This window comes from Rhinoraja longicauda, chromosome 28 (assembly GCF_053455715.1).
Source record: "Rhinoraja longicauda isolate Sanriku21f chromosome 28, sRhiLon1.1, whole genome shotgun sequence".
NCBI classification, from domain to species: domain Eukaryota; kingdom Metazoa; phylum Chordata; class Chondrichthyes; order Rajiformes; family Arhynchobatidae; genus Rhinoraja; species Rhinoraja longicauda.
In genome coordinates, this window is record NC_135980.1 from 1,118,392 (window position 1) to 1,190,480 (window position 72,089).

The window sequence follows — 72,089 nt, forward strand, 5'->3', positions numbered from 1 at the left end:
GCGCACTGCTAAGAACTTCAATGAACTGACTTGTTCGATAGTCTCACCACTGATCTATGAGCTGCTTTATTCTGTGTGTGCCTATCTGAGTAAAACCAGATACAGTGTACGGATATCGCACAAAATAGCACAAAATAACCTCCTGCAATGGTGACAATACAGTTGGTGGTATAGCAATCAGTGAAAATGGTTATCACAAATTAAAGCAGAATCTGATCAGCTGGGCAAATGGGCACAGGAATAGAGTTTATTGCAGATAAGTTCAACGTTTTGCATTTTGGCAAGTCAATCTAGGACAGGACTTTTACAGTAAATGGTATGGCATGGGGAGGGTTGTAAAGCAGAGGGATCTATGGATGAATGTATATAGTGTGGTATAAGAAAGTAACTGCAGATGCTGGTACAAATCGATTTATTCACAAAATGCTGGAGTAACTCAGCAGATCAGGCAGCATCTCGGGAGAGAAGAAATGGGTGACGTTTCGGGCGGAGACCCTTCTTCAGACTGATGTCGGGGGCTGATGTGGTGTCAGGTACGTCCCTGAAAGTGGAGTCACATGTAGAGAGGGAGGTAAACAAGGTTCTGTACATTGTACTTCAGTCAGGGTACTGAATATAGAAGTCCTGGAAGTTAGTTTACAGTTGTGCCAAGCATTGGTGAGGCTGCATTTGGAGAATTTAGTTCAGTTTTGGTCACTCTGCTATAGGAAGGATGCTATAGCTGGAAAGAAAGCGGAGAAGAATTACGAGGATGTTGCCAGAGCTCGAAGGGTTAGACTAAAAGAAAAGGCTAGGGTAGGCTAGGACTGTGTTATTTGGAGTGCAAGTGTCTGAGGCGTGTTCATATGGAGGAGTATAAAATCGTGAGGTGGACAGAGTGAATGCCTTAGAGTGGTTTATCCAAAGTTGGGGAATCAAAAGCTAGTAGGGCCTAGTTTTAAGGTGGGAGGGAAAAGTGGCAAAGACAATAGTTGCATTGAAGACACTTTTCGATAGCCACCTGATTCTGCAGGAAATGCAACGGTATTGATAATGTGCAGAAAAATAACAGGTGATCCTGTGTGTTGGGCACAGACATTGTGGGCCGAAGAAACTTCTCTTGCCTTGTGCTGTACCGTGTTCTATTTTCTACCTCTGCCACCAAATGGTCTATTGGTCGGAAATGCTGCATGGCTTTGATCCAAAAGGGGGTTATGAAATACAGTGCGATCTTCGTGCATTTATTGCTCTGAAGTAACATGTTGTTTTGACACTTTCCGGAACCGGAAATGTACCTTATGTACATTACATTGATTGATTTTAAGACTGCCCAAGTCACCTCTTTAATTCTGGAATCTGTCTCTTCTTTTCGGCCGCGATGATGGCGATTTATGCACCTGAGCCTGCATATTATGGTTGAGGGATCTTCGAGTCTGGGGTTTCATTGAAGATATATTTAATGATCTCAGGATCTACAAAACATTGTTGCTGTCCCATTGGTCAGGAGACATTTACTATCTTAGGTTGAGCTGAAGTATTTGTTCAATATCTTCCCAAATTCCAAAGTACCAATTTAACCAGATTTATTTTATTGATCAGTGGTGCTGTATCAGTATAATGTGACGGATTGGTAGAACGTCCTATATTATTGTGACACCAAGTACTGGGGTAACATCTCTGGAGAACATGGATAGATGACGATTCGGATCGGGCCCTACTCCAAAGGTGCTGTCTGGCTCGCTGAGTTACTCCAGCACTTTGTGACTTTTTTATTGGAACCAGTATTTGCTCTTCCTTCTTTCTCTATTGCTGAAGGTGTTTTCTACTTACTGCTTGAGAGAATATTAGAGAGAAGATGCATTCGGCAAGTCACCCCGCACAAATTCTCCACCTCCTCTCATGACTGATGAATTTTACAATGAGCGTGAAGGGATATTTCACCAAATCTTTCAGCTGCTGTCTGAATTTAGTTTGGGTCGCGACGTAAAGAGCAGTGTTTGTGCAGCAACTCAGAAGCTGCAACATGAAGCCCAGTTCTTGCAGCGAATTAGGTGGGAAAGAAGATTCAATTCCCAGGTCATACATTCTCCCCCATATACTGTACACCATATAAACGGCCCACAACAGGATGAAGTTGCCTGAGATGGCCAACAGGAGTATCAAGGACTTCTTCCGGCTCTCAATCTCTGGGTCTCTGGCGCTCTCTCCACTGCTGCGATCCCGGAGTCTCTTGCGCGCTCTGCCGGCCACTAAAACATATTTGGTCGTCAAGACGTTGAGCAGGAGAATGAAGATAAATGGGAGTCCCGGGGTGATGAGATAATGGAGGAACTCAATTGCTGCCCAGACTGACGAGGTCAGTACACCGGCTCTTTCCCGGCAAAACCAAGGCACATAATCAAGGTGGTATTCACCTCTAAACATAAAATACCAGAAAATATTATTTAAACAACTCAGCACAGTCATGGTCCCCAGAACAACAGCCGCCGTTCTCTCGGTGCAATATTTAGTTCGCAGCTTCTGGCAGCAAATAGCCACAAATCGATCAAAGGTAAAGCTGACGGTGAACCAGACAGAGCAGTCGGTGGCTGCGGAGACCAGGACAGCGTGGATATTACACACATGGACGGAATACATGAAACTGAACTGTTCCCTGTAAGCCATGGGTAATTGCTTCATTATCAGATCGAAGATCACGACCAGTAGATCCGCCGTTGCCATGGCCACCAGGTAGCGAGTGACACCTTTGGAGAGGCCACACTTTCCACGGGACAGGATCACAATCGTCACCATGTTCACTGCGTGGAGGTGAAGGCACCGGAGAATTAACCTTCACGCCGAGACCGAGGTTACCTGCTTGATTTATGGATTCGTACAGTCGCACTGCACATACACAAGCCTTTAGGCCCAACATGCCCTTACCGACCATCTACACCAGCCCCACCCGCCCCCGTTTCACCCATATCCCTCTGAACCTTTCCTCTCCTTGTACCTGTCCAAATGGATTGTAATTGTTGCTGTAGTGCCTGCCTCAAACACGTTAACTACTCTAACTTACCTTACTCTATGTTTAACTACTCTAATCTACTTAACTGCTTAACTTAACTACTCTAAACTAAATCACCTCCTCATATAGCCATTCCATATAGCCAGCACCTTTTGTTGAAAATGTTTCCCCTCGTGTTTCTATTAAATCTTTCCCCTCTCCGCTGAAACCTGTGTCATCGGGTTCCGTACTCTGGGTAATTTATTCTTATCTATTCCAATAATTATGTTCAACAGCTCTATAAAATCACCCTGTGCCCCTTGGAATAAATTCCTCCCCAACCTCTCCCTGTAGCTCAAGCCCTCGTCCTGACAGCATCCTGGTAAATCTTCTCTGCTCACTTTCCACCTGAACAACATCCGTAGCAGGGTGACCAACACTGAACACAATACACCAAGTGCAGCCTCACCGGCACCTTGTACAACTATAACATGACATCTCAACTTCCATACGCAATATCCTGACTGACGAAGGACTATCTACCTGTGAAGCCGCTTTCAAGGAACTATGTACCTGCACTCCTAGATCACTCTGGTCCATAACACTCCCCATGGTTCTCCTATTCACCGCGTGGCGGAGCGGTGGCGCGGCGCTTGATTTGCTGTCTTGCAGTGCCAGGCCCCGGGTTCCATCCTGACGACTGGTTGTGGCTGCGCGGTGTTTCTACGTTCTTTCTTTGAACCCGTGGGTTTCCTCCGGGTCCCTCCTACACTCCAAAGACTAATAGGTTTGTAGGTTGATTGGCTTTGGCAAAATAGTAAGTTGTTCCTAGTGCTGTAGGATAGTGCTAGTTTATGGGCTAGTCGCTGGTCGGCGCAACTGGGTGGGCAGAAGGGCCTGTTTCCGGCTCTATCTCTAAAGTCAAAAGTGTAATCACTAACTTGGATTTGCAGTCAGGTCGCGGTATCCAGTGATGCAGGAAAGTTATTCTACACGTATCAGAGTTGTCAAAGCGGTAGCCATGTATCTTTCAGAGAAATTTAGACAATAGACAATAGACAATAGGTGCAGGAGTAGGCCATTCAGCCCTTCGAGCCAGCACCGCCATTCAATGCGATCATGGCTGATCACCCTCAATCAGTACCCCGTTCCTGCCTTCTCCCCATACCCCCTCACTCCGCTATCCTTAAGAGCTCTATCGAGCTCTCTCTTGAAAGCATCCAACGAACTGGCCTCCACTGCCTTCTGAGGCAGAGAATTCCACACCTTCATCACCCTCTGACTGAAAAAGTTCTTCCTCATCTCCGTTCTAAATGGCCTACCCCTTATTCTCAAACTGTGGCCCCTTGTTCTGGACTCCCCCAACATTGGGAACATGTTATCTGCCTCTAATGTGTCCAATCCCCTAATTACCTTATATGTTTCAATAAGATCCCCCCTCATCCTTCTAAATTCCAGTGTATACAAGCCCAATCGCTCCAGCCTTTCAACATACGACAGTCCCGCCATTCCGGGAATTAACCTAGTGAACCTACGCTGCACGCCCTCCATAGCAAGAATATCCTTCCTCAAATTTGGAGACCAAAACTGCACACAGTACTCCAGGTGCGGTCTCACCAGGGCCCGGTACAACTGTAGAAGGACCTCTTTGCTCCTATACTCAACTCCTCTTGTTACGAAGGCCAACATTCCATTGGCTTTCTTCACTGCCTGCTGAACCTGCATGCTTCCTTTCATTGACTGATGCACTAGGACACCCAGATCTCGTTGAACTCCCCCTCCTCCTAACTTGACACCATTCAGATAATAATCTGCCTTTCTATTCTTACTTCCAAAGTGAATAACCTCACACTTATCTACAATTTACCAACCAATTGCAATTTACATTTAGGATGGAATTGCACGCGGGAAATTGCATGTTCTTAGACATCGGCCTTAGATACACATTGAACGGGGGAGAGCATGGGATGTGATCAGGAGCACATGAGCAGCGGTTCCGGGGGGGGGGGGGTGGTGGTCAGTGCAGCCGAGCTCGTAACTGCACACACAGTGTGACCTATGGGTGCATTTTTCTTCACTTTTCTCAATCAGTATCACTTATTCAAAATATAACAATCAGCCCAGATGCACGTTTAGGATCATTGACAATATATTGTGGACAGGCTGGAATGGGTTAATTAGGCCCATCTGTTACTTATCAATCCTCGGTGACCTGGGGACTCGATAGTTGAACCGACAATTTCAATGTTCGCGCAGAGATCTTACAATGCTGACAGCCTTCAACAGGAATGACATTGAGGTCACCAGCGAGATCCGAAAACCCTTCACAGGAGCTTAATCAAATACCAAGTGACATTGATCCCAGTGAAGTGGTTTCACGGAGATGCGCATAAGCTTGGGCAGAGTGTACGTTTAAAGACGTGGAACTTCAGTGGACAAACTGATCCTGTGGCACAAGCGATAAACTCACACAGTTCAAATGACATGCGGGCGCAGAATAATATCAGCATTGAGCACGAAATGGTCAAACTTTTCGAAAAAATAACATCGATTAGCAGTGTAAGATCGCAATGGAAAGGCGAAAAGATGGTGCTTGAAGTTACGAGTGATTTATTAAAAATGTGCGCACTAGAAGGTCAGCTTTGGTTGGCCTTCTGGTGCGCACCAGTTTAATTTAGGAGCCAAAATGGAAAGGACGCGAGTTGGTGATTGAAGAAACAGGCCAAAGCTGACCTCCTCGTGCGCACCAGTTTAATAAATCGCCCGTTACTTCAAACACCAACTCCCCGTGGTTTTTCATTGTTTGCTCCTACAAGCAGTTAGTTAAAAGGGAACTTCTGGAGCAACAATACGGTTCAGGCAGCATCTGTGGAGGGAACGGGCAGACGTTGTTTCGGGTCGTAACACTTCTTCAGTCTGAAAAAAGATACCAACCGAAATGATGTTTGTCCAATCCCTCCCTCGATGCTGCCCGCCCTGCAGTTCTTCCAGCGGTCTTTTATTTTGTTGAAGAATGCTCCATCTGCAGTTTTTTGTGTCTATTCGTAGGTAAACGTCAACGCAAAAGCAGCCGCGCGACGCGTTCAAGTAGCGGCATGAGGTGACAATATCAGGTTACAGTCAAAGTGCAGAAACGGATATCTGCAAATGTTTGCCAGCACGGACGGTACGACGTAACAAAAAGGGATAACAATGCAACATCTACGTCGTTAGCTATTAATAAATCTCTAATTTACCAATGGTTAATGCACAACTTCCAAACATGAAGATAAATTAAAATAAATAATGCATATTGACCACGAGGATTTTCCATTCAATTCAGACCACCACACCCAGACAGATTGATCTGCTTTATGGAGGCGGTGGAAGAGTCTTTGGCAGAAAAGACACGGATAATCGCGGAAATTTGGGCCGATGCAAGAAACGCGTGTTCTTCCCATTGTGGTAGAGAGCAGAGAAGAGAAGGACTTTGATGCAAAAATCTTGCACTCCACCCTGTTGTGCACCCATTTCACCGCTATCACACCGCCGTTTCGCCTCTCCAATTTCCACCTGTATCTCTCCCTTTAGCTGTACATGTCATTCCTTCCCTTCCCTTATCCAACACCCATTAATCTCCTTTTCATACTTAAACTTTACCAACCATCTGCCCAATCAGCCACCACCCCCCCCCCCCCCCCCCACACACACACACACACACACACACACACACACACATACCCACCTACCCACCTATCATTTGCCAGCTTTTTTCCCGCCTTTTTTTCACCGTCCTCTCCTCTACAACAATCGGTCTGAAGAGGGGATCCCACCTAAACCGTCGCGTCGCCATGTCCTCCAGAGATGCTGCCTGGTCCGCCGAGGTTGCTCCAGCACTCTCCATGTGTTTTGTTTTTGGTAAACGAGCATCTGCACTTTCTTGTCTCGAAGTGCTAGCCAGAGACTGCCTGTTTGGGCAAATCCCACTTTCTACATTCTTACATTGAACTATGCTCCCAGATTCCTGACTCCGCTCCCATCACTCGCCCAATAGTGATATTATCTTAAATAACTTCAATATTCTAACTCAAATCCTGGGTAGCGGAATGACCCCTGACCATTTATTATCCAAGTACGTGTATCTGTTTAATTTACATTGAGTTGAGAGATTATAGATTATAGATTATATTGGATACTGTCGCATCATTTCTAGAATCATGTTGTCTAAAAACAAGGTTTTCCAGTATTTTAGACAATTTCTAGTTCTGTTACACATGAGCCTGTCCATGTTTACCTTTCGTTGCTTCTCGTTAGCTTCAATTAATAGTTTGTTTCATTATATCTCACAAAGTCCAACCATCCTTCGTTTCTGCAAGCCTGACTTGAAGAGTTACCCCTTCCCCCCTCCCTCCCCCTCCCCCCTACCCCCTCTCTCTCTCTCTCTCTCTCTCTCTCTCTCTCTCTCTCTCTCTCTCTCTCTCTCTCGGCTGGGGTGAGCATTCCCCCCCCCCCCCCTCTCTAGAGTTACCCCCCTCTCTCTCTCTCTAGAGGCTGGGGTGAGCATTGTGTGGAAACATCAAATCGCGAGTTATTGGCGGAAATAAGCAGAAAGAAGTGAACACATTTTGCAGAAATGTTGCTTCACTGAGGGCCAAGTTTGATCTGCCAGCACAAGGGTAACCGCTTTACGAGACAGTTCGAGTTTGTAAACAGGGTCCGGCATTGTGAAGTCCATTAACTTGGAGGTTCATCAGAACAGAGCGGGAAAACCGTGCCTGATAATAACGAAGACGTGGCTGATCGATTCAACAAGTCTGCAGAAGCAGTTGGAGAAAGGTGATAATATAGAAATATCTGTGGACACGATGAGTGATCGGCAGAGTATGTGAGCGGTGTAGGAAGGAACTGCAGATGCTGATTTAAACCGAAGATCGACACAAAAAGCTACAGTAACTCACCGACCCGCAGTCTGAAGAATAGTCTCGGTCCGATACGTCACCTATTCATTTTCTCCAAAGATGCTCTCTGACCGGTGAGTTACTCCAGCTTTTTGTTTTTTATCTGTCTTGACATTGTGAGCGGTATGGATTATGCTTAGATATTGCGCGGGAACAGTAGGATGACGGCAGAAGACATGTGTGAAGAAAACACGTTGATATTGCAAAGACTGAAGCGAAGGGATTGATGACACGACACCTCTCAGAGTTTACTGTGGTCGGAGAGGTGAAGGGCAAGCTCCCACTACTGGCGAGGAAGTAAATTACAGGAAGGATAAAGCACCCAGCGAAAGATTGGGTGTGAATGGAGTACTTACCGGGAACAGCAACGGCACCAAGGAGAGGGTAATACACAGGCTGTATGACAAAGAGTGCATACCAGATCCGATCGTCTATTGATAACCAATCATAATCCGCAGAAACATATTCTAGCGCCCAAAAGATATTCTTTGCCATGGATTTAAAAGTGCGCTCTCTTTCGATCCTCAAACCACGTTGATGCGGTTGGTTCCCTTTCAGTGCGGGACCCACGGCTCCTCCAATACAATGGAATAACTCGCTGGAAATTGTATCTTATTAATAGAAGAATTAAATTCTCCCGTGGGAAAACTATGCCCCGTAGAGATTCACTTCAGTACACTCAGTGAACAAACAGGCTGAGCTAACTCATTTCTGCCCAACAGTCTCCATAAAGGGCGGCACGGTAGCGCAGCGGTAGAGTTGCTGCTTTACAGCGAATGCAGCGCCGGAGACTCAGGTTCGATCCTGACTACGGGTGCTGCACTGTAAGGAGTTTGTACGTTCTCCCCGTGACCTGCGTGTGTTTTCTCCGAGATCTTCGGTTTCCTCCCACACTCCAAAGACGTACAGGTATGTAGGTTAATTGGCTGGGTAAATGTAAAAATTGTCCCTAGTGGGTGTAGGATAGTGTTAATGTACGGGGATCGCTGGGCGGCACGAACTTGGTGGGCCGAAAAGGCCTGTTTCCGGCTGTATATATATGATATGATGATGATATGATAAACATTAAGTTGAGTGTTTACCAGGAGTGGTCACGGTGCGTGAAGCTGGCTTGTGGGCGGACTGCTCAAAGAATCGGCCCATCAAAGGTCGCCCATCCCGGGACAATGGCGTGGCGACTGGAAACAGGATTTCAATATTGTTGTGGCCATTTGGAAAATGAAAAATAATAATTTGAATCAGTACGGTTCCTTATAATTGTGGGGTGGCCGTTTCTGGTGAGGTGCATCTTGAATAAAACTATTAGTCCCCGACGATTTCAATATGGGTAAACGCCAAGTATTTGAGCTCAGTGCTCTCCGCCAAAACGTTACCTATTTCTTTCATAGAAAAGTGGTAGGGCTGATGTTTTGGCAATGTTACATATCTTTACAAATGATCACAACTTCTGCTCTGTGTTACTCAATGTGAACCAAGGGAGGCCGTGAAAACATGGGCTTCATGTTCGAAGGACTTACATTGAACGGTCACAATTGAACATTCAATGGTCACAATGGCACGGCGGTCTTGTTCATGGCTTGGTATTTTGGGTTTATGATTAGTTTATTGTTGTCAAGGTAACGATTAAAATTAAAATATTATATCCAATCACATCAGATAATGCTATGCATGAATGGAATGAAGACAAACTTAATTACAATAGGCAGAGATAAGGAGAAGGTCCAAATAGCAGAATATCGCTCTCAGCTTTGAAGCACATCAGTTCCGTGGACAAAGGCCAATATCCGCAGTAGGGTAGAAGTGAATAAGACAGTACCCTAAATTATGGAAGGACTGTTGAGCAGTCTGATAACAGAGGGATGAAACGTTGTTCCTAAGTCTGGTGGTGCGCACTTTCAAGGTTATGTACCTTCCGCCGGAGAGGAGCGGGGAGAAGAAGGGATGGCTTCTTTTCCGAGGCAGCGTGAAGTGTAGCTTGGAAGAGAATAGGTAAATTAGGAAAAATCATCATGTAAAGAGAATCCAATCAATTGTAGGCCGATGAGCCTCATGATAGTGGTAGGGATGTTATTGGAGAGCATACTTCGGGGTTGGATTTGGTCTTATTTACAGGAGAATGGGCACATTAGGGACAGTCAGCATAGCTCTGTACATGGCAGGTCATGTCTTATTCATTTGGTGGAGGTTTTTGATTAAGTGACGAAGATGTAGGTAGTGCAGTGGATGTTGTCTACGTAGATTGTAGTGAATTATTTGATAAAGTTCTCTATGGTGGCCTCATCCATGGAGATTAAGATTCATGGGATTAACACAATGTGATGTGGTGAAACGCCTTGGACATCAATATAGATGGATTGGTGAGATTGCAAACGGCACCTAGACTGCTGGTGTCGTGGACTATGAGGAAGGCTGCAAAAGTATACAGTGGATTGTACTGTAGATCAGCTACGAAAATGGCTGGAAAATGGCAGATGGAGTTTAACCTCAGCAAGTGTGATGTGATGCAAGTGTGATGTGATGGGAGGTTGAATGTGAGGGAAAACTGTACAATTAATTGCATGACACCCCCAACAACAGCATAGATGTACATAAGGATCATGGGGTTCAGGATCCTAACTCTCTGAAAGTGGTAGTAGATAGGGTAGTGAAGAACTGAAGGTATATGTTATAATTTCCTTCATTGGTTGAGGCATTGAGTAGAAGAATCAGGAAGTCATAATGCAGCTTTCGGACATTCTTTCATCTGCATTTGGAGTATTGCATGCAGTTCTGGTCACCCTATTGCACGACGGATGTGGAGGCTTTGCAATGGGAACAGAGGAGGTTCATGTGAGTGGTGGTGGGATCATGTTGAAGATGAATGGGCAAATAGGAATTAACGGGTCCTTTTCAGAATGGCAGGCAGTGACTGGTGGGGTGCCGCAAGGATCCGTCCTGGGACCCCAGTTATTTACAATATATCTTGACGATTTAGCTGAGGGAATTAAATGTAGTAACTCCACGTTTACGGATGACACAAAGCTGTGTGGCAGTGTGAGCTGTGAGGAGGATGCTATGAGGCTGCAGGGTGGTGCAACGAGACCTGGGTGTCCTTGTACATCAATCACTGAAAACAGGTACAGCAGGCAGTGAAGAAAACAAATAGCATGTTGGCCTTCATAGTGAAAGGATTTGAGTATATGAGCAAGGAGGTCCTACTGCAGTTGTACAGGACCCTGCTGCGACTACACCTGGAGTATTGTGTGCAGCTTTGGTCTAGTTTGAGGAAGGACATTCTTGCAATTGAGGCAGTGCAGCGTAGGTTCATCAGGTTAATTCCCGGGATGGCGGGACTGACATATGGTGAAAGAATGGGTTGGCTAGGGTTGTATTCACTAGAATTTAGAAGGATGAAAGGGGATCTTATTGGAACATTTAAAATTCTTAAGGGATTGGACAGGCTCGTTGCAGAAAAAATGTTCCCGATGTTGAGCAAGTCCAGGACCGGGGGTCACATTTTAAGAATAAGAGGTAGGCCATTTAGGACTGAGGTGAGGAAAAACTTTTTCACCCAGAGAGTTGTGAATCTCTGGAATTCTCTGTCACAGAAGGCAGTGGAGGCCAACTCACTGGATGTTTTCAAGTTAGATTCAGTTGTGAGGACGAACGGAAACAATGGATATGGGGGAAAAGCGGGAACGGGGTACTAATTTTGGATGATCAGCAATGGTCATATTGAATGGCGGTGCTGGCTTGAAGGCCCGAATGGCCTACTCCTGCATCTATTTTCTATGTTTCTAAGATGTCAGAAATGTCAGAGAATAATTTGTTGGATATGAAGTTGGATATGAAGTCAATAAGGACCAGTTCAATCTGGGAGGTGGGGGAGGGAGAGCTGACAAACGAGATAGTTATAATGTGGGATGAGGGGTCCATCTGTTACAGCAGAGGAGGCAAATCACGTTGACTAAAGAAAGTGGACATCTCAGATAGACATCTCAGGAAAGCCTTACCTTGGTAGCAGATGTGGCAGAGATGAGGAAATTTGGAAAAGGGGAGGGTGCCTTTGCAGGAGGCAGAGTGGGAGGAGGTGGAGTCCAGATAAATGTGGTTGATGTCAGTCGATAGTCTATCACCTGTGATGGACACAGGGAGGTTAAGAAAGTGGAGAGTGGTGTCATCGATAGTCCAAGTGAAGTTGAGGGCAGGGGGGAACTTAATGGTAAAAGTGAATGAAATAAATTAGTTCTGCACGTGCGCACGAGGCAGTCCCAATGCAGTCGTTGATGTCGCAAAGAAAGCGTCGGGGAATGTGGCCAGTGTGCGTTTGGAACTAGGATTGTTCGAGGTAACCAACAAAAATACAGGCATGTCTCTCAGACGTGTTGGTCACCTGGAGGATGCGAATGAAATCCATGATTTCTAGTTGGGGCTTGCACGAATCGATTTCTTTGGTGCATAGTCCTCTACACACTCGCTGAAGAAGTTTGTGAAAGCAGTGGCATATATCCTTGTATATGGACCAGTCCGCCGACTCAACAGAGTCGTGAAGTATCTCGTCATCGCGATCACTGCAGATGTGGTCCAATAAGCGCCATTACATATTGGAGATAATTTATTTGTCAGCGGACGAAAACTCAAAAGGACAAACAAAAACAATAGAGCAGATTGCATTGGGGCTCGGGAGAGTGAAACATACAAAAACAATAGAGCAGATTGCATTGGGGCTCGGGAGAGTGAAACATACAAACAGACAGAGAGGATGTTCTGGCACTCTTGATTCAAATATATATCGCGCAACATTACTCCAGCGCCCTGTACTGAGTATCTTTCTCTTTACATCATGATGGGACATTGTCGCAGTGCTAATGTTTTAGGTGCCGGAGATGTCACTGGTGCCGCAGTGGACGCTGTTAAATTCCCCGCTAGTTAAAATCCCCCGCTGTTTTTTTTGGGTTCTTTTTTTACAGAGGTGCCGGAGCGGCGCGCCGGTGAGCTCCGCCAGCTCTGCACCCCTGGTTGGGAAAATAAATTGAATTTATTGGGTCTATTGGGAAAAAAAGTTAAATTAAATTAATTTGAAAAAGTGAATTTTAAACCGATGCAGGCAGACAGGGTACAGGTCTGTAACGTTACAGGATTCAGTGCACAACGATTGCTGGACAAACGGATTTTATCTATGGCATTACTTCCAAGGACAGTTTTTGTGCTTGTGATGTGCTCAAAATAAGAGGGCACAGGACAAAGGGGTGAGGATGGAGTTTTAAAGCGATACAAAGTGCTGGAGTAACTCACCGGGTCAAGCAGCATCTCTGGAGAGCATGGATAGGTGATGTTTCCAGTCGGGACTTCTCAGCGCACGGTAGCACCGCGGTGGAGTTGCTGCCTTACAGCGCCAGAGCCCAGGTTCGATTCTGACAATGGGTGCTGTCTGTCCGGAAAATTGACGTTCTCCCCGTGTCCTGCGCGGATTATCTCCAGGATCTCCTGTTTTCCTCCCACACTCCGAACCCGCACGGGTTTGTAGGTTATTTGGCTTGACAACATTGTAAATTGTCCCTAGTGTGTGTAGGATATTGTTTGTTTTCAGGGATCGCGGGTCGGCGCGGACACGGTGGAACGAAGAGCCTGTTTCCACGCTAAACTAAACTAAACTTCAAACTGATTTTAGGGGTGTGGGCGAGGGCGCAAGCCCACACGCGAGGCGTGGGCAGGACAAAGCGTGGCAGCTGGCAGGCAATCAGTGAACAAAAAAATGCCGATGCTGGAATATGCACAAAAGGATGCTCTAGTAACTCAGCAGGCCAGGTAGCATCTCTGGAGTACATCGATAGGTCCCGTTTCGGGTCGAGACACAACCCAGGTAAGAGGGTATTTTATTCACAGATGGGGACCAGTGAGAGAGGGTCTCACACAACTCCCGTCGGAGAGAGAACTTCATCAAAGTAGGCATACTTGGTTTCTGAATTTTTAAGGGGAATGGAGGGAAACGTTTTCCTTTCTTGATATGCAGATTGTAGTTGGCATCTAGAACTCGCTATCAGAGGTGTTAGGGTTAGATACATCTCACCGCGGTTAAGAAACATTCAGACACGCAATTACATTAACAAGACACAGAAGGATCCATAATGTGTGTGATATCGACATATGATTGTGTGGGCATCTATATTACTGTAGGTGGGCAAAAGAAAAGATCAGCATTGCGCTGGTGGACCGAATGGCCCGTTTAGTGCCGAATTAGGTTGTGACTCTCTAAAGTGAATAGTATTACAAGTAACACAAGACGCTCAGCGTGGTCCCAGTCACCATCCTGTCCGTTGTAATGACACAATTCATTTTGATTTCAACAAAATCAGGGTTTGTGGGGAATTGGTACAGAATGGGATTGAGGCCAGTGTGCAGTGTTTTCCTCGTATTGTTTGTTCCGCACCTCAGGGCCTGGTGGTCAATGGCGGTTCCTACTTCCTTTTAGATCCGCCTCTGAGCTCCAGAAAGCCGCATTCTGGATTTCCCTTTGCTCCCGGGGCTCTAGGCTTTAGAGATACAGCGCGGAAACAAGCCTTCAGCTCACCGAATCCGCGCCGACCAGCAACACCCGTACACAGGTTCTATGGAGCCCTTTCACAGCAGGTCATAAGGTCAAAGGCACGGAGTCGCTCAAGCGTTCTGGAGGTCAAGCAAACTTCTGGCATACCCTCGTTATACAGGCAACACGTCCGTCCCGCTGAGCTACTTCGGCATTTTGTCTACCTTCGATTTAAACCAGTATCTGCACTTCTTTCCTACACATTTTGTCCGTTCCACTGCAAAATCTCCTCAAGAATCTACTTTGAAGAAGTTCGCCTCCTCTCTCCGACGAGAGAGGAGGAGAATGCACTGAGTTACCAACAGGCTGTGCCCGGGAATTGATTGCAGAGAAGGATGACTGAGATGACAGCGCACACACACACACACACACACACACACACACACACACACACCAGCTCTATAGTGTGCCGTGGGTCACCAGGTGTCAGGTTTACACTGCGTTTCAAATCACGATGATTCACGATCGGCACCGCCGTTGTCACATTGGACCTCTTCCCTCTCGTGTCTTGCTATCTTTGAATTTTGCAGGGAATTGGAAGCTTAGAACATGTTGTCCTCCACAATGTGTAGGGTGGAACTGCAGATGCTGGTGTAAACCGAAAATAGAGACAGAATGCTGGAGTGACTCAGTGGGACAGGTAGCATCCCTGGAGAGAAGGAATGGGTGACGCCTCGGGTCGCGAAGGATCTGGACCCAAAACGTCCCTCTCTCCCGCCGAGTTACTCCCAGCATTCTGTATCTAACGTGTCCTCCACCGCGTTATCTCAAGGGGGAGCGGTTTTCAAACTGCGATGTTAACCATTGTATTGTAATGAGTGGAAACCCGATCTGCCATCCGTGGCCAGAGAGGCTTCACTTCATGCACTGGTATCTGCCACAGACACAAGTCAAGGCACATTTATGACATACAGGGAAACAACAGTTAAGCAGCCTGATATGATTAAGCACTGTATTTATGTGGTGCCAGTCATAAAGATTTTTGGTTAGTGTTGCAAGTTTAGTGGCGATTTTGGCTTCAGAGTCTCTGGTAGAATTCTAGCTAAATTCTGGGAAAAAACGTAAGTTCAAAAAACATAAATTCAACGTAAGTGCTTGCCTCCAGTGCACCGCTTGTCCCCCAGAAGGCGTTGCGTGGCAACAGTACGGGTCGTTACCTCGCCTGCCTTGGAAGGGCTCTATTCTACATTAGGGACAATTTACAGAAGCCAATTAACCTACAAAGCTGTATGTCTTTGGAGTGTGGGAGGAACCGGAACACCCGGAGAAAACCCACGCGATCACAGGAAGAAAGTACAAATACCACCCAAGTCAGGATCGAATGTGGGCCTTTGGCGCTGTGAGGCAGCAACTCTACCGTTACGCCACTCGGCCGCCCAGAAGGAAAAATCGGGACGGAGACTTGGGTGAGAGATTCAGGATGGAAAACAACTCCTACGGTCACTGGCTGACCTCAGCCTTTGCCGTTTTACAGAATACATCCCCGTTGCCGACGCCGGCGCTTACGGTCTATCTCAAGCCACGGATCCTTTGGCCTTTCTCAAACATCTATCCTTCCTGCACCATCCTTCTGCCTCATTTTGTACATTCTAGATGCTCCACTCAGTTATCCCCACGATTCCCCCTCTCAATCTCTGAAACTCCTAACATCCTTCCTCATTCACACGACCCGCAGTGGTGCAGCTGGTAGAGATGCTGCATCACCGCATCAGAAACGCGGGTACGATCCTGACCTTAGGTGCTGTCTGTGTGGACTTTGCATGTTCTCCCCGTGACCGCATAGGTTTCTTACGGGTGCTTCAATCCCGCGTCCCCAACCACAACCGAAAGATGTGCTGGTTTGTAGGTTAATTGGACTCTGTAAATTTCCGCTGGTGTGCAGATAGTTAGTGTATGAGTAAGTGGGATAACGAATGGTTGAACGATGGTCGGCGTGGACTCGATGGGCCGAAAGGCCTGCTTCCAGCCTGTACCTCTCAACATAAACTAAACAATCATTCTCTCTGTACTTTTTATTTTACTCGAGTCCTTTACTCATTTATTTCCTACTGTTTTCACAACGGGATCCTGTCTTCATGCTGCTTGCCCTAACCAAGATCTCACACACAATGGCGCCCCTGTAGAGCTGCTGCCTCACAGCGCCAGAGACCTGGCTTCCATTCTGTCCTCAGGTGCTGTCTGCTTGGAGTTTGAACGGTCTCCCTGTGACAGCGTGCGTTCCTCCGGGTCCTCCAGTTTCTTCCCACATCCCGAAGATGTGCGGGTTTGTTGGTTAACTATTTGTTGGTTGTTATTGAGGGCGTGCAGCGTAGGTTTACTAGGTTAATTCCCGGAATGGTGGTACTATCATATGTTGAAAGACTGGAGCGACTAGGCTTGTATACACTGGAATTTAGAAGGATGAGAGGAGATCTTATCGAAACGTATAAGATTATTAAGGGGTTGGACACGTTAGAGGCAGGAAACATGTTCCCAATGTTGGGGGAGTCCAGAACAAGGGGCCACAGTTTAAGAATAAGGGGCAGGCCATTTAGAACTGAGATGAGGAAAAACTTTTTCAGTCAGAGAGTTGTAAATCTGTGGAATTCTCTGCATCAGAAGGCAGTGGAGGCCAATTCAGCTCTTAAGGATAGAGGAGTCAGGAGGCATGGGGAGAAGGCAGGAACGGGGTACTGATTGAGAATGATCAGCCACGATCACATTGAATGGTGGTGCTGGCTCGAAGGGCCGAATGGCCTCCTCCTGCACCTATTGTCTATTGTCTTAACTGGCCTCTGTAAATTGTCCCTAGTGTGACGGACGCGAAAGTGGGTGAACAGGATCGGAGTACGGGTGGCCGAGGGCCCTGTATCCACTCTGTATCTCTAAACTAACCTAAACTAAACTAAACAAAACTAAACTAAGCTGATCTGAACATAAACATAGCACAAAAAGTAAGGAAATTTGTGTTTGGTAGATTATTTCTTTGTTGTAACAATGCTTCTTGGCAATAAATCTTATACCGTTGGAAAGCCTGTTTATTTCCCTTTTAAATGGTGCCACATTTGTAAGGAACATGCATTTGTGGGATGAGCAGCAGAGCTGAGTATATGGGTTGCGCCCATGAAAAATTTGCCAAATCTTCTCTGCCAATGTCAAACAGCTTATTCTGCTGTTGCTATTGACTCTTGTTTTGAGCTACTGGTACCCCCAGGTGCTGACAATCAGGTGCCTGATTGGTACCTGATTGGCAGCATCTGTAAGCATGGGCCCTGCTACAGTGGTCAGTAGGGGTCTGCTCCAAGAATCGGCATGCCACGTTTGACTGATCTGGATAGGGCCCGTGCGATAGGGCAACTTCAAGCTGCTGTTCCGCAAAACCAAGTTGCGGCATTATTTGGAGTGAGCCCTAATACCATCTCCAAAGTGAAGGCCAAGTTCCATATAACGGGGGATGTCAGAGACAGGCCGCGAAGTGGGCGTCCCAAGAAGACGACACCCGAAGAAGACCGTTTCCTCACCCTGTCAGCACTTAGGAACCGTAGGCTGTCTTCTACAGATTTGCAGTCAAGGTTTGCAGGACGATATGGCCGACGGCTCTCTGCCCAGACAATTCGGAACAGACTGCACGCAGCCAATCACCGGTCTCATAGGGCTGCCAGGAGGCCTGCCATGACTGCCCTTCACCATCAGGCCCGTTTGCGCTGGTGTCGGCAACACGTGCACTGGAACCTGAACATGTGGAGGAGCGTTATGTTCAGCGATGAGTCCAGATTCTGCCTACGGCAGTTGGATCATAGGGTCAAAGTGTGGAGAAGACGCGGAGAACGCTATGCTGATTGCTGCACCGATAGAGTAACATCTTTTGGTGGAGGCAGTGTGATGGTGTGGGGCGGCATCTCCCTCACTGGAAAAACGAGGCTTGTCATCATTGGAGGCAATCTCAATGCAGAGAGATATCGAGATGAGATTCTGCAACCAGTGGCAATCCCATATCTCCATAGTCTGGGACCAAACTCTATCCTCCAAGATGACAATGCTCGCCCCCACAGAGCAGGGTTTCTCAGAGACTACCTCCAGAATTTGGGAGTGGAGAGGATGGAATGGCCTGCCAGCAGTCCTGACCTCAACCCCATTGAACACTTGTGGGATCAGCTTGGGCGTGCTGTTCGTGCCAGAGTGACCAACACAACCACGTTGGCTGACTTGCGACAAATGCTGGTTGAAGAATGGGATGCCATCCCACAACAGTGTGTGACCAGGCTGGTGACCAGCATGAGGAGGAGGTGCCAGGCTGTTGTGGCTGTGTATGGTTCTTCCACACGCTACTGAGGCTCCTGTTTATTAAATGAATAAATTGTTAAATTGCCAATATGTCTTGTTTCTTTAGACTTCAATCATCCAATCCACCAAACAACACCGAACAAGAGTCAATGGCAGAATAAGCTGTTTGGCATTGGCAGAGAAGATTTGGCAGATTTTTCATGGGCGCAACCCACATACTCAGCTCTGCTGCTCATCCCACAAATGCATGTTCCTTACAAATGTGGCACCATTTAAAAGCGAAATAAACAGGCTTTCCAATGGTATAAGATTTATTGCCAAGAAGCATTGTTACAACAAATAAATAATCTACCAAACACAAATTTCCTTACTTTTTGTGCTATGTTTATATACTCCCCCTTCATCGGGGTGCTGGAAGGCTAATATAAAACAAAGAAGCAGGGAGCGCTCAGGGGAGCTCAGGGGTCTGGCAGTATTAGATGAAACAGAAAGAGGGTTGACGTTTCAGGACGTCCATTGAATTCATTAGCCGAAAACTACTGCTATGTTTTTGCCCTGAAATGTGAGCAAGCTCCCAGCGCAAATCAAAATTGTCAGCAGAAGTTTGCAACTTCAATGTTCTCCCCTGTGTAAAACGGCATGACTAGGAAAACACTGTATATATTCAACATTACGACTTGGTGTTTGACAAATAATTTTTGTGCAAGAAGGGGGAAGGGTCGGTTTATACAGGGTAGAACATTGGAGTTACAAACGTCTGTGAACAAATTTAAAATGATGTAAATCTAAGGCACCAAGGTGCTAAATGCGTACTTTACAGAATATCTGTATTCTGTATTCAAGGGGAAGGACACGGAGGACAGTAAGATCAGTGTGGAGATTACTAATATGCAATGTTGAGGCTAAGGTTGTTATTGTCCAGTGTACTTACTGTGAAAAGCTTTGTTTTTGCATGTTATCAAAACAGATTAGATATACCAGAGACACAAAAAGCTGGAGCAATTCAACGGGACAGGCAGCATCTCTGGAGAGAAGGAATGGGTGAAGTTTCGGGTCGAGACCTTTCTTCAGCATAGTCAGGGGAAAGGAAAACGAGAGAGAAATACGTTGATGTGGAGAGATAAAGAACAATGAATGGAAGATATGCAAAAAATAACGATGATAAAGGAAACATGCCATTGTTAGCTGTCTGTTGGGTGAAAACGAGGAGCCGGTGCATCTTGGGTGGGAGTCGGATGGGGAGTGAGGGAATGCCGGGGTTACTTGAAGTTAGAGAAATCAATAAAACCACTGGGCTGTAAACTGCCCAAGATAGACCATACATGAGTATCATCAAGTTAAATTCAAGTACAAAGGCAAAGGGGAAGACACAGAGTGCAGAATATAATTTTCAGCATTTTACCATATCACATCAATAGACAACATCCACAACGGGTAGAGGCGAATCTGACAGTACTCTAGCTTATGGAAGGATCATTCGGAAGCATGATACCAAAGGAAAATAAGCTGTTCCTGAAACTGATGGTAGGAAGTCTAGTCTGCGGATTGGACCGAGCTACATCTACAACTCTCAGCAACGTCTTGCGGTCATGAACAGAACTGCCCTGACACCAAGCTGTGATGCAATCCAATCTGCGTATGTTTTCCATTGAGCATCAATAGAAGTTTGTAAGAATCATTGAATACATGCCAAATTTCCTCGGTCTGCTCAGGAAGTAGAGGCATTGATGTGCCTTCTCTCTGTCGCATCAATTCACGAGAGATTGTTGGTAATATTAACGGTTTTTATGCACGGTTTGAGACGGGTAACACCACCAGCTCGCCGTCTAAAAACAGCACCGAAGGGGCGCTGGCTAGCGAGGCTGGAGGGGGATCCACCGCCGGGGATGTGCACACATTCTCGTGTCCGAGCATGAGGTGAGGTGGGCTCTGACGCGTGTGAACACGAGGAAAGCTGGAGGCCCAGATGGTATATCTGGGCGAGTACTAAAGTCTTGTGCTACTCAGCTTGCTCCAGTGCTCACCACAATATTCAACCTCTCCTTGGCAAAGTCCGTGGTCCCTGCAAGCTTCAAAAGATCCATCATTGTACCGGTGCCAAAGAATGCCTCTCCAGCGTGTTTAAATGACTACCGACCGGTGGCCCTCACCTCGGTTGTCATGAAATGCTTTGAGAGGCTAGTCAAGAAGCACATCTGCGCCCTCCTTCCTCGCAACATGGACCCACTACAGTTCGCATACCGTCCGAACAGGTCCACGGATGATGCGGTCTCCCAGGTTCTACACACCGCTCTCTCTCATCTGGACAGCCAGGGGGGCTATGTGAGGATGCTGTTCATTGACTTTAGTTCAGCATTCAACACAATAGTCCCCAGCAGACTGGTTGAGAAGCTGCTGGAACTGGGGCTTAGCACCCCTCTGTGTGCCTGGGTCCTGGACTTTCTCACTGCCAGGCCCCAAGTGGTCAGGATGGGGGAACACACATCTAGCTCCCTCACCCTGAACATAGGATCCCCCCAGGGCTGCGTCCTTAGCCCCCTACTGTACTCCCTGTACACACATGACTGTGGGGCCAGGTTCAGCTCAAACTCCATCATCAAGTTTGCTGATGACACTGTGGTGGTGGGCCGGATCTCCAACAACGATGAGAAGGCCTACCGGGAGGAGGTGGCTGATCTGGCACTCTGGTGTCAGGACAATAGCCTCCTCTTGAATGTCACTAAAACAAAGGAGCTGATTGTGGACTTCAGAAGGGCTAAACATCCAAGGACGTACACGCCACTGGAGATAAATGGGTCTATTGTGGATAGGGTGAGCAGTTTTAAATACTTGGGAGTCCGCATCGCAGAGGATCTGACATGGGCAACGCACATTGCCGCACTGGTGGGTAAGGCTAAGCAGCGCCTTTACCACCTTAGACAACTGAGGAAATTCAGAGTGTCTCTGAGGATCCTTCATTGCTTCTACTCTGGGGCTGTAGAGAGCATCCTGTCCGGCAACATTACAGTCTGGTTTGGGAACAGCTCTGCCCAGGACAGGATGGCCCTGCAGAGAGTAGTGCGTTCGGCAGAACGCACCATGGGAACTACACTCGTCCCCCTGCAGGACCTATACATCAGGAGGTGCAGATCCAGAGCAAGCAAGATCATGAGGGACCCCTGCCACCCCAGTAACGGATTGTTCCAGATGCTACGATCAGGCAAACGCCTCCGCTGTCACGCTGTGAAAACGGAGAGGATGAGACTGAGCTTCTTCCCACAGGCCATCAGGACTGTCAACTTTTATAACCCCAGACTAAATTTTTGTCGACGCTAATAGTAACTTATTAACTTTATTTATATGCTGTAACTGTAATTCGTTTTGTGCACAACCCGCAGGCATTGCCACTTTCATTTCACTGCACATCGTGTATGTGTATGTGACAAATAAATTTGACAAATAAATTTGACTTGACTTGACTTGCCAAAAAACTTGAAGCTCTCGGTCATTTCCACATCTAAACTATTGATGCTGATTGGGGCATGCTTGCTGAAGTCGATAACTAGTTTTTTCATCTTGGTCTTGCTGAAGTTGAGACCAAGATTGTCGTCTAGCACCATTCAATCGGATTGGATTTGCATACAGATAGAGTGGTGAAAAAAAGTCAACTCAAATATAATGTAGGGAAATGTGAGGTCATGTACTTCAGTGAGCGGGAATGAAAATGCAGGGAGAAATTACATATGGAATACTGAGTAGCAAGGTGCTCTTATGCATGGGGCACTAAAACATTGGCTTGAATGTGCAGCAACCGACTATTCAGGTACACTGGTACACTGGCATTTATTGCAAGGGTTGGTATTTAGACATACACGTGTACTGGATGTTCACAAGACCATGCCTGGAATACTTCGTAAGGTGTGGGGTTCTCTTAGCTCGAAACAGAGATATTTGCAGTGAAAATAGGGCAGAAGTGATTAGTTCAGCTAATTCCAGTAATATTGGTGTTGGCCTAATCACGAATGATCAGAAATGCAGGGTTTTTTGTTTGTAATTGTTGGGAGCTTAGAAGTAAGAGAGGTTGGATTATTACCGGATTCAAATGAGATATGACAGGGTCGATGATGAGATACAGTTACAGAAATAAACAGCATGGAAACAACCCCCTCAAGTTAGGAAAAGGGGACGTACAACGAGATCTGAGTGTCCTAGTGCATCAGTCACTGAAAGGAAGCATGCAGGTACAGCAGGCAGTGAAGAAAGCCAATGGAATGTTGGCCTTCATAACAAGAGGAGTTGAGTATAGGAGCAAAGAGGTCCTTCTGCAGTTGTCCTGGATCACCCGTTATCACAGCTGAAATAAAGAATCTTGGGTTTGATTTAGGTTTAGGTACAATGAAAAGCATTGTTCTGCATGCTGTCCCATGGCGGGACACGTCTTTGATTAAGTTGGTTGATTTTCCCAGGCAGTGTAGATGGGGTCAATGGTGGAAAGTCTGGTCTGTGTGATGGTCTGGGCTACATCTACAACTCTCTGTAATTTTGTATGGGTTTCGGCGGAGCTGTTCCCAAAGGAAGCTGTGATGCAACTCGGAGGTATGCTTTCCATGATGCATCTGAAGAAGTCTGTAAGAATCATTGCAGATATGTATGTCGACTTTCCTCCAGCCTCAACCATTGAAGCGACGTTTGGTTTTCCTGACTCCCATTGTCTCAGACATTGGACAATCCCACAGGCAGAACCCTTGGTAGGGAGGACATAACAAATGAGTCACCCATGTTACAGAAAGTAATGATGTGGGAATAATGGTGAGTCCCCTTCCCCCGCTCTGTCACTTGGCCATAATCCATGACCGTGTCACCCATGGTCAGCCATGATCGAGGGGGGGGCTTAGCTTAACCATCCATTTGCAAGTCTTACACAATTATTCAATTGTGATTGTGATGTCTTTAGAATTTTTAGAGGAAACCGGAGTACGCGGAGAAACCCAACTTAGTCACAGGGAGAACATACAAACTCCGCACAGATAGCACCCGTAGTCAGGATCGAACCCGGGTCTCTAAGCTGCAACCCTACCGGTGCACCACTGTGCCAATTTGATTCGAACAAAAATAGTCCCAGTTTAGTGACTGGAAGTTGCGCAACCTGTCTCTGTTAAGTTTTGACATTAACATTGTCAAAAAAATCCAATAATTGTTTCTGCTTGGCTCGGGCCCTGCCCACTGTGAAGGGAAACTGTTCCGTCTCTCCCAAGTGTGATCAAATCTTTTAAAACGCAATAACCTGACTTTTCATTTGCATAGTCTTGAAGCTAAGATCTGTACATTTCTCCCCACAGTCCTTGTACTTAGACAGGGATCAAATTCTCCTGCATTACTTTGCGGATTTGTCAAGAAGCATGTCATGGTGAACGGGAACAGCTAAGAATCTGAGGGGATTATGTAATCAGAGTGGAGGCTGGATCTTGCTGGTCAACATTGAGGTTTAGATCAGTACAGAAACCGCATCTTTCTCTTCAAGATTAAAGCAATCCAGATAAGGTAGTGGTTAAATATTTGATGAAAGAAAGATACAAAGTGCTGGAGAAAGCAAGTTAGGAGCGGCAGGACAACGTGTGGTAGGACATAGGTGGAGAAACAAAGAAATGCCGATGCCGAATAATGCACAAGAGGACCCAAAATGCAGAATAATTCAGTAAGTCAGGCAGCAACTCTGGAGAACATGGATAGGTGATGTTTTGGGTCGGGGCCCTTCTTCATACCGATTAGGTAACGCTTTAGGTCGGACCCTTCTTCAGATTGGCTAAATTTGATGGCTTGTGCTAGTTTTTTTTGGTGCTGTGCGTCCCTGGTCGCTTTCTGCTTTGAGGCTAATGTTCCATGTGACCTTTACTCCCGTCGCATTGAGAAACCGGAGCAGGATGAGTGCAGCAATGTTCTGGAGAGAATTGTGTGAGTACTGCAGGTGAAGGAGGAGGTGAACCAGAGCATTGTGGATCTGCTCCTACTCTCCACTGAGCGTGTGGTGACTGCTCACTTCATCAGCATTGGCCTTGAGTGTTAATTAAAGGATTGTTTACACCATTCCCTCTAATTCGGAGTTCAGGAACACTTCTTCCCAACAACCATCAGGCTATTGAACACTACAACGCATGATATGCAATAGCCTGATTGTTGTTAGGTAGAAACTATTCGTGAACACGGACTATGAACTGTCTTGGTTGCTCTCGAGACTTTAGGCTTTGTTTTGTTCCGTAACTTTTTTTCAGTTTGTTTCTTATGTTATCTATTGAGTACTGTGTTTACAAACCTGTTGTGCTGCTGCAAGTAAGAATTTTATTGTTCCATTTCGGCACATATGACAATTACTTGATTAGTATGGGTGTCGGGGTTTATTGGGAGAAGTGAAGAGAATGGGGTTCAGAGGGAAAGATAGATCAGCCATGATTGGATGGCAGAGTAGACTGGATGGGCCGAATGGTCTAATTTTAGGGGGCGTGTCCAATGCTTGGCTGAGTAGACATAACTTTTCAGCACTCCCGAAAACAAAGCCCTAAACTGCTAAAAAAAGACGAACTAAAGGAATCAAGTACTTTAAATTAAATCAGAAAGTATACAGAAAGTATACAGAACGTACGGATACCTTCCAAGAAAGTAAAAGGAGGAGTACAACTGCCACAGAAGCAAGCAAAGGAATCAAGAAAAAAAATCGAAGGTAGGCCCACAGCTCTGATGGAGCAGGGGACTAGATTTGGTGACCCCTCGGCAGGCGGTGAGTCTGGGGAGGGCTCTGGTACGAAGCTGGAGTCTACTACTCCCAGCAAGCGCTCTTTGACTCGGGTCAAAATACGAGGGAGTCGCCGTGAGTTACCAAAAAGGCCCACTGTTTGCCGAGAGGCTGCTGATGTTGTGTCTGGAGTTTCGGACTCGAGTGACAATGAGGTAACGGGAGACTCCACTAGCAGTGGAAGTGGAAATGAGGAAGAAGAAGAAAAGCAAGAAGATACAGAGACTAATATGAAAACGATGCTTCAAGAAATTATTAACAGGCTCAAGAAAATTGAAGGAGATAACAAATTAATGAGGAGAGATAACAAGAAATTTCATAAGACTTTGAAAAAAATGGAGGAGAAATTTCAAACAGTGACAAATAAAGTGGATAATATGCAAATGGAAAATGAAATGTTAAAATCTAGAGTGGAAAAAAATGAAGACAGTATTACTGCTGCAGCAATTGAAAGCAAAAAGATGGCGGAGAAGTTGGATGCCTTGGAAAACTATAGCAGGAGAAATAATGTTAAAATTGTTGGTTTGCCAGAGGGAGTGGAGGGGGAAGACCCAATTAACTTTTTTCAAGATTGGATAGTGACCATTCTGGGAATAGATAAACAAGGTCCGATGGAAATAGAAAGAGCACATAGGGCTCTAAGACCGAAACCCTCGACTAATCAAAAGCCAAGATCTGTGTTGATTAAATTTTTAAGATACCAAGATCGAGAATTGGTTTTCAAAACAATCGGGAATAATATAAGAGAGGGAAAACCAATAGAACATGAAGGCACTAAAATAATCTTTTACCCAGACATCAGTAATGCCTTGTTGAGCAGAAAAAAAGAATTTAATGAGGCAAAAAATATTCTATGGAAGAAAGGCTATAGGTTTATTTTACTGCATCCGGCTACTTTGAAGATTATGATCAACACTGGAGAAAATAATTTTTTTAAAGACTTTGTCAAAGCAGAAGAGTATGCGGAAGAATTGCCATCGAGATATGCTTAAGAAGATTCATGAATGAATGATTATTTTTTTTTTTATTACTTTATTTTTTTTTATTTTTTTTTTACATACATACAAACACAAACTAAACAAACATAGGAGATGCATATTGAATGTAAATACCCTTACTTTAAGTTCCCAAAAACGGAAGAGACTCGAGTCCCGGCATTGCCTGTATTAATAATGACCATCTTTTATCAAACATGTCTGTTGTCAACTGTAACCTTGCTGTGATTTTTTCCATTATATACACATTTTTTACCCTATCTCTCCATTGCATTATGCTTGGAGGCTGTGGTTTCAACCACGAAGTTGTTATCATCTTCTTTGCTATCAGCAGCAGGATTGTCAGTAAATGTTTCGAACTCTTATCTGTCATACTGTCAGGAATTATACCCAAAATGTAAAGTGCTGGTTCCAGAGGGAAGTTAATGCCCATAATCTGTTTAATTTCCTTTTGAATATTCTTCCAGAAATCCTGTATTTTTGGGCAATCCCAGAATATATGAGTGGAGTCCCCAACTTCTCCACACTCCCTCCAACATAAATCAGTTGTATTACTATATTTCGATGTAATGAATGGAGTATAAAAGTAACGCATTTTAACTTTCCAGTCAAATTCCCTCCATGTTGGGCTCTTAGTTAGTTTATGTCCCTCTTTAAATGATTCCTCCCACCCTTCTTCTGATATTATGATATTCGCTTCCAGTTCCCATTTTTCTTTGATATGTAAGTTGTTCTCTTTGGATTCATGTTGTAGTGCTTCATAAATTTTTGATATAATCCCTTTTTTTGACTTGTCTTCCGAGAACCCCCACAACACTTCCTCTAATTTAGATGAGGCTTGCAGATGTTCTCCCATTCCTGATGTTTCTGTAGGTAATCTCTTAGCTGTAAGAATTTGTAAAAGTCATGAGCAGGTAAATTGAATTCTTTTTGAAGTTGTGTGAATATTTTCATTGTTTGTCCCTGAAACATTTGATCTATGTATATTAGCCCTTTGTCAGCCCATCTGTCAAATCCTGAGTCCATGGTAGATGGTACAAAGTCTGGGTTTTTTGCTATTCTAGTAGCCCTGCTTACCGAATTTGACAGCTTCAGCTTCTTTCTCACTGCTGACCAGATTTTCATTGTTACCCTAATCCACTCGTTGCCCATCCTGAGCCTCTTCAGGGCCTTCTCGTTTAAAAATGGGAGTGATTCTAAAGGCAAATTTTTACAAGCGTTTTGCTCCATCTCCACCCACATTGAATCTTTCTCTTTAGTGGTCCACATGATTAAGGCTCTGAGTTGCGTTGCCCAATAATAATTTCTTAAATTAGGCAAGTTCAACCCTCCCTTTTCTTTTTTGCTAAGAAGCGTCTTGTATTTAATTCTTGCTTTTTTACTTTGCCATAAGAATTTCGATATAATTTTATCCAGTTTTTTTAGAAAAGCTCCCGAGATCATAATAGGCAACGATTGGAACAAAAACAACAGTCTTGGCAATATATTCATTCTGACTGTTTCTACTCTTCCCACCAGAGTCAACGGTAAAATCTCCCATCCAGCCAAATCATCCTTTATCTCAGATATCAGTTTCCCATAATTAGCTTCAAATAGCTGTGCTGTATTCGAAGTGATAATTATACCAAGGTATCTAAACCCTTTTTTGGTCCATTTAAAATGGACTTTTTCTTTAAGTTCCACTGGGCAATCTCCTGAGAGCATCATTGCTATTGATTTGGCTTCATTTGTCAAATATCCTGATATTTCACCATATTCTTTTAGGTTATCTAGTAGAGCTGGTATAGACGTGGAGGGCTCCACTATGTATGTTAATAAATCGTCCGCAAATAATGACGTCTTGTGTTCTATGCCCCCTTCATCTTTTATTCCTTTAATGTTTTTATTTTGTCTTATTGACTCTGCTAACGGTTCAATACTTGCAGCAAACAGTAGCGGGCTCAGGCAATCTCCTTGCCTGACTCCTCTTTTGAGGTAGAAGAAGTCTGAGCAGCAGCCATTAATTCTGATCCGTGATTTGGGATTTTTATAAACAATTCTTACCCAGTCTATAAACGTTGAGTGAAACCCAAAAACCTTCAATGTTTGATATAAAAAGTTCCATTTCACACGGTCAAACGCTTTTTGTGCATCTAGGCTAAGCAGCATGGTAGGTCTGGGATTATTTTTAGCACATGATATAAGATTTAGTGTTCTCCTGATATTGTTAGCCCCCTGTCTCCCCGGGATAAACCCCGTTTGATCTGGCTTGATTAATTTAGTTATATGTTGTTGCATTCTCTGTGCTAGTATGCTTGTTAATATTTTTAAATCATTACAGAGCAAGCTGACCGGTCTATATCCCTCACATGAAGTCGGATCTTTGCCCTCCTTATGTAATACGGAAATTATGGCTTCTGACCAAGTATCTGGGCGGTTTCCTGTTGATAGCGCATAATTAAAAACTTTACATAATTCTGGTGTTATGTCTTCTGCAAAACATTTATAATACTCCCCTGAGAAGCCATCTGTACCTGGGGATTTGTTACTTTTAACGGTTTTTATAGTATCGGCTATTTCTTGTGACGAAATTGGTTTTATCATTTCAGATGCTTCTTCTACCTTTAATGCTGGTAAATGTAGTTTTTTGAAAAATTCTTGTGTTTTGGTCTCAGTGAGATTAGATTCTGAGTCACTGTATAAGTTTTTATAATATTCTGCAAAGGCCTTTGCTATCTCTTTTGGCTTAGCCATAATAAAATTGGAAGTGGGATGTCTTATTTTTGTAACTATTCTATTTGTTTGAGCTTTTCGCAGTTGGAATGCCAGTAACCGGCTTGCTCTGTTACCCATCTCATAATATCTTTGATTTATAAAACGAAGAGCTCCTTCTGCTTTATATGTTAAAAGTTCGTCTAACTCTTGTCTCATTTTTTTTAATTCGACGAGAATAGAGTTGTTTCTTGTTCTTTTATGTTCTAACTCCAACTCTCTGATTTTACTTTCTAGCTTTCCTTGCCTTTCCATTCGGGTTTTTTTCAATCTGGAAGTTATCTCTATTATTTTCCCTCTCATGACTGCTTTTCCTCCCTCCCATAATGTCGATGGTGAGACCTCGCCATTGTCATTTATTTGAAAATATTCCTTTAAGTTTAGTTTTAGTTCTTTGACAACCTTTTCATCTGATAGGATTGACACATTAAGTCTCCAGTACTTAAAGAAGGATTCCCTGCCCATCTCAATGGATAGTATGACAGGGGCGTGGTCACTTATAGTTATGGATTCTATACTGCAGTCCCTGACTGTATGTATCTGTTGTTTTGACACACAAAAAAAGTCTATTCTCGAATAACTCCCATGTGGGTTAGAATAAAAGGTAAAATCTCTTCCTTTAGGGTTATTATGTCTCCATGGATCAACCAGACCTAATTCTTTTATAACATTATTTAGGACTCTGGATTTTTTTGTTTTTGGTCCCCTCTCAGATGGCAACCTGTCTAAGTTACCATTCTGTATGGTATTAAAATCCCCTCCCAAAATTATCATCCCTCGTCCGTTACTGGTAAGTATATTGGCTATGTTTTTAAAGAATGTTTCATTTTCTTCATTTGGGGCATAGATGTTTAATATTGAAATACTCATATCTCCTATTGTGCCAACCACCATGATATATCTTCCCATATCACCTTTAATCACTTTCTCTACAGAAAATGGTAGGGATTTATTAATTAGTATGGCCACCCCCCTTTTCTTGCCATATGAAGCATGGAATACTTGGTTTACCCATTCCCTTTTCAGTTTTTTATGTTCATTTTCACTCAAGTGAGTTTCTTGGATTAGTGCAATGGCACATTGTAGTTTCTTCAACTGACTCAATATTTTCTTTCTCTTAATAGGGTGATTTAGACCGTGCACATTATAAGAAACAAGGTTCAACTTATTCATGACATTTTAAGATGTAGGCCATAAACTCGGTTCCTCCTATAAATCAAAACAACTGTGCAAAACGATACACAGCGAAAAAACAAACAAACAATACACATCTCCCTCTGAACTACTATACAAAAATAACATGTGACTCCCAAAAGTCTCGTCATCAGAGAGTGTGGCAATCTCTCTGGGGAAATAGCACAATGTGCACCTGCAACTTCTCAGAATTAAGTTGCTCCTTGCTCAAATTGAGATCCAGCTTTGCTCCTTCAACCAATTTTGACATTATTCAGTATAAGTGTTACTTAAATCCCATAACTAGCTCCTTTTCAATTCTTTGAACATTAAACATAAATTCAGATTGTCCGCATTATATATACTTCAGGATTGTCATTATTTTTTTACCCTTAGTTCCAGGCTGTTTTTTGGTTTTTTTTAGTCCTTACCACTGTGAACCTCAGAGTTCACAGACCGAGGGCTTGTATGTCCGCCTCTGTGATGGGTGGCTGTCTCCTCTTTCCCTTCTGTCCTGTCCCCGTAGTCCAGCTGCCCTCCATCCTCACTCTCTGTAGTTTCTCCCACTCGTCCTCCTCCACATGGATCCCCATGTCCTTCAGCATGGGGGCAGCCTCCATCAGTGTATTGAATGTCTTCGTCTCTGTTCCCAGAAACACCTTCAGTCTTGCAGGATATGGGGACTGTGCCTTTATGTTTTTCTCCTTCAACTTTTTTATTACATCCCGCACTTGTTTCCTCTTCTTCTGTATCTCGGTAGTGTAGTCATGGTTGAAGTAAATGGTCCGTTCCTCATATGTTATTTTTTGTTTCCATGCTTGTTGTATGATGCGGTCTTTCACCTGGTGGTCAATGAAGCGGGCGATGATGGCTCGCGGGGGAGCCGCACTCTCTTTCGGTTTGGTAGTCAGCGAGCGGTGCGCTCTTTCGATGCGGATATCGACGGCCGCCGAGATTTGTAATGTTGTTCGGATGAAATCAGTCACAAATCCTATGGTGTCGCCTTTCTCAGCGCCCTCCGGGATCCCATGTATCCGTATGTTATTACGTCTCGCTCTTGCTTCCAAGTCGTCACATTTTGCGGCTAACGCCGCCTCTCTTTGAAGAAGAAAGGCGACTGATCTTTCCAGCCGCGCTGCCCTGTCTTCCGTCTCCCCCAACCTTTCTTCTATGTTCACTGTTCGTCGCTCCAGTGAAGCGGTTCTCTCCAAAAGCTCCTTTAAATTAGTTTCTAGTCTCACCAGAGCTTTTTTGTTGTCATTTACCGCTTCTGTGTGCTCTTGTCTTAACTTGCGTAGCTCCGCCAATATTACGGAGTCTTGTTCCCCACAGCTGGTTCCCTTATCTGGCGTGGCTCTCTTTGCCGAGTCCGTAGCTTTAGTATCCGCATTATCCTTTTTGTTTAACCTTGTCTCCATATTTTTATTTATCGTTAACTTTCGTTGTCGATATAACTTGCGATTGGCCCGTTTCCTGTTGTTACTAATGTTTAAAAGAGCTAGTTTTAATTGGTTTCTTTGAGAGCTAACTTTTTAGATTGTCTAGTCCAACATGGCGCCACCGGAAGCTATAGGTTTATTTTACTGCATCCGGCTACTTTGAAGATTATGATCAACACTGGAGAAAATAATTTTTTTAAAGACTTTGTCAAAGCAGAAGAGTATGCGGAAGAGTATGCGGAAGAATTGCCATCGAGATATGCTTAAGAAGATTCATGAATGAATGATTATTAATAAGATCTGTATACTAGAGAGGGGATTAACTGTATTAAGGATTGTTAATTTTTAGAAGTGCTTGATATATCGGGGGGGTTGGAGAATGTGGATGCTCCACCATAATCATGGGCACAAGTGTGGTGCGGACCACACCTCGTATAATAGAGGGGGGTAATGTTGCTAATCTATTTATTAACAACATTAGAGGGAGGGTCTATTTCTCTATCTTTCTTATTTCTTTTCTGTTTTTACACCTGGACTATGGAGGGGAGCACACTGAAATACGGCACAATGTAAATACCGGAACAGGTATCAAGGTAAGGAAAAAGGGAAAAAAAAAAAAAAGGAAATTAAAAAAAGGAATGAATGGATAACACATTAAATTTTTTAAGCTATAATGTGAATGGGTTAAATAGACCGATAAAAAGGAAGAGAATTTTAACACAGATGAAAAAATTGGAAGTAGATATAGCTTTCTTGTAAGAAACACATCTAACGGAAAAAGAGCATCAAAAGTTAAAGAGAGATTGGGTAGGAAGTATGGTCGCATCTTCTTTTAACTCAAAAGCAAGAGGGGTTGTTATCCTATTTAAGAAAACGCTACCAATTAAGATACAAAATATTGTAAGTGACCCAGTAGGTAGATTTGTAATGGTACATTGTCAAATTTTCTCAGAATTGTGGACCTTAATGAATATATATGCACCAAATATAGATGATGAGAAGTTTGTGCAGGGTACCTTTTTAAATCTGGCGGAAGCACATGAAAATATATTGATAGGGGGAGATTTCAATTTTTGTTTAGATCCAGTAATGGATAGATCATCAAGGACAACGACAAGGACAAGAGCAGCGAAGACAACAATGGAAATTTTAAATTTAATAGATGTTTGGAGGAAAAGCCATCCCAGGGAAAGAGACTACTCCTTTTATTCCAATAGACATGATACATATTCTAGAATAGATCTATTTTTGATTTCAGCTCAATTAAGGGGTAGAATAATACAAATAGATTACAAGGCTAGATTGTTATCGGATCACTCGCCATTATTAATGAAAATTACGATGCCAGATAAAGAACAGTCAGTCTATAGATGGAGACTCAACTCTTTACTATTGAAAAGGCAAGACTTTTGTGATTTTATTCGAGGACAAATTGAATTATTTTTGGAAACAAATTTAAATTCAGTTGATGATAAATTTATTGTATGGGATGCAATGAAGGCTTATTTGAGAGGCCAAATTATAAGCTACTCATCTAAGATAAAGAAAGACTATAGGAAGGAATCTGAAAGATTAGAAAAAGAAATCACCGTATTAGAAAAAGACTTACAGAAAACTTCTTCAGATACGAAAAAAATACAACTTGCAAATAAAAAATTTCAATACAATACTTTACATACTTACAGAACAGAAAAAACTAATATTACGAACTAACCAAAGATATTATGAATTAGGAGAAAGAGCGCACAGGTATTGGCATGGCAACTGAAAGAAGAACAAATATCAAGAACAATAAATTCAATTAGAACAGATCAAAACATTATTACTTATAAACCTAGAGAAATCAATGAGGTATTTAAGCAATTCTACACTAATCTGTACCATTCTGAATCTGAAAAGGATGAAATTAAGATAAATATTTTTTTATCCAAGATACAATTACCAACAATCTCTAATGAGGAGCAGATGGGACTAAATGCCTCCTTTACTTTGAGAGAAGTGGAGGAAGTATTATATTCTTTACCAAGTAATAAATCTCCAGGGGAAGATGGTTTCCCGCCTGAGTTCTATAAAAAATTTAAAGATTTGTTGTTACCAGTATTTATGGAAGTGATACATCAAGCGGAAAAAACTTCTACATTACCAGAATCCTTCTCACTGGCAATTATAACCGTAATTCAAAAAAAAGGGAAAGACCCTTTAAATGCATCTTCTTATAGACCAATATCATTGTTGAATGCAGATTATAAAATAGTTGCTAAACTTTTGGCAAGGAGATTGGCAGAATATTTACCGAAGCTGGTTAAAGAGGACCAAAGTGGATTTGTCAAAAAAAGGAAAATATCTGAGAATGTAGCAAGATTTATAAGTATTTTACATTTAGCACAGAAAAGAAAGGAATTGAGCGTAGCAGTTGCTTTAGATGCTGAAAAGGCGTTTGACAGGTTAGAATGGGATTTTTTATTTAAAGTATTAGAGAAGTACGGATTGGGAAATGGTTTCATTAACTGGGTAAAAGCTCTTGATAAACAACCTAAAGCCAAAGTGGTGACAAATGGCCAATCTTCTCAATCATTTAATTTGGAAAGATCTAGTAAAGCCCTTGTCACCGGCTTTATTTGTATTGGCCATTGAACCTCTGGCAGAGCTAATAAGATCAGATTTAGACATTGAAGGATTTAAAGTTAATCAGGAAAATCACAAAATTACTTTATTTGCAGATGATGTTTTAATTTTAATTTGTCTTACTAGACCATTGGAATCCTTAAGAAAATTATATTTCAGACTGGAAGAATATGGGAAAGTATCAGGATACAAAATTAATAAAGATAAAACTGAAATAATGCCTCTTTCTGAAGGTAATTATGATCAATGTAAAAGAGAAAGTCAGTTTAAATGGCAAAAAGAAGGCATGAAGTACCTAGGGGTTAAAGTAGATAATAAGTTAAATAATCTGTATAAACTAAATTATAAACCACTAATTAAAAAAATTGAGGAGGACTTGAAGAAATGGATGAATCTTCCAATTACATTGCTAGGGAGAGTGAACTGTATTAAGATGAATATTTTTCCGAGGATACAGTATTTATTCCAAACACTGCCTATACCTTTACCAAATTTTTTTTTTCAAGAATTGAATAAAATTGTGAGAAATTTTCTTTGGAAAGGTAAAATGCCAAGAGTGTCTATGGAAAAATTAACATGGAAATTTGAATTAGGTGGACTGCAATTACCAAATTTTAAAAATTACTATCTGGCAGCACAAATTAGTTTTATTTCATCCTTTTATCAAGAGGGTGGAAAAACAGCATGGGTTAAAATTGAAATGGATAAAATAAAAGAACTATGCCCAGAAGAATTTATCTATAAATGTGAAGCGAAGCTATTAGTTAAGGATCAAGAGTCACCTTTGCTAAAACATTTAATTAATATATTGTTGAAAACAGTTAAAGCTAATGATAAAAGATTTTTTCTAACAGCTAAAACTCCATTAGTAAAAAATAGATTACTGCCATTTGCTTGGAATAATCAAATATTACAAGTCTGGGAACAGAAGGGTATTAAACATATAGGAGATTGCTACGAAGGAAATAATTTTTTGACATTTTCTCAATTGAGAAACAAATATCAAATTCCAGGGAATAGTATTTTTTTATATTATCAATTACAATCTTTTTTAAGGGAAAAGTTAGGTAATTCAATGTTTTTATTTCAAATTAAAGGAATTGAATCCCTGATTCAGGGCAAGGGAACTAAAAAAATTATATCTTTAATGTATAAATTGTTACAAAAATCTAGTCCAAAGACAGGAATTCAAAAATCAAGACAAAGATGGGAAACAGATCTGAATATTAGCATTGATGGGTAATAAGTTGGGAAAGATTATGTTTAGAAAGTATGAAAAATACTATTAATGTGAGATATAGTTTAGTACAATACAATTTTTTACATCAACTATATTTAACTCCGAAAAAATTAAACAATTTAAATCCAAATTTACCTGAAATTTGTTTTAGATGCAATCAGGATGTGGGTACTTTTTTTACACTCCACATGGGCATGTCCTAAGGTAACTCCTTTTTGGAAAGACCTAAAAAACTTTTTGGAACAATTGATGAATAAGACCATACCATTGGATTCAAGGTTGTTTTTATTGGGAGATACTAAAGGAATATTTCCAAGATTAATTTTAGATAAATATCAGGAAAGATTTCTCAAAATAGCAATAGCAATAGCAAAAAAATGTGTGGCGGTCACTTGGAAAGATCACAATGAAATAAGAATTGCAAGATGGTATGCAGAAATGCGTAGTTGTATCCCATTAGAAAAAGCTACTTATAATCTGAGAAATAAATATGATTTATTTTTGAAACTTTGGAACCCATTCACTTTAAAACTAGGATTAAGAATTGGAAATATTTAATTTCAGGATTGTTTTGATAGCCCTAAAAAAGAATTTAATAAGAAATTAGCCGGAAGTGTTTCCTTCTTGTCTCCAGGTTTCCTTCTTTCTTTCTTCTTTCTTTCTTTCTTTCCTTTTTATTTTTTTTATCTTTCTTCTTCTCCTTTTTCCTCTTTTTTTCTAACTGGGGGGTGGGGGGAGGGGGGTTGTGGGTGGGGAGATAATACAGAACAATACAAGTATAATCGAATTTAAAATGTATAATCGAATTTATAATGTAAGTACCATCGCGTACTATGAGTTCATACATGTATTTGTTTTGTTAAAATTTAAATAAAATTAATGAATTAATTATTCAATTTTAGCAGCACCCAGAACATTTATCAAGAAACCTTGGATTTCCCCTTTCTTGAAAGCGTGACTAGCAGCCGCTTGAAGCAACCATTAACGCCAGTGAGCAGTGTAACTCTCTGGAGATAGCGCAAGGCAGTTTGTATTGAAGAAGTAAGGAACTGCAGGGAGACACAAAGTGCTGGAGTAACCTAGCCGATCAGGCAGCATACTTGAAGAAGAGGAACAGGTGATTTTTCGGGTCGGAACCCTTTTTCATTCTCCAGAGATGCGACCTGACCCGCCGAGTTGCTCCTGCACTTTGTGTCTATCTTCGGTATGAACCAGCATCGGCAGTTCCGCAGTCTTACAACAACAAAAAACCCCAATGTGCTGGAGTAACTCAGCGGGTCCGGATCCCTGGAGAACATGAATACGTGACGTTTCAGACTGAAGAAGGTCCTGGATCCGAAACATCGTCTATCCAAGTTCTCCAGAGATGCTGCCTGACCCGCCGAGTTACTCCTGCACTTTGTGTCCTTTTTTGGCGGTTTATGTCTCTTTTCTGCTTTTAACACCCTTCTAACGATTCACTCGCGTGTATCAGTAAAACGGCAACTTAACAATGGCAAAACATAAACACAAAAAATGCTGCCTGCAGCTACAGCAGGTTCTTTATCGGTACCGCACGGTAACAGGCAGAACCCGTAGTCAGGATCGAAGGCGGGTCTCTGGCGCTGTGAGACAGCAGCGTTCCCACTGAGCAGCCACCTTGGTATCAGAACTAGTCTAAGTGAATTTGAGGGCAGGGAAGAAGTTGGATACAATTTTTTAGAGGATACAATTGACAATATATGCATAAGCAGCACCAATACGGTCGTCAATGTGGCGGAGAAGGACCTGGAGGTGGTGCCAGAGTAGGTTCTATGTAGACAACAAAAAACAGGCGTCGCTGGAGCACATGAGAGTACATTTCCGATGTAGTTAGCGGACGAAAATGGACCCATTCACCGCCCACAGGAGAGAGATTTCATTTACTTCCCCAACGTGTGGTCTCAATACCAATTTATTTATTCGTTCAATCAAGGGGTCTGGGTGAATTTTCAACTCCTCCGGTTGCCTTCAGATGAGATCTTTCAACCTTTGAAAGCAACGACAGAAAAAATAAGGTGTTTATTTATACTGTGATCTGGGAAACACCGATCATGGAGTCACTCGGAGTGAATGACTGGAATCGGGAAATCTGGTTTTGACCTTACTTTGGACTTTAGAGATGCAGCGTGGATACAGATTCTTCGGCATACGAGTCCGCATCGACCATCGACCACCCGTACACACTAGTTCTATCCCACACATTGAGGAAAATGTACAATTTTACTAAACCAATTAAACTAATCTGTCTGTCTGTCCTTTTCAAATTTTTTGTTGTTGTTTTTGGTAAGTTTTTAAAGTTTGTGTAAATGTTCCTCTGGTTTGTTTGATGTGGAGGATGGGTAGGGGGGGGGGGGTCGGGGGCAACGTTCGTGGACTTACCATCGGAGCCGATTCCTTGCTTGGATCGACGCTCCAACCACGGCCTGTGGACTTTACCATCGCGGAGCTCGCAGTCTCGAAATGAGACCGATCGGGAGCTCCAAAATCTGCACAAGCTTCAACTAGTCCCGACCCGGGGTAGATCGCCCGGCGCGGGGGAGCTGAGACCCCCCCCCCATGCAGGAGCTGGATCGTCCCGACGAGGAAGGCCCGCCGCCGGCTGCGGGAGTCAAGATCATCGCGTCAACGGAAGGTTAGAGGCCCCCGACCGCTGGAGGACAAAGAAGGGAGAGATTGAACTTTGTTTCGCCTTCCATCACAGTGAGGAATGTGGAGGAGTCACTGTGGTGGATGTTCATGTTAAAATGTATTTTATGTGTCCGGTTGTTTTTATTGTTATGACTGTATGGCAAATGAAGTTCCTCGTATGTTGCAAAACATTCTTCGCTAATAAAGTATTATTGTGATTGTGATGTCTTTAGAATTTTTAGAGGAAACCGGAGTACGCGGAGAACCCCAACTTAGTCACAGGGAGAACATACAAACTCCGCACAGATAGCACCCGTAGTCAGGATCGAACCCGGGTCTCTAAGCTGCAACCCTACCGCTGCACCACTGTGCCAATTTGATTCGAACAAAAATAGTCCCAGTTTAGTGACTGGAAGTTGCGCAACCTGTCTCTGTTAAGTTTTGACATTAACATTGTCAAAAAAATCCAATAATTGTTTCTGCTTGGCTCGGGCCCTGCCCACTGTGAAGGGAAACTGTTCCGTCTCTCCCAAGTGTGATCAAATCTTTTAAAACGCAATAACCTGACTTTTCATTTACATAGTCTTGAAGCTAAGATCTGTACATTTCTCCCCACAGTCCTTGTACTTAGACAGGGATGAAATTCTCCTGCATTACTTTGCGGATTTGTCAAGAAGCATGTCATGGTGAACGGGAACAGCTAAGAATCTGAGGGGATTATGTAATCAGAGTGGAGGCTGGATCTTGCTGGTCAACATTGAGGTTTAGATCAGTACAGAAACCGTATCTTTCTCTTCAAGATTAAAGCAATCCAGATAAGGTAGTGGTTAAATATTTGATGAAAGAAAGATACAAAGTGCTGGAGAAAGCAAGTTAGGAGCGGCAGGACAACGTGTGGTAGGACATAGGTGGAGAAACAAAGAAATGCCGATGCCGAATAATGCACAAGAGGACCCAAAATGCAGAATAATTCAGTAAGTCAGGCAGCAACTCTGGAGAACATGGATAGGTGATGTTTTGGGTCGGGGCCCTTCTTCATACCGATTAGGTAACGCTTTAGGTCGGACCCTTCTTCAGATTGGCTAAATTTGATGGCTTGTGCTAGTTTTTTTTGGTGCTGTGCGTCCCTGGTCGCTTTCTGCTTTGAGGCTAATGTTCCATGTGACCTTTACTCCCGTCGCATTGAGAAACCGGAGCAGGATGAGTGGAGCAATGTTCTGGAGAGAATTGTATGAGTACTGCAGGTGAAGGAGGAGGTGAACCAGAGCATTGTGGATCTGCTCCTACTCTCCACTGAGCGTGTGGTGACTGCTCACTTCATCAGCATTGGCCTTGAGTGTTAATTAAAGGATTGTTTACACCATTCCCTCTAATTCGGAGTTCAGGAACACTTCTTCCCAACAACCACCAGGCTATTGAACACTACAACGCATGATATGCAATAGCCTGATTGTTGTTAGGTAGAAACTATTCGTGAACACGGACTATGAACTGTCTTGGTTGCTCTCGAGACTTTAGGCTTTGTTTTGTTCCGTAACTTTTTTTCAGTTTGTTTCTTATGTTATCTATTGAGTACTGTGTTTACAAACCTGTTGTGCTGCTGCAAGTAAGAATTTTATTGTTCCATTTCGGCACATATGACAATTACTTGATTAGTACGGGTGTCGGGGTTTATTGGGAGAAGGGAAGAGAATGGGGTTCAGAGGGAAAGATAGATCAGCCATGATTGGATGGCAGAGTAGACTGGATGGGCCGAATGGTCTAATTCTGCTGCTATCACCTGTGAACATGAATGAAACTCTCCTGACTCTTGATTTCACAGATTCCGATTTATTCAAGATCCGGGCAACAACAGTGGTGTAATTTGTGAACCTGCGGATTGAGTTATAGCAGAATTGGGTCACACAGTTGTGAGTGCATAAGGCGTGTAGCAAGGGGCTGAGAACACATATGTGAAGTAACAGTGTTGAGATTTATTGTGGAGCATGAGCTGTCATCTATCCTCGCTGATTATGGTCCATGGATAAGATGGTGGAGGATACAATGTAGAGTGACGTACTGGGAACAACGGTTTGGAGATGAGTTTGAATGGGATCTATCAGTGGCCTGGACTCGTGAACATTGTACCATTGGGTGTGGGGCATCTTTGTCCATTCTCCATGGTCAGTATGATATCTGTGGGACAGGGTTTGGTTGGGATTTAGTTGGGTTTTTTCTTTCTCCCGTTCTCCTTCTCCAGCTGATGCCCACTCAATGCTGATCATTGAGTCACACTCCAGGGAACCAGGCCCGTTGGCCCTCTATGTCCATGCTGACCATCAAATGCCCATCTAGACTAATCAGGTTTCCTCTTTATCCAACGCTCAATATTAGTAGACACTCATGGTTTCCTTAGCCCTTAACAAATTTACTCTGAGTGATTCCCACTTGCATGACGTACAAATCTCCATGAGTTGCTGCTCCCAGTCAACTTTGACACCACTGTCGTACAATATTAAATTTGAGTTCTCTCCCCCCCCCCCCCCCCTCACTTATTCATGACCTTGGTTCTCACATCAACCTCATCCTTTCCATAAATGCCATGACATTGGCAAGTCTTAGCATTGACTTCAAAATTCTCGCTCACTGTCACTTAAACCTCTTCCAGGTTCAGCATCACTCCTTCTCGACCTAGCCCATCCATAAAGGTTTAAAAAACATTCTCAGTGTAATTTAAACATTCCTTTCCTCTACAGCATTCAGACTGATGTGATTGCAGTTAATATTGCAAAAGTTAAAATCCCTTACCACTAAAATCCTATTGCATTACATCTGCATTAAGTTTTGTATCTCTATTTCTAAATCTCTCTGTCTACATATCTGCTCCACTATCTCCATCTGAGGGAAGTCTGTCACTTACCTCCAGGAAAGTGATCACCCCCCTTGTTGTTCCAAAAATCTTCTTATTGGCCGTCATTTGAAGAACCTTCCAAAATATCCTCTCTCATTACAGGTTCCTTGATGATGTTGAGAAGAGTTTAATTTAGTTTATTTTCATGTGTACTGAGGTACAGTGTAAAGCTTTTGTACTGCAATTGCAAATATTGAACTGCAATTAATATGGCAATGCCACCTTCACATTTAAGGTCACCCACCCTGTCACACCTGTAGTATTTACAAACTGGAACATTGAATTGACACTCCCACCCTTCATTCAACCATATCTCTGTGAATGCAACAATATCATGTTGTCATGTGCTCATGATCAGTATGTGAAGGGTCTCGACCCGAAACATCACCCATTCCTTCTCTCCAGAGATGCTGCCTGTCCTGCTGAGTTACTCCAGCATTTTGTGTCCATTTTCTCACAAACACTTTGTTACCATGGACGTTTGTGCCATCGACCTTTTGATACCTTTTGGTTCTTGGGGACCAGTATTATTGATTTTTTTTTTTTTAAAATTTAATATCAAAAAATACTTTATTCAAATAATAAATATCATTCACAAAACATATTCTTAAACAAGCCCATCCGACATTTCCGGAGGTTACATTTGGTACAGACATTCACTTAAACATTTACTTACATTTAGACATTTACCCAGTATCCCTTATTTGGAGGGGCGTCTCTCTCCACCACACCCTGCCCCCCATGTCCAGCAGCGGAAGGACCCTAGACTGTGGTCCTCCCCCATAGGGCCTTAGCGTTGGCTGCACCAAGCTTCAGAGCGTCCCTCAGCACGTACTCCTGCAGTCTGCAGTGGGCCAGTCGGCAACATTCCTTGATGGACAGCTCGCTCCGCTGGGAGGTCAACAAGGATCGGGCAGACCAAAGAGCGTCTTTCACCGAGTTGATGACCTTCCAGCAGCACTCGATGTCAGTCTCGGAATGCGTCCCTGGGAACAGTCCGTAGAGCATAGAGTCCTCTGTGACGGAGCTGCTCGGAATGAATCATGACAGGGACCCCTGCAGACCTCTCCAGACTCTCTTGGCAAATCCACACTCTGCGAAGAGGTGGGCCACCGCCTCCTCTCCTTAGCAGCCGTCCCGAGGGCAGCGTGCGCTGGTAGTGAGGTTCCAGCGGTGCAGGAAGGATCTGACTGGGAGGGCTCCGCTCACCGCCAGCCAAGCCAGGTCTTGGTGCTTGTTGGTGAGTTCTGGCGATGAGGCATTTTGCCAGACAAGCTGGGCTGTCTGTTCTGGGAACCACGCCACAGGATCCATGGAGTCATTCCCCTGCAGTGCCTGCAGGACGTTCCGTGCTGACCACTGCCTGATGGACTTGTGGTCAAAGGTGTTGGTCCGGAAGAACCAGTCCACAAACGACAGATGGTTCGGCAATGTCCAGCTGACTGGCACATTGCGTGGCATCTGCGCCAGGCCCATCCTTCGCAACACCGGGGACAGGTAGAACCTCAGCAGGTAGTGGCATTTGGTGCCCACGTGCCTTGGCTCTATGCTCCGCCTGATGCAGCCACACACGAAGGTGGCCATCAGAATGAGGGCGACGTTGGGCATGCTTTTACCCCCGTTGTCTGCCGACTTGTGCATTGTGGCTAGTCGCACCCGGTCCATCGCCGACCCCCAGATGAAGCGGAAGACGGCCCGGGTGATCCCCTTGGCGTGGGAGGGAGGGGCCACACTTGCGCCAAGTATAGCAGCCCCGAGAGCACCTCACACCTGATGACCAGGTTTTTCCCCGTGATGGAGAGGGAGCGCTGCTTCCACAGCTCCAGCTTCTTCCCCACCTTGGCTATCCGCTCCAGCCAATTCTTGTCACACGCCTTCCCGAACCAGATCCCCAGCACCTTCAGGAAGTCAGGCTTGATGGTGAAGGGGATGGAAGATCGGTCAGGCCAGTTGCCAAAGATCATGGCTTCGCTCTTCCTGCGGTTTACCCTGGCCCCCGTGACCAACTCAAACTGGTCGCAGACGCTGATCAGTCTGCGGACCGACCCTGGATCCGAGCAGAAGACGGCAACATCGTCCATGTACAGGGAGGCCTTGACCTGAGTGCCACCACTGCCTGGCAATGTCACTCCTCTTATGCTCGCATCCTTCCTGATGGATTCGGCAAAGGGTTCAATGCAACAGACGAACAAGACAGGGGAGAGAGGGCAACCCTGCCTGACCCCAGACCTGACATGGAAGCTGTCTGATTCCCACCCATTAATTTGGACTGCACTACAGATATCGGAGTAGAGCAGTTGTATCCACTTCCTGATTCCCTCCCCAAAGCCCATTTTGGAGAGCACGTCCCTCATGTACGTGTGCGATATCCTGTCAAAGGCCTTCTCCTGGTCCAAGCTGACCAGGCAGGCATCCACCCGTCTGTCCTGCACGTAGGCAATGGTATCTCTCAGCAGCACCAGGCTGTCTGAGATTTTCCTGCCAGGTACAGCACAGGTTTGGTCCGGGTGGATCACCTGTCCCAGAGTAGACTTGACCCGGTTGGCGATGGCCTTAGACAGGATCTTGTAATCTACATTCAACAATATGATGGGTCTCCAATTCCTTAAGTCATTCATCTCCCCCTTCTGCTTGTAGATCAGGGTGATGCTGCCCTTCCTCATAGAGTCTGACATGCTGCCGGCTAGAAGTATATCGTTGTACACTTCCAGCAGGTCCGGGCCCACCCAGTCCCACAGAGCCGAGTACAACTCTGCCGGTAAGCCATTGCCTCCGGGAGTTTTACTCGAGTCAAAGGAACGGATGGAGCCAGTCAGCTCCTCCAGGGTCAGTGGTTGGTCCAGACTGTCCCGCTTGCTGTCGTCCAAGACTTCCGTGATGGAGGACAGGAAGTTCTGGGAGGCGGTGCTGTCTGTGGTCTTTACATCGTACAGATCCTTATAAAAGGATCTGCAGATCTTGAGCATGTCTGTCTGCGAGGATGTTACCGAGCCGTCCTTCTCCCTAAGGCTTTTGATCACAGAGCTCCCCCTGTGAACCTTATGGAAGAAGTAACGTGAGCACGTCTCATCCTGCTCAACATGGCGGACCCTGGACCGGAAGGTGATCTTGCAGGATTCAGAGGTAAAGAGCCGAGCTTGCCGGCCCTTCAACTCTCTCAGTTCCTCCCTCACATCCACCCCTCTCCTCTGCAGAAGGAGCAGTTGCTGCAAATCTGTCTGGAGTTGGCACAGTTCCCTCTTACCCTGTCTTGCTCTCTGAACACCTTTGGAGACGAAGAACTTCTTGATGTTCTCCTTTGTTGCCTCCCACCAGAGTGTCGGGAAGTCAAAGAGGGGCCTCACAGTTCTCCAACATGCGTAGTCCCTCTTTAGCTCCTCAATGTTCTCCGGGGTCAACAGCTCCACGTTTAACTTCCATGTCCCTCTGCCCGCCTTCCGGTCCTCCTGTAGGTGACAGGTGGCCTGAAGGAGGCAGTGGTCAGAGAAGACCAGAGGCAGTGGTCAGAGAGGTCGGTGTGTCTGACCGTGACGGCCCTCGATGTGAAGAGGAAGTCTATCCGGGACTGGGCTGAACCGTTCGGTCCTGACCAGGTGAACCGCGGCTGGGCTCCGCCTGCAGGGTCACTGAAGGCGTCGCACAGCTTTGCATCTTTGACCATCTCCCCCAGGAGTTTGGAGGTGCCGTCCAGTCTGTGGTTGGCACTGCCGGATCGTCCAGCCGCATCGATGATGCAGTTGAAGTCACCGGCCAGAACGAGCGGTCTAGACGTGGCCAGCAGCGGTGGGAGCTGCTGGAGGACGGCCAACCACTCGCTCTGCCTGGGTGAGGCATACACATTAATCAGCCGGAGCGGAGAACCACGGTACATTACATCCACCACCAAGAGACGCCCCCCCCACCACCTCCCTTACCTCAGTGATGGTGAAGCCCCCTCCCCGCAGCAAGATCCCCAGACCGGACGCACGACAATCATTGTCCCCCGACCATACCGACAGTCCGTGGGGCCACCATCGCGACCACCTCCAATAGCAGCGAAGATGTGGCAGCCCGCACTCCTATAGAAAAGTCACATCCGCCTTTACCTTCGCCAGGTACTGCAAGGCGGATACACATCGCGCAGTGCTCTTCACACTGCGCACGTTTAAGGATGCCAGTTTTAGCTCCATTGTCCTTTAGAGTTCCAGGCTGTCCTCCTCCCGCATGCCCATCATCTGGCTGAGTTCCTGCACATTTTTGTTGCACAGGTAGTGGTACAGGCTGGTGGCTTCCTCAGCACAGGGTGCATTTTCTGGCGAGGCCACTGCGTTGCTCCCAATTTCCTGGAGCTGGGGCCCATTGGCCGTTGTCCCGCTCCCGGTCTCCCGGAGCTGGGGCCCATTGGCCACTGCGCTGCTCCCAGTTTCCTGGAGCTGGGGCCCATTGGCCATTGTGCCGCTCCCGGTCTCCCGGAGCTGTGGCCCATTGGCCGTTGTGCCGCTCACGGTCTCCCGGAGCAGGGGCCCATTGGCCGCTGCACTGCTCCCATTCTCCTGGGGCTGGGGCCCATTGGCACTGCTCCCAGTCTCCTGGGGCTGGGGGGCAACAGACACGTTCTTCCTCTTACCTTCCTCCTCCCCCGTTTTCTTCCTCTGCCTCTGCTTCCGTTGTCGGCTCCTCCCGGTCGTCTCATCCTCCGACGCGGAGAGGTTGCTGGGCTCGTCCTGGGAGAGGACTCTTTTTTGGGACTTGCTTGCCCCCTCCGGCTTTTTCTCTGTGCGCACAGCCTTCAACGTTTTCCTCGACTGTACCACCTTCCATTCCTCCTCTTCCTGTTCCCCCTCTTCCATCGACTCGCCCTCGTGGGCAGGGGCCTGGGGGGCTCTGTCCTGCGGTTGGGGGCTCCTGGTGGTCGCGCTGTCATCGCCCCTGCACTCCTTTCCTTTTTGGGCTTTTGCCGTGGTAGGAGGCGTCTCGTCCACCCTGGGGGTGCTGGCAGCGGCCCCTCTTATCGCCTGTGCGTACGTGCTAGCTCTTTTTGGGCAGGCCCTGTAAAGGTGGCCTGCCTCCCCACACAGGTTGCAGCTCTTACTCTCTTTGCAGTCTTTTGTCTCGTGGCCTTCTAGTTTGCAGTTTCTGCAGACGACTGTCCTGCATTCTGCCGCCACGTGCCCAGATTTGTTGCATTTCCTGCACACCCTGGGCTGCCCCACGTACGTCATGTAGCCCCGGTTCCCTCCGATAGCGAACACCGAGGGAGGGTGGATGATGAATCTCTTCCCGTCCACCCTCAGCTTCACCTTTACTTGCCTCTTGCTCGTCCAGATCCCGAACAAGTCCTTTATGTCCACGCAGTTCCCGGCCCCTTCGACGTAGCGAGCAAGGAAGGTGAGGACATCCACGACGGGCACATGTGGGTTAAACATGTGCACCGTGATCATTCGTTCCCTCTGGGTGGGGAGGGTGAAGAGCGGCTGCACCTTCAGGAGCGACAGTGGGGCTTCATCCCCCTTCTCACGGAAGTCTTGCAGCATCTTCTGCCATCCCGTCGGGTTCTGGAAGGTGACATCGAAATATCCGTTACCTGGGAAGTCCTGGAGGCAGAAGATGTCCCCGGCCTTGAATCCACAGGCTTCCAGCAGCACCTTCTTGATGAAGAGGTCCCTTGAGAAAGGGTCCCCTCCCTGAGGTCCTTCACCGATACACGCAGGGTATTCCGGATACCCTGCCCTCCAGCTCCACTTGCTGCTGCCATCCCACCTGGATAAGGGTGTTAGGTTGGTTACCCAACCAGCATGGATCCACCCCTAAACCAGACACGTGCTCCTGACCTCCGCTCCTCGTCGATGATCAACGCCTCAGTACAGATACTGCTCTTATACTGTTCTTATAAGAACATTAGGTTGTGCAAAAACAGATACTACACTTGATCTTAGCCAAAAGGCCGAGAAGCGATAACCAGTATTATTGATGCCCTTTTAAAGCAGGTGAGAACCTCGACCTGAGTAATGAAAGATTGAAGATGTCTGCAAGAACTCCAGCAAGCGGGCCACACAGTTTAGAAAAGGTGGTTAGGTATACCATCAGGTCCAGGTGCTTTCTGAGGGTTCAGTATCATGAAGGAGATTACAATGGGAGCTTTAGGGTCCTGAAAAGACACATCGTTGTTCTCCCTTTTGAAACAAGTGTCGACCAGATTGAGCTCCTCCATTACCATAGTGGGCAGCATACCTGTTATCTGTTATACCTGGTGGCGCAGTGGTAGAGTTGCTGCCTTACAGAGCCAGAGACCTGAGTTTGATCCTAACGACGGGTGCTGTCTGTATGGGATTTGTACGTTCTTCCCGTGACCTGCTCGGATTTTCACTGGGTGCTCCGGTTTCCACCCACATTCCAAAAACGAACAGGTTTGCAGGTCAGTTGGCTTTGTTAAAATTGTAAATTGTCCCTGATGTTTGTATAGCATCGTGTTACTGTGCAGGGATCACTGGTCGGTATACAATTGGTGGACCGAAGGGCTTGTTTCCGTGCAGTATCTTTATCTCTAAACTAAACTAAATTGTTGGTAGACACAAAAAGCTGGAGTAACTCAGTGGGTCAGATAGTATCTCTGGAAAAAAAGAATAGGTGACTTTTCAGGTCGAGACCTTTCTGCACACTGAAAGTCAGCAGAGACGGAAACGAGCCTTGCTGTGTTTGTGGTCTTTGCATATGAGCATTAGTATCCTGCGGCGACCCAGACAGTGAGTGTAAGCACATTTCTGGTTCACTGAGTGGATTTTAAAGCCACACTTCTACATAAATTGTTTTTGGCTGATGGGCAGAAATTAGGACCCAGAGGTCTGTGCTGTAAGGTGGATGTTAGGGCCCCGGCCCCTGTAACCCAGTGTTGTCAGCTCAGTATGGCCCATCAACTGGACATCATGTATTTGCACCCGGTCAGCGGGTGCAGCTGAAAGATTTTTGGAAGGCAGGCGGTTGTGGAAAATTCAGCTACTATGTCTGGGCACCCACCAAGGCAGCGAGACCACAGTCCAGTCACAGGACAAATGTTAGGATCCTGTAGATCTGTAAAGGTCTCGTGTTCACAGATAGAACGATGGGGTCAGTTTTGCACCCAGCAGCCACCCGCCCTACTGTTGAGTTCACTGTTGTAAACAATATTTGGACATGCAAGAGCCTGTGGACATACAACTGGCAGAGCTGCACCCTCAAGGTTACAGGCATTGGTGGACATTAGGACCCTATGGACATACATCTGGAGGAGCTGCATCCTCCTGGTTACAGACACTGGTGGACATTAGGACCCTGTGGACACACACTGGCAGAGCTGCATCCTCCTGGTCAGCCCTGTGGACACACAACTGGCAGAGCTGCAGCCTCCTGGTTACAGAGGGTGGACATTAGGACCCTGTGGACAGAGGAGCCCGGTGGAGGAACAATCTCCCACTCCCAGACTTCTGGAAATAATGCCCCGCCCCTCTTTGACTGACGGTTTTTGCCGACCAATCAGTCAACTGCCGCCTGCCGGGAGCTCCTCCCCGTCACTCATCACGCGGCGCTCACGCCCAAACTGCGAGCTCCGCTCCATGTCATGCGCACAGTCACCGCGGGAGCAGCGCACCACGTCAGGCGTCACGTGACCCTCCTGCCGCGCCAACTTTACGGAACGTCACGAGTCAGCTGTCCGCCGCTCCCCGATCTACATCACGCGTCAGGCATCCTTTACCTTGTTGTTTAACTCTGTATCCGAATATTGCGGCTGCAATAAACTCTTCTTACAACCAACAAGTTTCGGACTCGCCATAATGGCATCGATCCACGCAAATGATCGCACGCTCAGATGGTAAGTCCATGCCCTTCAAAGTCAATCTTGGGCAAGGCTTACAGCTCCATGATCTTAGGCCGCAGAGTGACTGGAAATACGATCCGGAAAACAATCGCATCTCCGGCAAGGTAAGAGATTGAAAAAAAGTTTTCCCCGACCCCTCCCCCACCCCCCACATAAAACAAACCAGAGAACATTAACACAGACTTTTAAAACTCTCCAAAAATAACAAAAGAAGGACAGACAGGCTGTAGGCGAGGCTGCCATCGCAGCACCACCCGGTGGAACCTGGGAATGCGAGCGGACTCTCCCTGTGTGGCCATCTCTGTAAACCCATGATCTCCAGAGCTGCTGCCTAACCCGCCGGGTTACACTGGCATTTTGTTGTCAACCACTAACTGTAGCCCCTTCTTTTCTCAACTCTGTAAACTCTTCGCCTGCTGAAGGTCCAGGAGATGCCTCCCTGCCTGAGGTGATCTGAGGTTTGACTGGACTGGGGTGTCCGCTGGAGTTGGGACCTCCTGCTCCTGTGTACACCACACCTGGAGTAATGGGCACAGTTGTGGTCACCCTACCACACGAAGAATGTCAGTAAACTGGTAAAGGAGCCACCAAAAGTTGAAGAGGATGTTACTGGGCGCTGAGGACTTGGGTTATATGGAGAGGCTAGATATCCCTGGAACATACGAGGCTAAGCAGTAACATTATAGAGATTTATACAATCATGAGGGGCATAGATAAAGTGGACAACCACACTTTTCCCCAGGGTAGGGGAGACTGGGTGAGGGTGGGCATTTCTTCTGGCCATACCCTCCACCCATATATCACTGCCGCCTTTATCGTCCTGAAAAATCTACCCGATCTGCCCACCGAGGCCCTCTGCACCTCATTGCACAGGAACACAATTCTCTGTGTCAGAGGCAGAGGCAGAGGTGAAAAGGCAGCAGTTGAACAACAAGTGCAAATAAGCGTGAGGTGTGAGATGGATATGGGACTGGAGAGGATTGGTATTTCAACACAGGAGCAAGAGTAGGCCACCTGTCCCCTCTAACCTGACTCATAATTTAATGTGACCACAGCTGACCTGCCCTAGGCTTCAACTCTCAATTCCCCCAATCTTTGAAAACTGACCTTCAGCCGAATAACCTGTGCAATCCTCCACAATTCCACACATTTGGCGTCCTTCATGGGAAGAAATTCATGCATGCCTCTTTTAAATGACGGCCCATGTACTAAGAAATTAATATTGACCTGCTAAACCTGCTGCACTGCCTCACCGACGGGCTGAGTCGCGATCAGCACCGCAGACGGATGGAGGGAGGGAGAGAGAGAGACACAGAGAGAGAGAGAGAGGGAGAGAGAGAGAGAGAGAGAGAGAGAGAGCTGTAATACTTGACCCTGCGCATACCGAGACAAGTATTGTTTTTGTCCTCTCTTGCCAATAAAACTGATTTGCAATTAAACATTGACAAAATGGCGGCGCTGCCCTAGCAGCTGCGGCTTACCTGCGGTCCGTTTGTCTTTGTGTTTTTTGTCTTAATTGTAGATGTGATGTCGTGTTTTTTTGTGGTTGTGTACTATGTATGTGTGTGTGGGGGGGGGGGGGGACTGTAAAATTGTAAATTTGTCCCTTCCGAACAGAGACCCGACCTTTGTTTTCTGGGTCGTGTCTCCGTTCCTGCTGCGGCCTACCATCGGTCAAACTCCTGGAGCCGGCGGCCTGCACCCGGGACCACCTGGGCTCTGGACTTACCAGCAGCAGAGCCGGCTGTCTGCGGAGGCTGCGGGAGCGGCTGCGACTCGCCTTGGAGGCTTCGGCGCGGGCCATGTGGATGCCGACATCGGGAGCTCCGGCAACGGCAGCGTGTTTGCCCGCGGATCACGGCGCTTGGTTCGGCCAGCTGCGGACCTTTCTCCATCCGGCGCAGCCTGGAACGTGGCAACTTCAACAGCATGACCGCGGGAGAAGACAGCAGGGGAAGAGAAAAGACATTCTGGTCTTCCATCACAGTGAGGAGGGGACTGGAGGAGACTCACTGTGATGGATGTTTCTTTTTTGTTTTGTTTTGTGTTGGTTGTGGTTGTGTAATTGCGTATTTTATTGCTCTTATTGTTGGACTGTGGGTGACGAAATCTCGTCCAAAAGACTTGTTTTTGGGATGACAATTAAAGGTAATTCTGAATTCTGAATTCTGAACAGACGAGTGAGCCTTTGTCTGTTCTACTAGTCAGATCCTTGAGCCTGTTCCCTTATAACACTGACCCATTCAGCATCAATTGTGTGGATGTGGAAATGGCTGAGAGCTTCACGTTCCTTGGTGTTAATAAGAGCAATGATCTGTCATGGACCAACCACATTGATTGGACAGCCAAGAAGTCACACCAACGCCTCTACTTCCTGAGCAAACTAAAGAAATTCAGCATGTTTCGAATGACTCCTACAAAAGTCTACAGATGCACCATAGATAGAATACTGCCGAGTTGCATCACTGTTTGGGTTGGCATCAGATCTGCCGAAGACCGCGAGAAATGACAGAGAGTTGTAGATGTGGTCCAGACCATCACACAGACCAGACTTCCCACCATTGACACCATCTATACAATACAATATAATACAATACAATATATCTTTATTGTCATTGTACAGGGGTACAACGAGATTGGGAATGCGCCTCCCATACGATGCAATAATTTAATTAGCTAGTCAGTATTAATTATTAATTTAAACAACCCAACGAAACAAACTGTAACAGTTTTAAAGAATAAAGTGCAAGTAGATCTGTGCCGGATCACTGTGCGATGTGACCATCCGGCTCAGCAGGACCGGTTCATGACGGCTATGGCCATGGGGATGAAGCTGTTCCTGAGTCTGGAGGTGCGGGCGTAGAAGGCCTTGTATTGTCTGCCCGATGGAAGGAGTTCGAACAGACTGTTACAGGGGTGTGAAGAGTCTTTGTGGATGCTGGTGGCTTTTCTCAGGCATCGTGTAGATGCCTTCCAAGGCTGGTAGCTGTGTTCCGATGGTCCTCTGAGCTCTATGGACTACCCGCTGAAGAGCTTTCCTCTCTGCCTCCGTGCAGCTGAGGTACCACACAGGGATGCCATGTGTTAGGATGCTCTCTATGGTGCAGCGGTAGAATGTCGTCAGCAGCTGTCGGGGTAGACCCAGACCTCTTCAGTGTTCTTAGGTAGAACATAACATAACAACACTTTATTGTCACTCGGCACAACACCGAGCGAAATTTCAGCAGTCACACAAAATACAGCAAAAAGAAAAGAACACAGGACACCCGACCCCAACACAAACATCCATCACAGTGACTCCAAACACCCCCTCACTGTGATGGAGGCAACAAAACTTCCCCTCTCTTCCCCCCGCACCCACGGACAGGCAGCTCGACCCCTACCGAGGCAAACGACACGCACAGCCCCCGCAAGGGGATGGAAGGCCCCCCGGCCGAGCCGCCCCGGGCACCGAAACGTCCCGCGGCCACACCGGGCGATGTTAAGTCCAACGGCCGAGCCGCACCGGGCACTGAAACGTCCCGCGGCCGAACAGCGCTGACGATGTTAAGTCCAGCGGCCAAGCCGCGCCGGGCACTGAAACGTCCCGCGGCCACACCGGGCGATGTTAAGTCCAGCGGCCAAGCCGCACCGGGCATTGAAACGTCCCGCGGCCGAGCCGCACCGGGCACTGAAACGTCCCGCGGCCACACCGGGCACTGAAACGTCCCGCGGCCACACCGGGCGATGTTAAGTCCAGCGGCCGAGCCGCACCGGGCACTGAAACGTCCCGCGGCCGAGCCGCACCGGGCACTGAAACGTCCCGCGGCCGCACCGGGCGATGTTAAGTCCAGCGGCCGAGCCGCACCGGGCACTGAAACGTCCCGCGGCCGAGCTGCGCCGGCAATGTTAAGGCCCGCAGCCGAGCCGCACCGGGCACTGAAACGTCCCGCAGCCGAGCTGCGCCGGCAATGTTAAGGCCCGCAGCCGAGCCGCACCGGGCACTGAAACGTCCCACAGCCGAGCTGCGCCGGCAATGTTAAGGCCCGCAGCCGAGCCGCACCGGGCACTGAAACGTCCCGCAGCCGAGCTGCGCCGGCAATGTTAAGGCCCGCAGCCGAGCCGCGCCCCGGGGAAGAGACCTAATAAAATAAAGGTTTCCCCCCGCCCCACCCCCCCACCCCACCCCACACCCCCACCACACACCCCCACCACACATACACAGCCAAAAACAGAAACAAAAACCATCCCAACACCGACACAAACAAAAAAAAAGAAAAAAAGACAACAGACTGCCAGAGAGCCGCAGCCGTTAGGCGCAGCCAACTCCTACAATGCCTGGGAATACTTCACAATGCCTGGGAATGGCAGCTAACATAATCAAAGATTATGTGGGGGAGCATGTAAATCAAAGCCGATCTAAACTTAAATCAAAACTAAGATTGTTGAATTCATGAGAGAGAAACTGGGGATCCATAAACCTATCCTCATTAGTATAAGAAAATAACTGCAGATGCTGGTACAAATCGATTTATTCACAAAATGCTGGAGTAACTCAGCAGGTCAGGCAGCATCTCGGGAGAGAAGGAATGGGTGACGTTTCGGGTCGAGACCCTTCTTCAGACTGATGTCGGGGGTGGGACAAAGGAAGGATATAGGTGGAGACAGGAAGATAGAGGGAGCTCTGGGAAGGAGGAGGGGAAGGGAGGGACAGAGGAGCTATCTGAAGTTGGAGAAGTCGACGTTCATACCACCGGGCTGCAAACTGCCCAGGCGAAATATGAGGTGCTGCTCCTCCAATTTCCGGCGGGCCTCACTATGGCACTGGAGGAGGCCCATGACAGAGAGGTCAGACTGGGAATGGGAGGGGGAGTTAAAGTGCTGGGCCACCGGGAGATCAGTTGCGTTAATGCGGACCGAGCGCAGGTGTTCAGCGAAGCGATCGCCGAGCCTGCGCTTGGACCCCACCACTGGCCATACCTACAACAGGACCCAACCACTGGCCATACCTACAACAGGACCCCACCACTGGCCATACCTACAACAGGACCCCACCACTGGCCATACCTACAACAGGACCCCACCACTGGCCATACCTACAACAGGACCCCACCACTGGCCATACCTACAACAGGACCCCACCACTGGCCATACCTACAACAGGACCCCACCACTGGCCATAACCTACAACAGGACCCCACCACTGGCCATAACCTACAACAGGACCCCACCACTGGCCATAACCTACAACAGGACCCCACCACTGGCCATAACCTACAACAGGACCCCACCACTGGCCATAACCTACAACAGGACCCCACCACTGGCCATAACCTACAACAGGACCCCACCACTGGCCATAACCTACAACAGGACCCCACCACTGGCCATAACCTACAACAGGACCCCACCACTGGCCATAACCTACAACAGGACCCCACCACTGGCCATAAAAACTAGTGACGGACATTTATTACAAGCCCACCGACTCGCACAGCTATCTGGACTACACTTCTTCCCACCCGGTCCCCTGCAAAAAGTCTATCCCCTACTCCCAATTCCTCCGTCTACGCCGCATCTGCGCCCGGGATGAGGTGTTTCAGACTAGGGCTTCCGAGATGTCCTCGTTTTTCAGAAAACGGGGCTTCCCCTCCTCCATTATAGATGAGGCTCTCACTAGGGTCTCGCAGCTCCGCTCTTGCTCCCCATTCCCCCAATCGCAACAAGGACAGGATCCCCCTCGTTCTCACCTTCCACCCCACCAGCCAGCGGATCCAACATATCATCCACCAACATTTCCGTCACCTACAACAGGACCCCACCACTGGCCATATCTTCCCATCCCCTCCCCTCTCTGCGTTCCGCAGAGACCGTTCCCTCCGCAACTCCCTGGTCCACTCGTCCCTTCCTACCCAAACCACCCTAACCCCGGGCACTTTCCCTTGCAACCGCACGAGATGCAACACCTGTCCCTTTACCTCCCCCCTCAACTCCATCAAAGGACCCAAACATTCTTTCCAGGTGAGACAGAGGTTCACCTGCACCTCCTCCAACCTCATCTATTGCATCCGCTGCTCTAGATGTCAACTTATCTATATCGGCGAAACCAAGCGTAGGCTCGGCGATCGCTTCGCTGAACACCTGCGCTCGGTCCGCATTAACGCAACTGATCTCCCGGTGGCCCAGCACTTTAACTCCCCCTCCCATTCCCAGTCTGACCTCTCTGTCATGGGCCTCCTCCAGTGCCATAGTGAGGCCCGCCGGAAATTGGAGGAGCAGCACCTCATATTTCGCCTGGGCAGTTTGCAGCCCGGTGGTATGAACGTCGACTTCTCCAACTTCAGATAGCTCCTCTGTCCCTCCCTTCCCCTCCTCCTTCCCAGAGCTCCCTCTATCTTCCTGTCTCCACCTATATCCTTCCTTTGTCCCACCCCCGACATCAGTCTGAAGAAGGGTCTCGACCCGAAACGTCACCCATTCCTTCTCTCCCGAGATGCTGCCTGACCTGCTGAGTTACTCCAGCATTTTGTGAATAAACCTATCCTCATTGATGGGACAGCTGGGGAGAAAGTTAACAGCTTTAAGTTCCTGGGTGTGTATATCTCTGAAGATTTGTGCTGGATCTAGCACATTGATGAAATCACAAAGAAAGCTTAACAATGCCTTGACTTCCATAAAAGATTCGGGAGATTCAGGATGTCACTGAATACTCTCTTGATCTTTCACTGGTGAATGGTAGAGAGCATACTGACTGGCAGCATCACATCCTGATTCAACAACCTGAACACCCAGGAGTGATGGAAACTACAGAGAGTGTTTGACTCTGCTTGGTCCATCACAGGTTCTGACCACTTCACCACCAAAGGGATCTTCAGGAGGCGCTACCTAAAAAAGGCAACCAGTATCATCAAAGATTATCTACATGACCCTGGCCATTTTGCCACTACCATCAGGAAGAAGATACAGGAGCCCAAGATGGAACAGCTTCTTCCCAACAACTATCAGGCTCTTGAATACTGCATAACACAACTTTCAAGGAACTATGCACCTGCACTTCTAGATTCCTCTGTTCTACAACACACCCCGAGCCTCAGGACACTGTGTAGGTCATGCCCACGTTAGACTTCCCAACATGCAACACCTCACATCTCTATTAAATTCTATCAACTATTCCTCATCCCACCAGCCCAACCGATCACGGTCCTGCTGCAATTCTTGACAACCATCTTCACTATCTATAATATCACGCACTATTGTGTCATCTGCAAACCTGCTAATCATGTCATGTACGTTCTCATCCAAATCATTAATATAGATTAATAGCACCAAACCTTGAAGCACACCACTAGTCACAGGCCACCAGTCTCAAAAGCAACCTTCCACCATCACCCTCTACTTCCTACCATGAGGCTAATTTTCTATCCAACTATCTCTACTTGGATCCCATGCTCTCTAACCTCCCAGAACAGCCTACCATGCAGAATTCTGTTGAATACTTTGCTGAAGTCCAAATACACAATGATGACAGCTTTGCCTTCCTCAACCTATTTGACCACAACTTCAAAAATCTAAATCAGGTTCGTAAGATACGACCTCTCATGTACAAAACCATGATGACTATCTCTTATCAGCCCTTGTCCGTCTAAATGCTCCTATCCCTCAGAATACTCTCGGGTACATTTCCAGCCACAGATGTTAGGATCACTGGCCTGTTGTTCCTAGGCTTTTACCTGCAGCCCTTCTTGAATAGAGGCACAACATTGGCCACCCTCCCTCTGGCACCTAACCTGTATTTAATGATGACTTGTTAATCACACGAAGGCTCCTGCAGTTTCCTCTCTAGCTTCGCACAGTGTCCTCGAATATATCTGATCAATCCCGGAAGGTTTGTCTATTCTCATATCCCTCAGGATCTCTTTGACCATAATATTGACTGCTCTCAAGACACTTCCATTGACTCCCCCAAGTTCCTCAGTCCTCATGTCTTTCTCCATGGTAAAAACAGGAGAAATACTCATTGAGGACCTTGCCCATCTCCTGTGGCTCCATGCAGTTGACTGCTTTGATTCCAGATGGGGTCCCACTCTCTCTCTGGTTACCCTTTTACCTTTTATGTACCCTCTAATGAAATCTGTCAGGGCTATCGCCTGTCCCTTTTTTGCCCTCCTGATTTCTTTTTTTAGCTTACGCCTTAGTTCCCAAAACTCCTCCAGGGATACACATGATCCCAGCTGCTTATATCTGCCCCATGCCTCCTTCTTACTCTTGGCCAGAGCCTCAGTTTCCCGAGTGATCCAAGCTTCCTTACGCTCATTTGCCTTGCCCTTCACTCTCGCAGGAACTCTTCTGGGGCAGAGTTGACCTGTACAAGAGGGATGGGTTGCACCTGAACTGGAGGGTATCCAATATCGTGGTGGACAGGCTTGCTTGTGTTCCATGGGATGGTTTAAACTAGATTGGCAGTGGACGGTTTACAATGCAGAAGTGAAGCAGTTGAGAGGCTTGAAGTCAGTGACAAAGGTGGCAAAATCAAGTTCAGTAGACAGGATAGGCAGGAGCATGGCAGGGTGCAAGGAGGGACTGTTGGATTACATTGCATTTATTTCAGTGATAGAGGCCTGATGAGTTAGGCGGAAGAACTCGGGCGTGGATAGCTATATGCTGCCTGGTTGTTACAGGTATTACAGAAACATGGCTAAGGAAGGGACAAGATTTGCAGCTGAATGTTCCAGGGTACACGCGCTGCAGGTGAAATGGAGGTGAGGACTTCTTCTTGCATTTGAGGCAGCAGAAATTATGTAACGGCCTCCAGGCGCTGTAGCCAGTGCAATGTGCTGTTGTCAAGGGCCGTGAGGTCTACCCCTCCACCAGGGGGACGGAGGACAGTGCAGTCGAAAATGACGTGCTGCGCTGTTTGCTGGTCTGCTCCACACACGCAGGCTGCTAATGGACGCAACCCCCAATGATGCATGTTGGCGTTGAACCGGCCGACCCCTGTGAGGAGCCGGTTCAGGGCGACCCACTCTTTGCGGGGTGTGTCCAAGCCGGGTGAGGCTGTGGTGTTCGTTGCGACAGTGAATTGAGGAGGTGGCAATGTCTGTTCCCAGCTGGTTCTCCATGCTCCTAGTATGTTGAAACCGGAGCCAAAGAGGTTCGCTGCATGACGGGAGAAAGGGTGACGAGATGACAGTCGTTGAGGACTCAGTGGCTGTGAATCCTGGGCGAGGTGGTGTAAAGGATGTTTGGCATCCGATGGGGCCTTGCACACCAGCCTATGAGTGAAGAACTCTCTGTGAAGCTTGGCAGGTGCGATACCTGCGAGCACCGGCAGGAGATCCGGCGGAGTAGGGCGTAGGCAGCCAGTGATGATCCGCATGGTGTCATTGAGGGTGACGTCTAGCTTGCTGGTATGAGCGCTGCGGCACCATGCTGGGGCGGCGTACTCAGCGGCTTTGTACACGAGTGCAAGAGCACTGGGTCGAAGAGTAGATGAGAGAACATCCTCAACATTTGACCAGCTCTTGTCCGAGTGCAGTTGGGCCAAGTCATCTGCGTATCCATACTGGCGCGAGGTCGTGCGTGGCAGATCGCTGATATAGAGATTGAAGAGCATGGGGGCCAGTATCGAGCCTTGGGGGACTCTGATTCTTAGGCGTCGCAGTCGGCTAGATTGTCCTTCGCTGGTCTTGAGTACAAAACTGCAGTTGGCAAGTATGTTGGCAAGGAGCCGCACTAAATGACGGTCAGGAATGTTTCGGAGGAGCTTCAAGATCAAGCCCTGGTGCCACACAGTATCATACGTGGTGGTGGGGCCCACCAGATCAGGCCCTGGTGCCACACAGTATCATAAGCGGCGGTGGGGCCCACCAGATCAGGCCCTGGTGCCACACAGTATCATACGTGGTGGTGGGGCCCACCAGATCAGGCCCTGGTGCCACACAGTATCATACGTGGTGGTGAGGTCCACCAGTGTGATGCCCGCCTTGTCACCCTTTTCCAAACTGTCTTCGATGTCATTGGTCAGCTTGACTATTTGGTGGGTGGTGCAGCGGCCACGCCGAAATCCGGCTTGTTCAGCGGGTAGTTGAGGTCAACGATTGGATCGAGCCAGGCCAGGAGAAGCCGTTCGAGGAACTTGTACGGGACACAGAGGAGTGAGATGGGCCGATAGTTCCTTGGGTCGTCCGCAGGCTTGTTTGGTTTTGGTAGCGCAATGACGGTGGCTTTCCGCCAGATCTTCGGAATGGACTGACCAATGAGGTAAGAGGAGTAAAACTCACGGACCCAGGTCAGGCATTTAGGACCGCAGTGTTTCAGGAATTCTGGGGGGATGTTATCAGGACCCTGAGCTTTTCCACATTTCAGTTGAGAGATGACAGAAGAAAGTTCTGCAGAGGAAAAGGGTGAGGTTAAAAGAGGAGTTGATTTATTGATTGAGTAGAACGTCATTGCAGTAGTCCGAGATGACATGGGGCTGAGATATATAAAGGGGATGATCACCTTGTTGGGAGTGTACTATTGGCCCCCAAATAGTCAATGGGAATCATAAGAACAAAAATGCAAGGAGATATCAAGCAGCTACAAGAATAATAAGGTTGTCCTAGGGAAGAAGGTTACGACTATCTACCCCATCTACGCCTCTCATGATTTTGTAACCTTCCATCGAGTCTCCTCTCCAGTCCAGTGTTCCAGAGAAAACAATCTGTCTGTCCAATCTCTCCTTGTAGCTAATACCCTCCAATCCAGGTATCATTCTGGTAAATCTCCGCATCCTTTCCAAAGCCTTCACATTGTTTCCTTAATGGGGTAACCAGAACTGCATGCAATACCTCAAATGCGACCGAAGAAAAGACCTATAAAGCTGCATCAAGACCTCTTGACTCTTATACTCAATGTCTCGACCAATGAAGGCAAGCATACCATATGCCTTCTTTACCACACTACTCTCTGGGCGTTACGGACTTGGACCCGAAGATCCATCTGTACATCAATGGTGTTAAGCATCTTGCCATTAATTGTATGTTTTCCCTCTTACATTCAACCTTCCAAAGTGCAACACCTCACACTTGCTCTATAAATTCCTTCTGCAATTTCTCTGTCCATTTCCATACCTGCCCTTTATCCTGCTGTGTACTTTCACAATCCTCCTCACAATCTGCACCTTAATGTCATCTGCAAATATGCTAACAAGCCCATGTACATTTATGTCACAAACAACAGAAATCCCAGCACAGATCCCTGCAGAACTCCACCGGTCACAGCCCGGTGTGAATACCACCTTTCCACTGCAACCCTCTGTCTTCTATCAATAAGCCAGTTGTGAATCTATATGACCAAGTCACCGTTAATCCTTGTGTATCTTAATCTTCTGGATCAGCCTACCACGGGGGACTTTATTAAATGTTTTTCTAAAATCCATATAAACAACTGCCCTCATCGATCACTTTTGTCGCTTCCTTAAAAAAAGCTTGATCAAGTTAGCATGACAATGCCTGCCTTAATGACTGTCCCTCATAAGGTTTTGATTTATCCTTGTTCAAAACAATCTTGAAACCAATGGAGCAGATCCTCAAAATGCTCATGCACTGTAAAACCAGTCACTTGGCCGGGCTTGTTTAAAGGCTGAGTACGTCCCTTTCATGGGTTAGACTGTCCACATACAATTTCAGGAAACTCTTCTTGGAAAAAACTAACAAATTCCCACCGTCTCAGCCTTTGCCACTAAGCAAGCCCCAGTGAATTGTGGAGAATGTGACGTCACCCACAAAGTCAACCTTTTTGCTTTGGCATCTCTCAGTAATCTGTCCACTTATCTCTTCCTCTGTCTCCCGCTGGCCATTGAGTTGAACCCAAAAGGTTTGAACCCATTTACTGGAACTGTAATGCAATAGCTGTACTTGCTGTTCAACTGCGCATTCAGATTACATTAACTGCAGTAAGAGTGCTTTAACTGTGCATTAATTGGTACAGTGATGGTAAGTTGACTACAGAAGATTACAGTAATAGTGCATTACCTCCAATTTAAATTATGGAAGATTATATTAGAAAATGATTACATTTTAATGTTTATTGCAGCTATTTACACAGCAGTACTGAATCCTGGGGTCATATTATACTGTAAATATGCCTTCAAATCCTTGAGTGCAAACTATTTATGTGTGTGCAGCAGACATATATTTTTTTAAGTAAACATGACTGAATATTTTAGTAAACAATGAATTAGGTTTTGTGCAAGAATTTGAATATGCTTTAATGCTGTCAAGCAGGAAAGCCGGCACTTTCCACCATTGCCCTTGGACAGTTGGGATTTGGTTGCATGGCTCATAGAGTTATACAACATGGAAACAGGCCCTTTGGCCCAAATTATCCATGACCACCAAGGTGCTTCATCTACTCTAGCCCCACCTGCCGAAGTTTAGCCCATATCCCTCTCAGGTGTTTCTATTTATTAACCTGCCAAAATGTCTTTTAAATGTTGTTATAGAAACATAGAAACATAGAAAATAGGTGCAGGAGTAGGCCATTCGGCCCTTCGAGCCTGCACCGCCATTCAATATGATCATGGCTGATCATCCAACTCAGTATCCTGTACCTGCCTTCTCTCCATACCCCCTGATCCCTTTAGCCACAAGGGCCACATCAAACCTTCTTAAATATAGCCAATGAACTGGCCTCAACTACCTTCTGTGGCAGAGAATTCCACAGATTCACCACTCTCTGTGTGAAAAAAAACGTTCTCATCTCGGTCCTAAAAGACCCCCCTTATCCTTAAACTGTGACCCCTTGTTCTGGACTTCCCCAACATCAGGAACAATCTTCCTGCATCTAGCCTGTCCAACCCCTTAAGAATTTTGTAAGTTTCTATAAGATCCCCCCTCAATCTTTTTAATTCCAGCTAGTACAAACCGAGTCTATCCAGTCTTTCTTCATATGAAAGTCCTGCCATCCCAGGAATCAATCTGTTGAACCTTCTCTGTACTCCCTCTATGGCAAGAATGTCTTTCCTCAGATTAGGAGACCAAAACTGTACGCAATACTCCAGGTGTGGTCTCACCAAGGCCCTGTACAACTGCTGCAGAACCTCCCTGGTCCTATACTCAAATCCCCTCACTATGAATGCCAACATACCATTCGCTTTCTTCACTGCCTGCTGCACCTGCATGCCTACTTTCAATGACTGGTGTACCATGACACCCAGGTCTCGTTGCATCTCCCCTTTTCCAAATTGGCCACCATTCAGATAATAGTCTGCTTTCCTGTTCTTGCCACCAAAGTGGATAACCTCACATTTATCCACATTATACTGCATCTGCCATGCATTTGCCCACTAACCTAACCTATCCAAGTCACCTTGCAGCCTCCTAGCATCCTCCTCACAGCTAACACTGCCCCCCAGCTTCGTGTCATCCGCAAACTTGGAGATGTTGCATTCAATTCCCTCGTCCAAATCATTAATATATATTGTAAATAGCTGGGGTCCCAGGACTGAGCCTTGCGGTACCCCACTAGTCACTGCCTGCCATTCTGAAAAGGACCCATTTATTCTTACTCTTTGCTTCCTGTCTGCCAGCCAGTTCTCTATCCACATCAATACTGAAACCCGTGTGCTTTAAGTTTGCATACTAATCTCTTATGTGGGACCTTGTCAAAAGCCTTCTGGAAGTCCAGATATAACACATCCACTGGTTCTCCCTTATCCACCCTACTAGTTACATCCTCGAAAAATTCTATAAGATTCGTCAGACATGATTTACCTTTCAGAAATCCATGCTGACTTTGTCCAATGATTTCACCACTTTCCAAATGTGCTGCTATCCCATCTTTAATAACTGACTCTAGCATTTCCCGATGTTAGACTAACTGGTCTGTAATTCCCCGTTTTCTCTCTCCCTCCCTTTTTGAAAAGTGGGGTTACATTAGCTACCCTCCAATCCTCAGGAACTACTCCAGAATCTAAAGAGTTTTGAAAAATTATCACTAATGCATCCACTATTTCTGGGGCTACCTCCTTAAGCACTCTGGGATGCAGCCTATCTGGCCCTGGGGATTTATCGGCCTTTAATCCATTCAATTTACCTAACACCACTTCCCGACTAACCTGGATTTCACTCAGTTCCTCCATCTCATTTGACCCCCGGTCCCCTGCTATTTCTGGCAGATTATTTATGTCTTCCTTATTGAAGACAGAACCAAAGTAGTTGTTCAATTGGTCTGCCATGTCCTTGTTCCCCATGATCTATTCACCTGTTTCTGACTGCAAGGGACCTACATTTGTTTTAACTAATCTTTTTCTCTTCACATATCTATAAAGGCTTTTGTAGTCAGTTTTTATGTTCCCTGCCAGTTTTCTTTCATAATCTATTTTCCTTTTCCTAATTAAGCCCTTTGTCATCCTCTGCTGGACTCTGAATTTCTCCCAGTCCTCTGGTAGGCTGCTTTTTCTTGCTAATTTGTATGCTTCATCTTTTGTTTTGATACTATCCCTAATTTCCCTTGTTAGCCACGGATGCACTACCTTCCTTGATTTATTCTTTTGCCAAACTGGGATGAACAATTGTTGTAGTTCATCCATGCGGTCTTTAAATGCCTTCCATTGCATATCCACCGTCAACCCTTTAAGAATCAATTGCCAGTCTATCTTGGCCAATTCACATCTCATACCCTCAAAGTTACAGTCACGTCTCATACCCTCAAAGTTATGATACCTGCCTCATCTACCTCCTCTGGCAGCACATTCTGTACACTCACAACCCTATGTGTGAAAAAAGTTGCCTCTCAGGTTCCTATTAAATCTTTCCTCTCTCACCTTAAATTTCTGTCTGGTTGTTGATTCCTCTACTCTGGATAAAAGACTGTGATTTCACCCTATCTATTACCCTCATGATTTTATACACTTCTAAAAGTTCACCCAACAGCTTCCTGTACTCCCTGGAATAAAGTCCTAGCCAGTCCAAGTTCTCCCTGTAGCTCAGGCCATTGAATCCTGGCAACATCCTCGTACATCTTCTTTGTCCTCTTTCCAGCTTAGGAGAATTTCTATACAGTTGCAACATGACTTCCCATCTTTTACACTCAGTGCCTCGACTACTGAAGGAAAGTAGTCTGTGTGCCGCCTTTTTCACCCTCTCTGCTTGTGTTGTTGCTTTCAGGGAGCTACGGACTTGCATCCGATGATTCCTCTGTACATCAAAGCTCCTAAATGCCCCACCATTTTCTAACAATGAACATTAATTTTGTAAACACCAACTGTGACATCAAACAGGGTAAAGACACAATAGGTTTCATGAATTAACTTCAGAGAGAAATCCAAAGAAGGCAACCCTTGTACATATTTATACAGACTTACCTCAAAAGTGGACTCCACTCCATATATTTAATGGTATAGGTGGTGCCATGTCTTGGGGGCAATGTAGTTAATACGTGATTGAAGAAACAACTTGAACATGACTATTGCTTTATCTACAAACATTTTGCCATAACGGATGCTAACCACTGTTTAAATGATTGAGATTGAGAACCTCGTGACTTGGTCTCAAGACAACAACCTTTCTCTTAATGTCTGCAAGACAAAGCCGATAGTGATCAACTTCAGGAAGTGGTACACATACCCCAGTATACACTGACGGTACTATTGTAGAGACGGTGGAAAGCTTGAAGTTCCTAGGAGTAAATATCACCAGCAACTTGGCCTGGACTAGCTATATCGAAGCAATGGCCAACAAAGCGCATCAATGCCTCTACTTCCTTAGAAGGTTTAGGAAGTTCAGCATGTCCCCACCAACTCTCAGCAACTTCTACAAATGTGCCATGGAAAGCATTTTATCGGGATGCATCACAGCATGGTTTGGCAACAGCTCCATCCAGGACTGCAAGAAATTGCAGAGAATTATGGACGCAGCCCAGACCATCACACAATCCAACCTCCATTCCATTGACTCCATCTACACTTCACGCTGCCTCGGCAAAGCTACCAGCATAATCAATGACGAGTCTTACCCTGGTCAATCCCTCTTCTCCCCTCTCCAATCAGGCAAGAGGTACAAAAGTGTGAAAACGCACACATCCAGATTCAGAGACAGTTTCTTCCCGGTTGTTATCAGGCAAATGAACCATCCTACCAACAACTGGAGAGCAGTCCTGAACTACTATCTACTCATCGAAGACCCTTGGACTATCTTTAATTAGACTTTACTGGACTTCTTGTACCAAACGTTATTCCCTTTATCATGTATTTATCTGTATATTGTGCACGGCTCAATTGTAATCATGTTTCCGCTGACAGATTAGCAAGCAACAAAAAGCTTTTCACTATACCTTGGTGCACGTGGCAATAAACTAAACTAAACTATTATCTTTCTGGGAAAATCCAAGGGTAGCAAAATGACACAATCTAACTTGAAAGAAAATAACAGCATTTTCCAACAATGAAAAATATGAATAATTTGGATCAATTGCCAGCTCATCTCTGGTCACATGGCCAACTGGCTTAATTTTCCATTAGCAAGCAGTTGCTTACCTGAGTTGGTAAATGTTGGATGGAATGCTTTTCCAGTCATTTGTTCTTTGCACAGGGGCTATCAAGAGTCAAATCCAGAGTGTGTTGGAGTGCTGGAATAACTCAACAGGTCAGATAGCATCTTTCGAGGAAAGGTATAGGTGATGTTTCAGGTTGAGACCCTTCAGATTGAGAGTCAGGAGAAAGGGAAGCGAGAGATATAGATGGTGATGTACAGAGATATCGCACAAATGAATGATAGATATGCAAAAAAGTAACAATGATGAAGGAAATAGGCCATTGCTAGCTGTGGCCTAGGTGAGAACGTGCACAATTATACTCAATGAAATGACTCGGAAGCTGGTACGACTTGGGCCGAGGTGGGATGGAGAGTAAAGGAATGCAAGGGTTACTTGAAGTTAGAGTGTGCTTTATTGTTGTATGCCCCAAAGTGGAACAATACAATTTCTTACTTGCAGCAGCACAACAGATATGTAAACGTAGTACAGGTCCACCACCAATTTTCCGGCAACTGCTGTTCTGGCACCTCCTGTAATCTGGACAACAATACGAGAGGGCACTTGAAATTTCCTCCCGAAAATATGGTACCTAGGCTGAGTGAGGTAGCCGATCTCGACCTCATTGGGACTCCCTCGCCAATCGGTGGCTCGAATTTGCCCCCTGTAGCTGGGGCTCTGAAACTAAAGGTGATTGAGAGATACCACCACCTGCAGGTTTTGTTTTTCCCCACGCAATCCTTACTTGTAATTGTACCACTTCCTTCAACAGAATACCACAATGCTGGCAATCCCTTTCTACTGGGCATCACCAGGCACCCATCGGGGGTCAGTAGTGGAGGGAATGAACATGTAGTGTGGTGGGTTGGGCACTAATCAACTGGGTTAGTCACTAAATGCTGGCAGTCAGGTAGCATCTCTGGAGAAAAGGAACAGGTGACATTTCGGGTCGAGACTGCGAATCAGGGTAGAGGGAAACTAGAGATATGAAAAAGGTGCAAAGAATAAATGAATGAAAAGTTTGAAGAGAACAAATCAAAGCCAGCAACTATGATCAAGGAAAGATAGAGCCCATAATGGTCCATTGTTGGCTGTGGAAAAGGTGATAACAAGTGGATACTAACAGTGAAACTAAGCAGGAAACAGTGAAACTAGTAGGACGACTAGGGTGGGAGACGGACAGAGAGAGATGGAATGCAAGGGTTATTTAAAATGAGAGAAATCAATATTCATATTGCTAGGTCTCCAATTTGCGTTTGGCCTCACTCTGACAGTGGAGGAGGCCCAGGATTGAAAGGTCAGTATAGGAATGAGAAGGGGAGTTAAGGTGTTTGGCAATCGTGAGATCACATAGGCCAAGGTGGACTGAGCAAAGGTGCTCAGCGATATGATCGGCAGGTCTGCGCCTGGTCTCATTGATATATAGGAGTCCACACCTAGCACAGCGGATACGTCATGACAGATGTTGAGTTTTTGGAGCTGCGCTCGTCTGGGCAGTTGGAGAGTACTCCATCACTATTTTGACATGTGCCTTGTTGGTGGTGAGAGGGGCATCAAGAAAGTGGTCACCCACCATAGGATACGCATCCTTTGCCTTGCTTGTGATGTCGGTAATATATGGCAAGTTTCCGATCAATGGTAAGCCCTGACCTCTTGAGGATCGAGTAAATGGTGTGGATAATGCAAAAATGTTAGACTTTAGCATTTAGTTTTAGAGATTCAGTGCAGAAACAGGACCTTCGGTCTTCTGAGTCCGCACTGAGTCCCTATACACGAATACTCTCCAACACATCAGGGACAATTTACAGTTCTTACCAAAGCCAATTAACCTACCAACCTGGATAGACACAAAATGCTGGAGCAACTTAGCAGGTCAGGCAGCATCTCCTTCCTGCACAACCTACAAACCTGTATGTATTTGGAATGTGGTACAAAACCGGAGCTCCCGGAGAAACTCCATGCGGTCTCGAGGAGAATGTACAAACTCCGTACAGACAGCACCCATTGTCAGGATTGAACCCAGGTCTCCAGCTCTGAAAGGCAGCAACACTACTGCTGCACCACCATCCCACCCTTGTTAGGAATGGCCATTGTCTGATTCTTTTGTGGCACAAATGATAATTGTCACTTTTCACCCCATGTCTGAATGTTATTGTGGTTTTGTTGCATGAAGCTTCATATGCTCAGGTGTTGCAAATGGAATGATGTCTTGGGCCTTGTGAGAATAGCATTTTTCAGCAGCAGAACTCAAAAGAAATTCTGTAGCTTGCCACATGTTGCATGCTTAATATGCCTCTCCAGACACCAAAGCATTTTTAGGGCATTATATTATGTGTTGTTAGGAAACCCAATGTCATGCAATATCACAGCAAAGAGTGAAACAAGCTTCACTGAATGTGACTGTGAAATGCAGAAACAGGGCGACGGTGTGAATGCCCTGTTCATCTTTGCTCAATTCTCACATCTAGTTAGGATCAGCATGAGCAGTGATGCAGACATTTTCAGCTTCATTAAGTCAATGCAGAAAGAGAAAGCATTGTTTGCAATGACCACAAGATGGAGCATCAGTTTTATTCACTTAAACAAACAGGTTTCCTAATCCTTTATATCATTTGTAAGATATGCAAACATATTAACTGTAAAATATATAATGAAGGCACACTGTAGAATCACAATAAAGGTTACATTTTAACTGAAGCTAGACACAAAAAGCTGGAGTAACTCAGCGGGAGAGGCAGCACCACTAGATAGAAGGAATGGGTGATGTTTTGGGTCGAGATCCTTCTTCGGACAGAGTTACAATCTGCTGTACAGTCTTACAGCTTTAATAGGGAGTGCATATCATGGGCTTGCTGGAAGGAAAGATCCAATGAATGTCCTCGCTAAATAACACAAGTGGCAAGGTCTGGCATTGGTTAGACCTTTTGGATAAGTACAATTGAGCAGTGTAACATTTTTGAAATTTGTTATCACAATTAAAATATTTTACGTGGCTCAGAAAGCAGACATGAAAGTAGAATGCCTTTTCACATCACAGAGAGGTTGTGCTGTTTGTTTTAATGTTATTGTGATAAAGGCTATGAGTGTCCTTTCTGAGCAGCAAAATTAATGATTGGTTCTGCTGTTGTCATGACTGTGACTGCTGGGACAAATTCAATTGGTTAGCTGATGTCTCTTTATTGGTGGGAAGGTGGTTACTAAGGCTGCATTCGTGCTATATTTCAGGGGTAATTTACAGTAGATTTGCATAAGGATACTCTGCACTTTTGATATCTGGGGCCATATTTTTCACTTACCCAAAAATGTACTCACTGACTTACAAAATACTATAGTAGAAACATATGGACATGAAGCCATATAATTTGGCTGATGTTTTTTTTGTGACCAACAGAGAGAAAAGATAATTTATTCAACATTTTTCAAGAAGCAAACAACCTAGTTATCCAATAATAGACACAAAAGTTGGAGTAACTCAGTGGGTCAGGCAGCATCCCTGGAAAAAGGGATAGGTGACGTTTTGGGTCAAGACCCTTCTTCAGACTAGCTAAATATTCAAGACTCATTATGATTTCAATGCCTGCATGTATATGACACATGTTACAGTAATCCTGGGCATCATGAAATCCTACATAAAAACACATAACACAAAGTCATTCATCAGAACTAGCCAAAGATACATGTATCCCATTTAAGATGTGGTTCAGATTGGAATGTAACAACATGTCCACCTCACACTACACTATCCCAATGCTTGCAAACCTTCATTGGCTTCTAATTTGACAATAGCTCTCTTTAAAAAAATTCTCATCTGTTTTTAAATCACTCTGTGGCCTTGTCCGTTCCTATTCTTCTAATCAGTCATTGTCCTACAATCCTCCACAGTCTCAAACCGGGCCTAAAGTAGAATAAATAGTGGTCCAGGCAGGTACTATCAAAATGCGGAAGAAACATTTTGACAAGTACGTGGACAGGATTGCTTTGGAGGGATATGGGCGAAAAATTCACATAGCTGGGACGAGTGTAGATGGGGCATCTTCATCGACGTGGGCCTGTTTCCATGCTGTATGACTCTATGCGTCCATAAAATCCCAAGTCAATTATACTTCATCAGAGAATGATTGAATAGGTTTCTATGAGTGATTTATGCAAATTTTGAGGTGGGAAAGGAAGGAAATTTCCTTTGGAGATGGATCATTTGTATGTTATGACCATTTGGAATGTTATGGGAAAAGGGCACAAATAAGCATGAGCATGCCTCCATCACACTTATCATAGCTCAATGCTTGCTAACGTACATTGGCTTCTAATTTCAGAATAGCTCTGCTTATAAATTCTCATCTGTTTTTAAATTTCTCTGTGGCCTTATCCATTCCTATCCTTCAAACCAGTTATTGCCCTGTAATCTTCCATGGTCTCTATGTTTCTTGGGTTCTGACCATTTATGTTTCCCGTATTTTTTTATGGCTATTCCATCAGTTGTGCAGCCCTTAAGATCTAGAATTCCTTTCCGAAGACTCTCTGCTTCTCTGCCTTTGCTTTTTGATGCTTGCAAAAACTTATTTCTTTGGTTATCTTTCCTAATATCTCAAAATCGTATTTTGTCTAATAACTGGCACATGGTTGCTGACTTGTAGCGCCAGAAACCTAGGTTCAATCCTGACTACAGGTGCTGTCTGTACGGAGTTTGTACGTTCTTCTCTTGACTCGTTTTCCCCGGGTGCTCCGGTTTTCTCCCACACTTCAAAGATGGACAGTTTGGTAGGTTAATTGGCTTCGTTAAAAATGGTAAATTGTCCCTTGTGTGTGGAATAGTGTTAGTGTACGGGGATCGCTGGTTGGTGCGGACTCGGTGGGCCGAAGGGGCCTGTTTCCGTGCTGTATCTCTAAACTAAAGTGTTGTGTGACGTTGGGAGATTTTGTAAGTCAAGGTGCCTTATGCTGTTGATTGTGTCTGCATGGAACACCTTGGGATATTTCTCAATATGACATAATATTGGGCCTTGGGAACATCTTTGGCAAAGACTTACAAAATATTATGAAGAAAAATAAACATTTTGTCCCAATTCCTTTCTTCTGAAAATGTTGCTTGCATTGGTTTATTTGCAGGTAGATATCAATGAAGAGTAGAGGTCTTTTGCTGAATATTTTGATTGGTTTAAATAGTTGATTTCGAAGAGCAATCTTGCCAGTCCCATTCCTGTGCTCTTGCCCCACCTCCCTTCAAACCTTCCTCCAAACGTTTGGCCAATCTGTCTGATTCTTTTGTAGTTGTGACTAACAGAATGTGGAAGGCGGAACCGTGAGCCGGTGTATTTGAATTTGTAAAACACTTTGAATGAGGTGATACAAAATTGCAAATCAAAATGAGAGCATGGAGGATCGGTTAGCAAGAGACAATGGGTTGTCTGAGAGGGAAAACAGAACAGGAATAAAAGGGTCTTTTCTCAGATTGGAAAGCTGTAAATTGTGGGATGGCTGGGCTGTAACTGTTTACAACCAATCTCAGTTAATGTAATGAGGATATCAAGTGTAAGTAAATCCAGGTTTGCCAATAATTTACAGCTTTTGTGACTGTATGAATTGTGAGAAGGATGCAGAGAGCCTTAGGAAGTATATAAATAAGCTACCTGACATGGGGAAAATGTGAGGTTATTAATTTAATAGGAAAAAAGGAAATGCGGAGTATGTTTTAAAATGGTAAGAGACTGTAAAGAGTTTTGTTGTACAGTATGATCTCTATATCCTTGTACATAATCATTGAAATTTATCATGGTGGTATGACAACCAGTTAGGAAGAAAAATAGTCATAGAGCCATACAGCATGGAAACAGGCCCTTCGGCCTGACTCATCCATGCTAACAAAGCTGGTCCCATTTGCCTGCATTTGACCCATATCCCTCTAAACCTTTCCTATCCATTTACCTGTCCAAGTGTATTTTAAATGGCAGCTCCTTTCACATACACACCACCCTCTGAGTGAAAAAGTTACCCTAGAGGTTTGTATTAAATCTTGTCTCTCACCTTAATATATGTCCTTTTGTTGTGGATTCCCTTTCCCTAGGTAAAATACTCTGTGTATTCACCCTCTCTATTCCCCACATGATTTTACACGGCCCTATAAGATCACCTCTCAGCTTCCTGCACTCCAAGGCATGAAGTCTTAGACTGACCAATTTTTCCCTATAACTCAACTCAAAAGTTCTAACAACATCCTCATTAATCTTCTCTGCACCCCTTCCAGCTTAATGATATCCTTCCAATAGCAGAGCGACCAAAACTAAACATAGTATTCTAATTGTTCTAAACTCTATATATTCAAGAGAGTGTTAGATAGAGCTCTTAGGGCTAATGGAATCAAGGGATTGGTGGAGAAAGCAGGATTGGGATACTGATTTTGGATGATCAGGCATGATTATATTGAATGGCTCGAAGGACCAAATGGCCTACTTCTGCACCTATTTTCCATGTTTCTCTACTCAATGCCCTGACTGATGAAGGCCAATGTTGCA

The 72,089-nt window shown here is 45.6% G+C and overlaps 1 protein-coding gene and 1 pseudogene across 1 annotated transcript; both read right to left on the reverse strand.

The window, feature by feature from the left end:
• Positions 1-1,848: 1,848 nt before the first annotated feature.
• LOC144607448 (putative G-protein coupled receptor 139) lies at positions 1,849-47,454 on the reverse strand. Its single transcript, XM_078424308.1, has 3 exons — positions 47,319-47,454; positions 8,259-8,369; positions 1,849-2,777 (listed from the first exon to the last, which is right to left on the reverse strand). Exons 1-3 carry the CDS (start codon positions 47,452-47,454, stop codon positions 1,849-1,851), a joined length of 1,176 nt encoding a protein of 391 aa, XP_078280434.1.
• On the reverse strand, positions 47,103-47,193 carry LOC144607465 (U2 spliceosomal RNA; annotated as a pseudogene).
• Positions 47,455-72,089: the final 24,635 nt, after the last annotated feature.

What these genes read in the sequence shown, in the direction of transcription:
- LOC144607448 (XM_078424308.1), bottom strand. Translation starts at nt 47,454, where the DNA reads ATGGTAATGGAGGAGCTCAATCTGGTCGACACTTGTTTCAAAAGGGAG. An exon ending in GAAAGCACCTGGACCTGATG is followed by an intron (nt 8,370 to 47,318) that starts GTATACCTAACC and finishes TTTGGGCGCTAG; the next exon opens with AATATGTTTCTGCGGATTAT. An exon ending in TGGTGCCGTTGCTGTTCCCG is followed by an intron (nt 2,778 to 8,258) that starts GTAAGTACTCCA and finishes ACCTCCACGCAG; the next exon opens with TGAACATGGTGACGATTGTG.